Raw genomic sequence first — 72089 nt, forward strand, 5'->3', positions numbered from 1 at the left:
TGCAATGATAGCAATGAAGTGGTCTCCTGCCAGCTCCTTTAGGGATATTGGATGTCTCTATTGGGATGTACCGGCTCGACCTGTTTCAGGTCGGATGGGTAAATGATCCCGATTATCCAATTGGTACTGCAAAATTCGAATTTGATTGCTAAAAGGGTTGATATTGGAAATACTTTTGCTGATTTTGTACCATTCCTTGAGCATTGGTTCCGTATTCTTGATTGTATACCAAATTTTGAAATTTGGAAAAATTTCTATTTGGCTTATTGGAACGATTTCCTTTCCAGCCAAACCTATTTCTTGTATGAATTCGGTTAATATCCCACGAAGTCGGTTGGATCATTATCTGGTTACTGAGTTATTGTTGTTTCTGTAAATTCCAATAATTGGTGGTAATATGCTTGCCCCCGCAAAAGGTACATTATACAGTCATTTGAGGTGGTGAAGGACATTCTGTTACTAAATGACCTTGTCCTTTATAATTGCTGCACCAGACATTGGGACGCATATTGGTTGGTTTATGCCTTTTTTCTTTATCCTTGGCCAAATTCACAGCCAATTCATCCATTTTTTTCGTCAATGTTAATAGCAATGACTCATTGGAATTCCTTGATACCAATGCATTTGGCAATTCCTTCGTAGGTATTAGTTTTTGATATGTGGAATAAGGCGCATACAAGTGTGATGATAATTGTGGTACAGCTTGCAATGGGACGGCATCCACTATTCCCTGTGGAATTGTACCATAATCATTCCTTCTCAAATAACTTTCCGATGCATCATTCCAATTTGTCATTTGATAACCTCCTTGAGATGGAATCATCTTGGCTCCAATTGTTAAGTTCTGGTCATAGTGACATTCCTCCCATACTTTTGCTCGCTCAAGAGATGATGCAATGGTGGCTAATTGGGCCTCCTTTACAAACATCTTCAATTCTGGTAGATGTAGTCCATTAACTAATATGGACAACACAAACGATTTCAGCATTTGGTTATTTGGCCATTTTCGAAGTATATCTGCTACACTACCATAATATGACTATATCGCTTCCCTTGGTACCATTCTGCTGTTCATTAATTTTTCTCTAAGACGTTTTTCAAAACCAATTGGTCAAAAATGGGCTAAAAATGTATTTTTCAATGCCTCCCAATTGATAAATTGTCCCATAGGTTGGCGGTTATACCACTCAAACGCTGTGTCTTTAAATGTCGTTGGTAGCCATCTCAGTCAAATGTCTTATGTTCTTCTATTATTGGCTACAAATGTCGTCAAGAATTGAAACATATATTGATTTGAATCTACACTTGGTAAACTCCAAAAAGTAGGTAATGGCGTGACGCTAGTTGTTCAATCGCCCACTGCACCCATTTGAATTGCAATCGAAACGACTGGTCCTCCTGATACCATTGAATTTTTTATTTCGCTAAATTTCATTTTAAAACAATCACTGCTTCTCCTTATTCTAATTTTCAGGCTCTCAATGCTCCTTGATTTACTGTTATTTTTTGTAAATAGTTTTATAGGTTGAATTGCAGGTAAAAACATCGAATTTTGAAATACAATATATTTATGTTTATTGGCGACTAATTTGTGCCAATCTAAAGAGCCACTATTGCTTGTTTCGGTGGTACCTACTATTGGAAAAATATCCAATGGAGTACCCAATTCTTCTATGCTTCCACTTTCAGTTAATGGCCTCAAGATTCTCGCTAGAATATTAACAAAATTTCCCGCGAGTGTTGTTGGTAATTTTTCTAATGGTACATACAACTGTAGAATTAACAGTCTGTTCGGTTCTTGATATGTTTGGATACGGCGACAAGCTTGCAACCACAGTTTAATCCAACACTATCGATGCTTTTTTTTAAGATTATGTTCTTGCTTCTTTCTAAGCAAGTTCCTTCCTTGCGCTCTTTTCTGTCTTTCTCTCAACTGATTTATTTTCCTCGATGCAATATTTTTATTCTTATTAACCATAATCTTTCTTTATATACTTTTGAATTTGCTTCATATTTCCCATCTATTCATCTGGCAGTTAATTCCTAACACTCAACGATATTGTCAATCCCCGATAGCGGTGCCAAAATGTGATTGTCATTTTACTTATTCTAGAAGAAAACTCCCAAAATAAACCTATATAGGGAAATTCGAACACATGAAAAGACCATGTATATGAGCTCTAATTGTTAGGGTCACACAATTAACCGCTACTGCTGAATGCTTACAATTCCAAAGAACACTTAACTTTTCCTCCTACTGTCCACTCTCTCATATCAATACGATAACAAACACGACATCAATTTCAGTACCCTGTGTAATTCATGAACACATAAGCATAATCCAAACCCTGGAACGAACAACTTCCAATCCACAGAATCTGATTGAGACAATTCCTTCAATTACAATTCCTCTCCACTGAACTCACAACCTTGCGATAAACAATGACTGAAAACTTCCATACATCATCAATCTTTCACAACAATTGATAAATAGTGATCCATAAATAACTTTGTATATCAAACATTGATTCATTAAATCGATTCTTTTTACTAGAATCAACACTAATATAAAAGAAACAAGAAAATTAAGAAGAAGAGATAGTACCAAGCTTATCCCGGCTCAGTACTATCGCAGTCTGGCATTTCGGCTCATAACTATCACAGTCTGGCATTTTCTTCTTTTCTCCCATCCTCCTTATACTACCGTGAGATACCAACTCCTATACTATGGATGATAACTACTTTTCCTGGCTATTCATCCATTCTACCTGTTGAACCACCTTTTCAGCAGTTATCTATCTTTGTTTACACTATACACTAGATATCTATATTTTGAAAATAACTACTTATTCTATTGCCACTTATTCTTTTCATATATCTATCTTGATATAATATTGATTTCAAATCCATGATTAATTAAGGCCAAAATTGGATCTTTAGAATGTTTTGATCTTACATATATTTCTATAGTAGTTCTTGTCTAGTAAAAAATTGAATGGCTATTATTTCCTATTCCATCATTATTATATTTAGAGCAAGTGTTTATACATGCTTCTTGTGTAATCTTCAAAGCTTCTAAAATTTATATACAAATTGTAGCTCAAATCCTAAATCTTATTGAAGAAAGAGAAATTAGAGCCATAACACTTAGCATCAGTAAGGTTGCATACAAAGAAAAGTATGGAATAAGATGTTTCTCTCTTTCAACACCCATTACTTAAAGAAGGTGGCTATTGCCCTTATAAACAACTTCCATCTTTTGATGAATACATCCATCCAATATTCTACGGAGGATATCTATTACTATCCTATATACCATAGTAACATCTTTTAATCTCTTGTTATCTTTTAACTATTAGCAACTTATTATGATTTAACTTTATGTGGTGGCAAGTATGTAAGATCTTGTTGATCTTCAATACTCCCACTTTGTTAATTATCAAAATATTTTCAATCCTAATGCCTCTATCACCATATCCATTGCATCTCTTTTAGTTCTAAATACCCACTTACAACCAACATTAAATCGATTTGCTAGAAGATATGCCAATTTCCATATACCATTGTTTATAAGAGATTTTTATTCTTCTTCTACACCCTTCTTCCACTTCTTTGCATCTTAAAACTTTATAACATCAAATGAAGACAATAAATCAACAAAGAGAGCAACATTTGCATGTTCTTCACTTACTTGAGAAAAGATGTGGTTCTTCCATCATTTGCCATAAGGTCTTCTATAAACTCAACATCATGACTTTTGATGATCTTTTTGGTATCCAAACACATTAGCCTATATGCCTTAGTACCTTCACAATATTCTAAGAAAATACACTTTGTATCTTTTGCATCAAGTTTGGACCTCATACAATCTCGTGTCTTTACATATACAATCATTTCAAAGGTCTTTATATGTGAAATGTAAGGTCGTCTCCTACTCCAAGCTTCTTGTGGTATCATTGATGCAAGAGGACTTGTTGAACACCTATTCTTTGCATATACTACATTCACCACAACTTCCGTTGAAAACTCATAGCTAAGATTTTGAGCATGAAGCATGTTTCTTGCCATCTCTACAATGGTTTGATTTGTTCTTTCAGCAATACTATTTTCTTGTGGAATATATGGAGTTGTTATTTGTCTAACAATTCCTTCATTCTTCAAATAAACATCAAATTACTTAGACATATACTTACATCCATTGTCTATATATAGCACCTTAATTTTGTACTCACTTTGTTTCTCAAAAAATGCTTTAAATTCGTTAAATTTCTAAAAATACTCATTTTTTGCTTTAAGATTATAAATCAAATTTTTTTAAAAAAATCATCAATGAAAATGAGAAAATACCTTGTTCTTCTAATATTTTTGTTCTTCATAGGTCTACATACATCTGAATGGATAATCTCCAACAACTTCATAGCACGTTGTCATACTGTAAATGCTTACAATATGTAAAAATTAGCTAAAACATATTATATGTTGATAAATCTAGATGTGTGTTAGAGTGGCTAGTAGATTAAATTAAAAGGAGTTGGTATAAGAAACTTTACTTTGTTTCTTTACTTCTTTTGATTTTGACATTAAAATATATATATATATATATATATATATATGACCTAAATATTTTGTATGAAGCCTTCGGAGAAGGTGGAAACCTAAGGATGAAAATCTAAACTAGTAGGAGGCTAATTGAAAGAGATGAAAGCAAGGCATGGTCGGATGAAGACAAGGAATGGGAAACTTCATCCCTATTGGTCGAATACCATGCCCAATGGGCTTCAAGGAGGCTGCCCGAGGCCTTATTAGGGATTAGGGTTCCTCTTTCGAGGACATTCACAGATTACAAGCTAGATTTGTAAATTTTAGGATTTGGGGTACAATTTGTGTATAAAAATTAGAGGCTTTGGAGCTAGGGTGAAAAGTTATAGCCATTTGAAATTAAGGTGTTTATTTAAGACATACTGTTACTCTTTTGAGAGTACGAGGAGTTTTACAGCAGCTTTTGAAGATCGAAAGGTGCGACTAGAACGGCGATTTCAAGGTCTACATCTTTCACAAAAGAATTATTGCTTTTGGAGTTCATATGAAGGAGTTGTAAGGAGTTGAAAGCAGCGCTTCTAAATCAAAGGCAGTAAGTAAGCGGTTTTGTTTGTAGTAATGGTTGGAGCCATAATTTGAGTATTCGGATGAATTTTTGACTCAAAATTTTTGGAGAATGTAAATTTTTGTGTTAAAAAGCTATACATACAAATTTCGTGGAATTTAAGCTTATATTTTGTGAGATATGAAGAAAATTTCACGCGGTTGTATAAAGACAAGGGTTTGAAGCGGCTGTTAGAATTTTCAAGATATCTCAAGATCTGCAACGAATTTGTGGTTGAAATTTGTTGTAGAAGTTAATAAGAATACATTAGTATCTCATGTAAAATTTGAGTTTTTTTGGACGGTCGGATTAGGAGATATGAGGTGCTGAAGTTCGGGAAAATCTCCACATTAGAATAAACAAGGTTTTAGAAGATTTTATCATATTTTGGAAGTTGTGGGTTACTTGAGGATTGTGTATTTGGTTTAATTACTCAAAAGGGAAAAAATTATATATAAACTTAGTGCTTCTCTTATTTTCAAGCTTGATTGAATAATTAGTGACAACGAGAAGCCCAGCATTTTCTTGAGGCAAATTCTCTCTACTCCAACAATGTGTTGCTACACCACTTGGAAATATTTCTTTTTGTTGTTTGCCTTGTATGCATCCTTCACATGCAAATTATATTGCATTTTGGTTTGTTTTATCAAGATCTAAGTCCCTTATCATGGACTTAAACTTTGCCATGTTCTTCACATTTCAATGGCCAAGGCGACAATGCCATACATTCAACTTAACTTGATTTGATATAAACTCAAAAAATATAGCTACTTCTACTCTATTGACCTTCTTACACTTGAAGTAGTATAAATTTCCCTTTCTAGAATCTTTGGAAATCATGTTTCTATACAATGTTTTTACAAAACATCCATTCTTGTTGAATTGAACTATAAAACCTTCTATTACAAGTTTACTCATTGAAAGTAGATTTTGCTTCATCTTAGGTACATAGATGATATTTTTGAATTTGATCTTATTGGTTTTTCCATTCACAACAACCTCTACCATAATAAAACCAATTCCAATGGCTTCACAGGTGCCACTATCTCCCAAAATCACATTTGATACTGAAATAGCATCATAAGTACCAAATGAATACTTACAAGGTGTCATATGCTTGGAACAACCTGAATCTATAATCTATCTTGACATGGCAGCTATAGAGATCTTATTTGTTGCTAAAAATATATAATCTTATCCTCTAAATTTATCTTGTATACTATTTGCATTCTTCATTTCTATCCTTTTGTCTTTATAGAAATTTTGAGCAAAATGTCCTACTTTGCCACAAATTAAGCAAGTTTTGATATTATCTCATTGATTTGAATAATTGCCCTTGTCTTGTCATAAGTAGAGTGTTGAATTTTAATTTAGAGAGTCTTTTTCTTTCTTCTTGGTTACGTTATGGCTAAGTCTTATTATCGCATAGTCCATTATGAGTTCTTTCATCTTGATGGATTTCAAAGCCACAATGAGATAGTTATAAGATTCCAAAAAGCTCATGAGTAGAGTCATGACAACATCTACTTTCTCTAAGGACTTGTCAACAACTATAAGCTGATTTACAAGTGCCTTCACCTTGTTGATATGTACCATGAGGTCTTCACCTTCTTCCATCTTACATGTGAAGAACTTCTTTCTTGTGTAGATGATGTTAGATAAGTTCTTGCTCTCAAAGATGTTGCAAAGAGTCTTCCATGTTTCCACTGATTCTTTGTATGAAATAATGTGGGAGAAGTTGGCTTCATCCGCATTGCATGCAATTAATCCAAAGGCCTTCTTTTCAGGACATTTGTAGTTTTATTTATTTTTTTATTTTTTTATTTTTTTTGTATCAGCAAGCATGCTTGGAGGCTATTTACTTTCATCTACAATATCTTAAAGGTCCAAAAAAGCCAAAAAAAAGCTCTATTTTGACCTTCCAATGATAGAAATTTTCACCTCTAAACTTTTCAATTGCTCTCAAGCCTTCACCTTCACTTGAAGCTATCTTTAAAGAAGAGAAGTATCAAAAAAAAATCAAGAAAAATAGTCCTCAATCTCTCAAAATCAGCAAGAAGGAGTTGCTACCTTAAAATCTTAGAATGCCTTTTTTGTAAATAAATTAGTATTTTCACTCTCAAAACACTTTCAACTTTACTTCTAAGTCCTCTCATAAGTTCAATGATCAATGTAAACATCTCAAATCAGATTTTTCACTCTTCTATCACTTTTATATTCACAAATCATGTCTAGACATTATAAAAGGTCTTTTAAGCACTTTAAGCTCTTTGAACATATGAAACCACAAAGTTAGTCTACAAAAGAGCTTAATCAATCAGCAAATACAATACTAGTATTCTATACCATCACCATAAGGTGCAAATCAAACCTTGAATCCAAGATGCACTTAATAATAAATAAGAGCAATCAAAGATCTAAATCTAGATCTCAATCTAAAAATTAAGAATATCAAAATCCTAAAAATAATATGATCTACTCCATACAACAACAAAAACTTCATAAAACTTCAATGAAACTCATAAAGAAATGTAAGTGGATCCATAACCTATTAAAGAGAGAGAAGTTAGAAGCGACAATACTTAACATCAGCAAGGTTGCACACAAAGTGAAGTATGGAATAAGATGTTTTTCTCTTCTAACACCCATTACTTAAAAGAAGTGGCTGTTGCCTTTATGAACAACTTCCATCTTTGAATGAATACATCCATCTAACATTCTACCGGAGCTATCCATTGGTATTTTATTTATTATAGTAACATCTTTTAATCTTTTGTTATCTTTTGACTATTAGCAACTTACTATGGTTTAACTTTATGTGGTGGCAAGTATATAAGTACTTGCTGAATTTCAACAAATCTTACAATCCTTCCATTTGATTATCAAATATCTTTTTTGAAGTTACCAAAATCCTTGTTATAGTTATAGATAGCTTGTTTAATGCCTATTGGGTATTGCATTCAATTAATAGGAATGAAGATCTTTACCTTTAGCCTTCATTTATCCATACCTTATTTTCGTCCTTCCAAATAAGTTTCTTAGAATTTTGGATCTTCATCTTTGAGCTCCAATCTTTTTTTAAAATTTTATACTAAATATATAAATTTTATATAATTCAATTATTAAAATCAAAATAGGTAAATTTAAAAATAAATATTTTTACATCAACTCTCTTTAAATTAATCTACTAACTATTTTAATATATATCAATACTTACAAATATATTATATATTTTAATTAATTTTTAAATATTATAAATAATTATAATACAATAATACTTTTACATAGCTTTTAGATAGATAGTATATTTAGAGGCAAGAGTGAAGCCTTCTTCACTCTTGTCATTTTATTTTTTTAGTCCAGTTTTAAGAATCTCCAATTTTCTAGTCTTTTGTAATAGCCATTCTAGTTTTTTATTAAATATTTTTATTTTCTTATTTCTAATTTATCATCTCACTTTGATTTATTTTTAATTTATTTATGTATCTTTTTTGAATTCTTTTCCTTGATAGATTGACAAGAGTCCTAACTCATTCTTCTTACTTTGTTTTTAGAATAAAGCAGATTATTCCACTTCAAACAATAGTTTAATCAATAATAGAAGTAGAATAATTTATTCCATTCTAAATCTTTAATCTTAGTTGAAATCCTAATGGACTTCAATTAAATTCTAAGCTAAATTCTAAATCCTAAATCCTAAATCCTAAAAAAATTCTGAATTCTAAATCCTGAACCAATCCTAAATCTTAAATCCTAAAAAAATCTTAAATATCAAATCCTAAGAAAATCCTAAATCTCAAATTCTAAGAAAATCCTAAATTCAATCTTAAATTCTAATCAAATCCTAAATCTTAATCAAACTTTAATCAAACCTTGAGCAGATCCTAAATCTTAAATCTTAAGCAAATACTAAATCAAATTCTAAATTCTAATTTAATCTTAAATCTTAACTAAATTTTAATCAAATCCTAAATCTTGATTCAATCCTAATCCTAAACCAATTCTTAATTAAAATCTAACCAACTCAACTTAATCCTAATACAATTTAAAATCTCAATATCTATTGATTAAACTATTCATCTTATTTAAAATTTTATATAATTTTTAAAAACTAAATTAGAAAAAAAGATATAAAATTTAAAGATAACTATACTTATCAAATCAAAAGAAAATCCTAAAATCCGCTCGGATATTACCTAGCCTCCTATTTCAATCTAAATATTGAACTTCCATTGCTAATATCTCTTTTTCAAATAGTTTAATTTTTCTCAAATTTCACATATGTATAGCAAATTAAGTCTATTACTCTTTCATACAAATTTTTTTCCAATCCAATTAGTAAATTGCTGAAGATCTTAGAAATTCTAACTGCCCCTCAAAGTTTAATTTTTGAGACCTCAATCTACTTAAAATTTAATAACTTTCAATTCAATTCTTCGATCAAGCTCAAACTTAAAGCATATACTTTACACAACTATTCAAATAAGTCCTACATATATTCATATTCTTTATTTTTCTAATCTACCTTGATTTGCCTTCTTTATGGCCTTATAAAGTAAATAGAAATCTACTTTACAAAAAAATAGTATTTACACCTTTAGTTTTACTTTCTTTTGAACTATTGTCTATTTTCTAAGATAATTTTCTATAATATTTGAAATAACATCTTCTATAATATAAAAATTTCTTCACCCTTTTCATGTGATATCATGACAACATTATTAAGAAGATTTATGTCTATATTGTGGAAAATCTAAGCATATTGCTCAATATTATCTAAAGAAATAATATAATTATAAAATAACAAGTATGGTTTTTAAAGAAGAAAATGTATCAAAAAATAAATTTTTCTAGCTACAACAAGAATCATGTGGCTAATATCATATGCAAAATCTAGTATAGGTCATATTCTCTCTTCAAATTTTTCACCTTATTTTACAATAGATGTATATTTAAGACCTAAAAATCACAAATTATTTACCTTGGTAGATTCAAAAGCCTCAACTTGTTTTGTAGATGAAGACCTTGTCAAAAAATAAGAAATACATTTAGTCAAGAAATCTAAATCCATAAATGTAAAAATCATAGATGATCATTTACTATCTTCTAGAGATACTACACATGTAACTATTTTTTTAGATGTAGTAATTAAAGATCATAATAGCATAATAATATTTAATTTGATAAAGTCTCCCTCTAATCCAATTATTTTAGAATTATCATAGTTAAAAGAATAAATTCCTAATAGATTGAATTTCTTACAATCTTATCTTTTTTTGTAATTTAATTCAAAATTTTATTAGTCAAATAGAAATACATAATTTTAATACATCCAAATTCTTATTAGTAGGTGCAAGATCCTTTATGCATATGGCAAAAAAAAGATCATCTTTTGCTATATATACCATGCTCATTTCTGTTAGTATAAGACATCAAGTTATATCCCTTATCAATATTAAGATTTTCAAGTATTAAATATATATATAAAATATTGTATATAAATATATATATAAATATTAAGATTTTTAATATATATATAAATATTTATATATTTATATATATACAATTTATTACATAATGTAGTAAGAGCCATATTATTAAATTTTAATTAGTTATAAAATATGATTAGATTATTATTTTGAAGTAATTAGTCTAAAAGGACTACTATTGAGATTGATTTTATATTAATAATAGTTTTTGTATACTTAGAGTCACCTTTATTAAACATTGGTGACTCTTAAAATCTTTTTTTATTTTTATTTGATATTTAGGCCACATACTATATAAAATTTATTAGAAAAGGATTTTTATATAAAAAGAGGTAGTTAGGCCATCCATATGGATGATAAAAATCTACATTTTCATTGGCCAAAGGTCATGCCCAATAGGCTTCAAGGATGCTATCTAAGGCTTTATTAAAAATTAGAATTATTTTTTTGAAGACATTCAAATATTAAAGATTAGAATCATCAAGTTTAGAATTTTGAATATAATTTTGGTACAAATTTTGTACAATTTGGAGTTTCTATAAAGAAGATATAGATATTCACAATCAATGCATCAATTTTATACCTATTGTCTCTCTTTGCAATATAGCACATGTTTATAAAAGACTGTTGAAGATTAAATTGTGTAGTTGGAAATTTTATTTAAAAAACCATATTTTTCATATAAAAAATAAAAGTTTTGGATTAATTTATAAAAAAAAAAAAAAAAAAAAAAAAAAAAAAAAACTACTTAAAGATAATACTTCTAAATTAAGATTTATTAATAAACCAATTTCATGAGTGGTTTGGCTCTAGCTATATCTCACACTGTCATACTTTTAATTCGACTATATGATGAAAATATAATCAAAAATAAATTTCTAATTAATATTTAATTATCTTAATTCAATAATAATTCAAGATATTTAAATATGGCTTTTATATAAGCCTCTTAGTTTATTTTCTTATCTTAATATTTAACATTAAATGTTAGCTAGTAATTTTATCTTCTAAGTTATAGAGACTCTTTTATTGCCTTAAAAAAACCATAAATTAGTAAAATCATATTGGAAGAGATAAATAATTAATATGATTGATAATAGAGTTAAGTTGAGGATAATATTAGGCTAAAAATTCCCTAAGATAGATTAAATTGATATCTGGAGATTAACCATTTATTAGACAAGGTTGAAATCAGATTTCTAGTTACTAAAATGATCGCCTAGGGCAAAATAGAGAGACATTTGAAGATCAGCAATTAGAATTGAAGAGTTAGTTTAGAGCTTGTTTCAAAGACATAAGGCTTATTTTTGTAGGATTTGAGTTTAACTTGGCAATTATTATTCAAAATCAAGGTTTGTATTGGTGACTTGGAATTTATACAATACAATTATGGCTATCATTCTTAGCTAGTTTGTAAAATTTATGTCACATCTATAATTTAAAATTTGATAGTCCTTAGTTAAGTGGATGTACTAAGTATATGTGGAATTTTGTGATAATCTAATAGTACAGCTGAAAGATATTTGGATTTTGATACAAGAAGGTATTAGAAGTTGGTAGTTTGAGGTTAGATGGGATTTCTATGATACTTGAAGATCTACTAGTTGAATCAAGGTGAAATTTGGTATGGTGTTAGAGACTTAAAGATCAAGATATACACTAATTTTGAGTTGAAGTTAGCAATTGAAGAAGGAGAAATCACTGTTGGAACATTTGCATCAACTTTCAAGTTGGCAACCAAGTAACATCAATGTGGTTTTTGGACGTTTTCTCACAATTTGTAAGTTGAATTGAAGTAAATTCTTTTAAGCATATAGAAGACTTATAATAGCATTTGTGTGCAAATTTTTTCTCTAAGCGGTGTCATGATATAATACGACTAATAGGTGAAAGAGTGTAGAAGTTATTATAATGTAGGAGATCTTAGTTCAAAGTATTTGAGCAAATTATCTTAGAAATATAGTTAATAGTCAAAAGGATGGTAAAATTAAAAGGTAGCTTCTACTTACTTTGTAGGACCATAAATAAGGCAAAACAAAGTAGATTGAAAAAATAAATGATATAGGCATGTTTAGAAGAAAGTTAAGAATAAATTCTAAAAAAATTTACTTAGAAAAACTAGATATTGATACCCAGAGAGGGCTGGTTATGAACCAAGGTCGAAATCAGACCTTGAGGCACAAAACTAAGACGCAATGATGACTCCGAGATTCTTTTACAGATCTAAGAGTAGAATTTGATAGCATACTAGATAAGGTTTTTATGAGCATTGGTTTTGGGTGATTTGGATTCATAATGACTTTATAAGAGCTATGGGATATTAAAAATTGTATATACATAGAAAAAAAGAGATATTGACTCTAGAAGACTGGCATCAAGGTTGGAGAAGGAGGTCGGCCAATACTTGAGCACATTTTTGAGGTTATTATCTATTTGGTAATTTTGATCTTTTTCAAATTTTGAGAAAAATATTTTTTAACTTGTTTTAAACTTAATTTTTAAGAAATATGAAAAATTTGAGTTAAGATCAATGGTTCATTCGTTGGTTATTGAAGTTTAAATCTGTTGTAGAAATTATTAGGATTTTGTTAGGATTTGATTTAGAGTTAGGATTTGGTTAGGATTTGATTTAGGATTAGGATTTGATTAAGATTTGGTTAGGATTTGGTTTAGGATTTAGAATTTGGTTTAGGATTTAAGATTTGATTAGGATTTGGTTTAGGATTTGAGATTTGATTTAGAATTTAGGATTTAATTTAGGGTTTAAGGTTTGATTAGGATTTGGTTTAGGATTTAGGATTTGGTTAGAATTTGGTTAGGATTTGATTTAGGGTTAGGATTTGGTTAGGATTTGATTTAGGATTAGGATTTGATTAGAGTTTGGTTTGGAATTTAGGATTTGGTTAGGATTTGATTTAAGATTAGGATTTGATTAGGATTTGGTTTAGGATTTAGGATTTGGTTAGGATTTGATTTAGGATTTAGGATTTGATTAGGATTTTATTTAGGATTTGATTAGGATTTGATTTAGGATTTAGGATTTTATTAGGATTTATTTAGGATTTAAGATTAAGTTAGTTTTTGGCCTAAAGCTTGAATGAAGTCTAATAGGATTTTAATTAAGATTAAATTAAGATTGAATTGAGATGTATTTGAGATATATTTGTGATCATTCTAATGTTTCTTTGAATTTGATTAAAGCTTACTTACCATTGATATGATCTAATTAGAGTTTAGTTAGTATTCTATTAGAGTTAGGATTTTGTTGTTGCAATTTCCATTCTATCTTCCTTGGCCAGGTCCCCGGAGCATTCTCAAGCAAGACTTCACATATTACGATAACGGTATTGGGATAGAGAGAGTTTGCCTCAAGAAAGCACTGGGCTTTTGGCTGCCACTAAATACTCAATTAAATCTAAGATATAAAAATTTCAAATTTATATATATAATATTTTTTTTTTGGAGAAATCACATCAATATATAAGCCAAGTACCAAGAAAACATCCAAATGTATGATAAAATATCTTAAAACCTGATATATCCTTATGAGAAATATTTTTTGAACTTCAAAAGCTCATATCTCACGATCAGACTATCCAAACAATCCTAAATTTAACATAAAGTATTGATATACTTTCAAAAGCTATCAAAAAAATATTCAACTACAAATTTATTACGGATGTTGAGATATCACCATAATCCTAATAGTAGCTTTAAACCTTAGCTTACATACATCTATTTATTATTTTATTTATATCTCAAAAAATAAGTACTTAAATATCATGAAACTTTGATTTATAGCTTTTTAACCTAATAATTCACACTTACAAAAATTTTGAGCCAAAAATTCGTCCAAAAACTGAAGATATGGCTCCAATCATTACTATCAACAAAATGACTCACTTACAGCCTTTGAATTACATATACTATTTTCAATGCCCTATAACTCCTTCATCTAGACTTGGAATTCATCAAAAAATATATGTAAAATATAGCCAAAAAAGTGTTCTCTCGAATTCCAATCACCAATCTTGCATTGCTCTCTATATACATGTGTTATGCTTCAAAGAGTTACAATAGGTATAAATTTGACACCTTCACTTTGAACACCTATATCTCCTTCAAAAAAACTCGAAATCACACAAACTCTTCATCCAAATTATATCCAAAATCCTGACCTTGCTGACCTTGGCCTCCAAAGCTATAATGACTTTGAAAGAGAAATTCTAATCCCTAATAAGGCCTCAAGCAACCTCCTTAAAGCCCATTGGACATGGCCTTTGACCAATAGGAATAAAGATTTCCATTCCTTGCCTTCATCCAACCATGCCTTGCTTTCATCCCTCTCAATAAGCCTCCTAATAGTTTAGACTTTTATCTTTAGACTCCAACCTTCCCTTAAGTTTCATACTAACATTTAGGTTCTATATTTTTTTTTTGAAATGCTATAATTAAAAAAGATAAAATTCAAAATAAAGTTTCTTAAATCTATTCTCTTTAAATTAATCTATTTAACCATTCTAACATACACCAAGACTTATGAACATATTATATGTTCTAACTAATTTTTATATACTATAAGTAATTACAGTATAATAGCAGTGTCGTAATACGTGAAATCTTGCTTGAGAATGCTCTAAGCACCTGACTATGGAAGGAAGAATAGAAATTGCAATAACAAAATCCTAATTCTAATGGAATACTAAAAATGCTCTAATTGGACCACAATAATGCTAAACAAGCTTAATCAAATTCAAAGAAACTTCAAAGAAATTTCAAACAAACAATAAGAATTCTTAAAGAAATATTAAAAGGATCACAAATATCACTCAAATACATCTCAATTCAATCTTAATTTAATCCTAGTTAAAATCCTATTGGACTTCATTCAAACTTTAGGCCAAAATTAATTAAATCTTAAATCCTAAAAAATCCTAATAAAATCCTAAACCAAACTCTAATCAAATCCTAAACCCAAACCCTAAATCCTAAACCAAATCCTAAATCAAATCCTAACCAAATCCTAAACTAAATCCTAAATCCTAAATTAAATCTTAAACAAATCCTAAACCAAATCCTAAATCCTAAATCAAATCCTAACTAAATCCTAACCAAATCCTAATTTAAATCCTAAATCCTAAATCAAATCCTAAATCAAATCCTAACCAAATCTTAAATAAATCCTAAATCCTAAATCCTAAATCAAATCCTAAACCCTAAACCAAACCCTATCCAAATCCTAAACCAAATCCTAATCCTAAACCAATTCCTAACCAAACCCTAGTAATTCCTACAACAGATTTAAACCTCAATAACTAATGAATAAACCATCGATCTTAACTCAAATTTTTCACACTTCTTAAAAACTTAGTTGAAAATAATCAAAAAAATTTTGAAAAGGATCGAAATTACCAAATAGGCGATAACCTCAAAAACGTGCTCGGGTATTGGTTGGCCTCCTTCTCCAACCTTGATGCCAATCTTCTAGAGCCAATATCTCTCTTTTGCATTGTTTGATTGATCTCAAAATTCTCATATACATAGAAAAATAAGTCTAATATCCTTTTGCATAAGTTTCACTTCAATCGAACTAGTAGATTGCAAGAAAACTCAAAAACCCTCACTAGACCTAAAATTCTACTTTTTAACACCTTGACCCACTTAAACCTCAATATTCCTTAATTCAACCGTTAGATCGAGCTCAAATTTACAACACATATTAAATACAACTATAACCATAAACCCACAAAATTTTACCCATAGATCTATTACAAAACTCTTGAAATCATCCAAAACGTAAACCCTATTTTATTTCATAAAACCCAAGTCATCCAAAATAAACCTTGACTTTGCAAAGTTCTTACAAAGTCATAACAACTCCAAATCACCCAAAATAAATTTACATAGAAACCTTATTCAATCTGCTATCAAACTTAATTCTCCGATCTACAAAAGAAATCTGGAGTCGTCGTCGAGACTCGGTTTTGTGCCCTAGGGTCTGATTTCGACCCTGGTTCATAACCTGCCCTCTCCGGATATCAATATCTAATTTTTCTAAGTAATTTTTTCTAGAATTTATTCTCAACTTCTTTTTAAAGATGCCTATATCATTGATTTTTCTAATCTACTTTGGTTTTCCTTACTTATGGTACTACAAAGTAAGTAGAAGTCACCTTTTTAAAAGGCAGTATTGGTACCTTTTAATTTTTCTACCCCTTTGACTATTAACTATATTTCTGAGATAATTTGTTCTAATACTTTGAACTAAGATCTCCTAAGTTATAATAATCTCCTAAATTATAATAATCTCCACACTCTTTCACCTATTAGTTGTATTGTATCATAACATCCACCCCCCAGAATCTATGCATCCTTCAGCATGCAGCAACGATTCTTCAATTTGTTGATGTAGAATGTTCTTCATCTTGGTACAATTCTTGATCTTCAATATTCTCTTCTATTCCAATCTCAATATCTTATATTGGATTTTGTTCTTCATCAAAACAAATACATTCATCTCTTTGTTTAAATAACTTGATTTATTTGCGTGCTATGAGTACCTTCAATTTTGTACCATTAAGTTCTTATAATGAATATGTTCCATTATTGTGTGTCTTTTTGAAAATATAAGGTCCAAACCATCTCTTTGTAAACTTCTTCATAGTGTTATGTTGATTGTCTAAGCTACTATCATAAACTAGTATCCAATCACCATCTTCAATAGCCTTAGGTCATAGTCGATGTTTTTTATCAAATCTTTCTTTATTCTTTTTCCTTGTTTCTTTCAATTTTTCTATTGCTATTTCAATATCATTGGGTCTTCTTTCTACTTGTCAAATCTGTAATGCTAAAAGCTCTTCTCTGTTGAGATCATTCTTTCAAGGCAATACACCCCATGTAGGTACTACATCTTCTATTGGCATTATTGGTTTTTGTCCATATATTAATTTAGAAGGCATATAACATGTTACCGAACTAGGAGTTGTACGATCTGCCCATAGTACAAATGGTAGTAGTCTAGGCCATTCATATGCTTTACCATTGCATGCCTTTACTAATGTCTTAACAATAAGTAAATGCCCATGCTCACTTTTATCATTACCTTCTGGGTTATATGTTGTTGTTAAAGAAAGTTTAATTCCTATTCTACTAAAGAATTCTCATGCTTTCTTTGCATCCAATTCATCCCTATCCGCTGTAATTTTTCCAATACAACCATAGCAACAAATAACTTCTTTTAATAGAAATCGGCATACTCCTTTAGTATCCTTTGTTCTTAATGCTCGTCTTTCAATCATATTTGATAAATCTTCTTGTACAAGTACCAAATATTTCATTTGTCCAAGTTCTATAGGCATTGTCACTAAATCTACCACCCATTTGTAATGTAAAGCCAATGGTTATGTTGGATGTAATCCATCTCGATGCTAAATATTTGAATACATTTCGCAAATCTCACAAGATTCTACAAATTTTGCTATGTCTTTGTACATTCCCTTCTACCAATATTTTTCTCTTAACTTAATGAATGTTGTCCAAATACCTTGATGTCCTACCCATAAATTTTCATGAAATTCTTTAATAATCCTTTGTTGAGCTTCTAAACTACATATCACCCTTTGTGGTACTTCTCCTCTCTTTTTTGGATGCTTCCATAAATATCCATAATGTAAAAAATATCCATAGGCTTTCTTACAGATTTTCTTGAATTCTTGATCCATCCAATCTTTTTGTCACTTTAATGTGCTCAAATACTCTCCAACATCTTTCCATTCATTTTCATATAAATCTCTTAAAAACATTTCCAATGGTATATTAAAAAATACACCCTTCTCCTTTGATAACGCATTGGTATAAAATTTTGTACCCATATCATCTTCTAAATCAATCATCTTTTCCTCATCATTATACCTTGCTCTTGATAACATATCTATAACTGAATTTTCTTTCCCTATAATATGTTTAATTTCTACATTTATAGATTTGATATATGCTATCCACCTCAACATAGCAATATCAGGAGTTGAACAACTTATAATCATGCCTAACAAAGGTAGACAATCTATTTCTATAACTACTGATGTCCTAATCAAGTACTCTTTTTTATTTTTCATAGCTATTACTACATTCCATAATTCTCTTTTGATTTGCATATATGCCTTTTGCTTGCAATTCAATACCTTTGCTCCAAATCTTACTACATATCTATTCCCTTGTTCATCATCTTATCCAACCATCCAACCTATTCCAATTGGACTTGCATCAATTGTTAATACCACTCGCCTTCCACCTTCATAATTTACTTTCTTCAAAGTTAGAGATGAAGAAAGAAGTTCTTTCAATTTTTCCATAGCATTTCGTTGTTCTTCTTTCTATTGAAATTTTTGATTCTTTCTTAACAACTCATACAATGGATCTGCTATATATGCAAAGTGAGATATCCATATATGATAGAAAATACATACTCCTAAAAATTTTCTCACTTTCGTTGTATTTGTACATTCTTTGATCTTTTTAATAATATCAATCTTTTTTATACTTGGCTTGCATCCATATGAACCACACATGTGTCCTACCACCAAAATTTCTTTTACTCCAAACATTGGTTTTTTTCCCGATAAGGTTAAATGAACTTCTTCCAATCTTTTCAAAATCTTCTCACAATCTTCAATATGATCTGCCACAAACTTCCTACATCCCTTTGAATCCAAAGTTTCATCTTTTCCTTCTTCTTCACATCCCTTAATAGGTACATTATTCAAGAAAGGCATTATTATTCTTGAAATAAAATCTCATAATACCTTATGTATTCCATTCATCATATGTGCTACAGAATTTATAGCCCCTTTTGGTAATGTGCACATTCTAACTAATCCTAATGGTGTCTTCATAGTTGTCAAATTCCTACTTTGTATTATCAATTGAAATTGATCATAACCTGAATAAAGATCACCCATTGAGTAGATAGCTCTTCCAGCAAATGCTTCTATAAATTCATCTACAATTAGACTTGAACCTATATTTCTAATAGTCACTTTATTTACGGGTTGCATATCTTGTGTAAATCTCATTGTTTCATTTTTCTTTGATAGTGTAAACTATCGATTAGAGTAAGGTGCCATAGATGGTTCCAAAATTCCTATTTTAATCTTTTCATTGAGTAAATCTACTAACTTAGATAAATGCGCTCTTGGTACTAGAATTGGTCACAAATTCCATGGTTCATAAGGAATAATAAAAATAACCATGGGTGCTACAACATTTGGATCAACACACCTAATTTCATGTGTCTCAAATGCAAAAGCCTTTCCATGACGTGAAAGCATATCCCTAAAATATTTTTCTTTACATTTTGTCAAAAATCCCTCACCTCTAACATTTAATCCATCTAATGTAACATCCGTAAATTAATGCCCTATCTTCCTTGGATCTCTTAAATTTGGTTGTGTCGATGCTCCACTTATCTTTTCTTCACAATCAAATGGAAGTGGTAAAGCCATTGGTTTGACCTTCTTTGCTATTGATTTATACTTAGTTTCAACATATACCTCTTGGCGACTTAAATTTTCTATAAATCTTTGAATTTTATCATAAAATTCTTTAGAACATACATTAATAACTCTATTTTCTACTTCTAACCCACATTGTAATAGATAATTGAATTCTCCCATAGTATCTGCAAAACCTACTTCTTCATATGCTCCTGAAATAAAATCATTTTCAATCAATTCTCCATTTTCTTTCAAAATTTGTTCAATATTTTTAATATAACATCTGTCCCTCCTTTTCATCTTATCAATAGTCTTAAAAGTTAATACAAAATCTTGTTTCATCTCAATAAGTTCGGTAGATAATGATTCTTCTTTTAAATTAAGGAGAAGCTTTTTTTTCTCTAATCCATTGCAATCCCGCCTTACAATGGTGTACGGTAAAAATCCTCAAGGTCTTCAAATTTTTCATTTCATAATGGCTTTTCTCTCAACTTATCACGATTTTTCTCATGATTAGCACAAACAGTTAAAAATTGAACTGCTTTCATTCCATCTTGGCTTCTTATTCTTCCATAGGCTGAACTATCATCCATTACTTTTGTTTCCATTCATGTAGAAATAATATATGGTTGTCCCAATATAATAAGATATGTAGACATGTCTTGCATAAAGAAATTTTGTTCATGAATAACATCTCCTATTGTCACGTTGATATTTGTACATACTCCATACAAATCTCCCTTTGAATTATTTGCAACTCTTATCATCCATCCATGTTTAGTATCAATAGGCCATTTTTCCTTGTTATACAATTCTTTTGACATCAAATTGATTTCAGAACCATGATCAATTAATGTTACAACTGGTTCTTCTAAATTTTCCAATTTTATTACAATCTCCATTGTAGCCCTTGTCTAATGACTTCTAGAATAATGGCTAGAAGCTTGAATGACATCTTCTTTTTCTACAAATCTTACTCACAAGACATCCTCAAAATTTTATATTTCATCTTTTTCATCTTCATTTCTTTTCATTGCTCTTATTCTTTGTGTATTTGATGTCATAGAGTCTCCTATCGATTGTCATTTTTTCTTTATTGTATTAATAATAACTTCATGAAACTTACGCTTTGTAATTTCTAGAATTTCACTAATTGTGAATTCAACCTTTCCACTTAAAATCCGTTCCTCCATTACCTTCTTCAAATCTGTAACAACTTCAATATCTAATTGTAATTTATAAGCAAGAGCCTTTACTTTTTCTTTTATAATTTCCCTTCGTTTTGTAGAAATGTTCTCTATAGTCTCTTCATGAATAGAATTCTTTTGTTGTCGTGCTTTTTCTCTCCTTGTAGTTCTTTTTGAGGGCCCTTCATTATTTTCATCTCTCCTTCATTTTTCTTCTATTAATGCTTCATGTTGACTCCTTGCAATATGAGCATGTACTGATAATCTATCTACTAGATCATCTCATCCAATAATTTATCGAATGTTATTACCAACACGTTTTAAATCATCTCTAATAAAATTTCCTCTTTCAGCATAACTCATTACACTTGTCTACAAAGAACTAGATTCTCCTGGAAACTCAAGTTTTATACTTGAACATCTACTAGGATCTGTTTCCACCCAATATGTTGATGCTTCATTGCTTGAGATTGTATGCTCTTTAAAAGTATCTCCAACAAATAACTTCATTCCTCCTTTATCAAAATTTGTTTTCAATTTTCCTCCACTTTCTTTTGAGTGTATCATACCATCTTTAAAAAAAACAACTCTTTTACGTAATGCCTCTATAAAATCTTCACATTCCCTCCTTGAGTGATCTATGCTATCACACCACATGCACCTATGTACTACACCTTCCATTGGCCCTAATCTTTATTTTGTTGATATTCTTGATGATTGATCCTTTTCTTCAAGTTTTGTAAATTTTATTTACAAATCTCTCATCGTACATATGATTTCATCAATTTCTATTTCTTCTTTCTTTGATGTAGCCATTGAAGGTTGAATCAAAGATGTTGGATGGGTACTAGATATCTTTACCTTAGATACTTGTAATGGTCTTTGGTCACCTCTCATATCTTTTCTCCTTTCTTTTTTTGTCAACAACTCTACAGCATCCTCTACCCTTTTCTAATTTTTTGTCAATCCTTCATCTTCTTCTTTATCTTCAAGCATGATTTCCAAGTTCTCTTGCAACTTTCCATCAGCTGCTTGAAGAAAGAGCTCCACCTTACTTGGATCCAATAATTATCTTTCTTTCTTTGATAAAGAAGAATATTGCTTTTCAAACTCCCTTAATAATTTTGTTGCTAGAAGGTCCTTCTTTGGCCTTTCAATTCATTCAAAAAAAAGACCTTATTGTAACCCTATCACTATCTTTCAGGAAAAATTCATTCTTCAATGCTTGAGAAAATTTCTCCCATGAACCTCCAAAATATTGTATAAGAGACTTTACTTGATTTTTTATCTCTTATGCAGAGGCTAATTCAAATAATTGAACCATCTCTTTATTTAGAATACGGTTCAATTCCATTTCCTTTACATAACATCTTAAATATTTTGTGATATCTTTTCCTTCAAATTGATTAATTTTATCCACAACTGCTTGTAATGCTTTGTTAGCCATACTCTCTTTGTGATCTTTAACCTGTTGCTATTGTTGTTGCATGAATAAGGCCAAAGCTTCAAACACGCCTACAAAGTTAGAATCAAAATGCATACCTTGTCCTCCAATCGAAGCTCCTCTTCCAACTCCACTTGAAGCACCATCAAAAATTCGTCCTTCTATTCCCCTTAAAATCCTTCTTCAAAATTCAAATAATCCAAAAAATAAACCAAATTCCTTCTACTTCAAGCAATTCACGTCGGGTTCACCAAATATGTTGTAATACATGAAGTCTTGCTTGAAAATACTCCAAGCACCTGGCTATGGAAGGAAGAATATAAATTACAATAATAAAACCCTAATTCTAATAAAATACTAATAATGCTCTAATTGGACCACAATAATGTTAAACAAGCTTAATCAAATTCAAAGAAACTTCAAAGAAATTTTGAACAAATAATAGGAATTCTTAAAGAAATATTAGAAGGATCACAAATATCACTCAAATACATCTCAATTCAATCTTAATTTAATCCTAGTTAAAATCCTATTGGACTTCATTCAAACTTTAGGCCAAAATTAATTAAATCTTAAACTCTAAAAAATCCTAATAAAATCCTAAACCAAATCCTAATCAAATCCTAAATCCAAACCCTAAATTCTAAACTAAATCCTAAATCAAATCCTAACCAAATCCTAAACTAAATCCTAAACCCTAAATTAAATCTTAAACAAATTCTAAACGAAATCCTAAATCCTAAATCAAATCCTAACTAAATCCTAATCAAATCCTAATTTAAATCCTAAATCCTAAACCAAATCCTAAATCAAATCCTAAATCCTAAACCAAACCCTATCCAAATCCTAAACCAAATCCTAATCCTAAACCAATTCCTAACCAAACCCTAGTAATTCCTACAACAGATTTAAACCTCAATAACTAATGAATAAACCATCGATCTTAACTCAAATTTTTCACACTTCTTAAAAAATTAGTTGAAAATAATCACAAAATTTTTGAAAAGGATCGAAATTACCAAATATGCGATAACCTCAAAAACGTGCTCGGGTATTGGTTGGCCTCCTTCTCCAACCTTAATGCCAATCTTCTAGAGCCAATATCTCTCTTTTGCATTGTTTGATTGATCTCAAAATTCTCATATACATAGAAAAATAAGTTTAATATCCTCTTGCATAAGTTTCACTTCAATCAAACTAGTAGATTGCAAGAAAACTCAAAAACCCTCACTAGACCTAAAATTCTACTTTTTGACACCTTGACCCACTTAAACCTCAATATTCCTTAATTCAACCGTTAGATCGAGCTCAAATTTACAACACATATTAAATACAACTATAACCATAAATCTACAAAATTTCACCCATAGATCTATTACAAAACTTTTGAAATCACCCAAAACATAAACCCTATTTTATTTCATAAAACCCAAGTCATCCAAAATAAACCTTGACTTTGTAAAGTTCTTACAAAGTCATAACAACTCCAAATCACCCAAAATAAATTTACATAGAAACCTTATTCAATCTGCTATCAAACCTCACTCTCTGATCTACAAAAGAAATCTGGAGTCGTTGTCGAGACTCCAAATCACCCAAAATAAATTTATATAGAAACCTTATTCAATCTGCTATCAAACCTCACTCTCTGATCTACAAAAGAAATCTGGAGTCATCGTCGAGACTCGGTTTTGTACCCTAGGGTTTGATTTCGATCCTAGTTCATAACCGGCCCTCTTCAGATATCAATATCTAGTTTTTCTAAGTAATTTTTTCTAGAATTTATTCTCAACTTCTTTTTAAAGATGCCTATATCGTTGATTTTTCTAATCTACTTTGATTTGGGTTACTTATGGTACTACAAAGTAAGTAAGAGTCACCTTTTTAAAAGGTAGCATTGGTACCTTTTAATTTTTCTACCCCTTTGACTATTAACTATATTTCTAAGATAATTTATTTTAATACTTTGAACTAAGATCTCCTGAGTTATAATAATCTCCTAAATTATAATAATCTCCACACTCTTTCACCTATTAGTCGTGTTACATCACGATAGCGGGCAGTTTGATTAACAGCTACAACTCACTAAAGCATATTGATTAGAATTAAGGCTTATATAGAAAAATAAAAATTACCTAATTATGGAGTAACAAGGAAATTGGAGTTTATTTATGATTGAAATTATTAAAAAGAGTGTTTTTAAGTACTTTTTATTGGATTTAAGTACTTTTGAATTAAAATTCAAATAACATTCTTCTTATAAGAATGAATCATGTTAAGATTCTTGCATACTTGTAAAACACAACCTCACCTTTCACAACCAAATATTTGGTGCATTCTCAAATAGGACAACATGTAATCTAATAACACATTTAGATAAAAATTTAGCTAATTTTTTTTACAAATGTGTATAACTATGTCAAAAAGTTATATACCAAATTTTGTTGTATTTGAATTTTGGATTTTTGAAATACAAAGAAAATAGTACTCAAGTGCTTGTAAATTGGGATTTAGAGTACCCATTGTCATGTTGTGATTTAGCTACCATGTGAAAATAATGTGATTATGTATTTAATGTATAATTTACTTAACAATATGGTAAGAGTCATGTTATTGGATTTTAGTTGGTTGTAGAGTGTGGTTAAATTACTACTTTAAGAGGAGGTTGTTTAAAAAGATTACTATTAGAATTTTATAACTTTGTTTTCTTTTGATAGTGGCTTTTGAGATTGATATTGTTGGTAATAACTTTAAATATTTAGAGTCATCTTTATTAGACATTGATAATCCTTGAAGTCTTATTTTGTTTCTTTTTTTTAATATTTAGGACATATATTATATAAATCTTATAAGAGAAAGGATTAGAAAAGAGTCTTGATAGCAAAAAAGAGAAGTTAGGGCATCTATATGGATGAATGGAGATAGATGATGAAAATCTCCATTCCTATTGGTCAAAAATCGTGATCAATAGACTTCAAGGAGGTTGCCCGAGGGCATATTAGAAATTAGGGTTATTTTTTTGGAGTCATTCAAATTTCGAAGACTAAATTTAGATAACTCAAGTTTTTGGCTATGATTTTGGTACAAATCTTGTATGATTTGGAATTTATATGAAAGAGATATAGGTGCTCAAAGTTAAGGTATTGATTTGGGAGCTACTGTCACTCTTTTTGACATAACGCATGCGTACGGAGGGCAATTGAAGATCGGCAATTATAACTGAAGAAAATACTTTTGCGGCTATAATTTTTGTATAATACTTGCTAGATTCCAAATTGGAATGAAGGAGATATTGGATTTTGAAGTCAGTGCATGCAATCTAAAGGTAGTAAGTAACCCAATTTACTAGTGGTTGTGTCTTGAGCTATATCTTAAGGAATTTGACAAGATTTTGGCTCAAAATTTCAGAAAATTTGTATATTCATATTAATAAACTTTATACATAAGTTTAATGGCATTTAAGTATTGATTTATGAGATATTAAGAAAATAGTGCTCACGTGCTTGTAAATTAGGGTTTACAATATCTACTAGGATTTCTTAGATGTCAAAAGATTAGAAGTGAATTTGTTGTTGGTTTCTTTTGTTATAAAACTTAAGGGTGAATCCTACTTATCCTATAAATTTGAGACAAATTAAATAGTTAGACCAAGAGTTATGAATTTTTAAAGTTTGAAAAGAAAAAATCCTTTGCAGAAAAAATGTGTTTTGAAGGAATTTTGCTATATTTTGAATTTTATGCAAAATAAAGGAGTTTTGGAAGTTAAGTCAAGATACATATAAAAGTATAAGCTAAAATTTCTACAACTAGATACTTCATGTATTCCCAGATAGCAAATCATGTAATACAACACTACTAGTATTTTCAAGATATTAGAGGATTGGAAGTAGATCTATAGTTGGTTGTTTTTAGTAGTAAATCTTGAAGATATAAGCTATATTTTTAATAAATTTGAAGAAATTTGAATGGTTCAATCAAGAGATATTAGATTCTAAAGTTTAGAAAAAAAATTAACTTTTGTAGATAAAAAAAATATAGGAGGTTTTTGGCCACAAGTTTGGATCTTTTATATAAACCAAAGTATTTTTGGAAGCCAAGATTTTATTTATATGTTGAAGATAGATATATAGAGCTATGATAAAATTTTGATATAAAGATAAATTTTTGAAAGGAGATTAGATTTTTTTTAAAATTATTGAAATCCTAACTTATCAACAAATGGCTAGTTATGATTTGGTAAAATAAAAGATGTTAGAGAATTTTCATATGCTCTAAAAAGCCTTATGTACAAACCTTCTAGAATATTAAAGGATTTTATTAGTAGAATATTTTTTCTTATTATTTTTTTTTTTATTATTTTATTAAGAAAAATTTACTTATTGGAGCTTAGCCAATAATTTAAAGCTAAAAATTCTAAAATTATATACCTACTGTATTCTTAGATCATAAATTATATCATACAACAATGGATGTACATAGACTATTGAAGACTTAATAAAATAACCATTAAGAATAAGTATTCTTTATCTTTGATTTAATAACTTAAAAAATTTAATTAAATAAAGATTTTTATAAAAATAGATCTATAAGAAGCATACAATCTTGTCTGCATTAAAAGAGGATATGAATAAAAGATTACTTTTTGAATTAGATATAGACATTTTAAATATAATGTCATGATTTTTGGACTTGCAAATGTATCAATCACTTTTTAACATCTTATCAATGATGTTTTTTTGTAAATTCCTTGATGATTTTGTAATCTCCTATTTAGACAATATTTTAATTTACTCTAAGAATAAAAAAAAGATGAATTTTATATTTTTTGTGTGTTATTTAAAAATATGAGATTATATATTAAGATGAAAAAGTGTGTATTCTATACTATTCAAGTTGACTTCCTAATGTACATCATTTCCAACAAAGACCTTATGATGGATCTCAAGAAGGTCCAAACTATAATAGATTAGAAGATCCTCAAAATAATAAAAGATATATAATATTTTTTAGACTTTGTCAATTACTATCAGATCTTCATCAAGAATTTTTTTCAAGTTACAATTCTATTTAAATATTTAACTTGTAAAGAAAAATTTTATTAGAATAAAGAAGCCAAAGCATTGTTTGATGTTTTGAAGAAAGAATTTATTTTTGCACCAATACTATATCATATCAACTTTTTCAAGGCATTTTTTATGGAAATAAATGCATCAAAATTTGTTTTGAGTGTGGTATTATAACAATTAGGAATAGATGATAAATTCTATTTAATCGCTTTCTATTCTAAAAAAAATTAATATTAAAAATCAACTATAAAATCTATAATAAAAAACTTCTTTTAATTGTAGATTCTTTTAAAAAATAGAGTCATTATTTAAATGACACTTCTAGTCTAATCACCATATATATAGATTGCAAAAACCTTAAGTGCTTCATGTCAACATGCATGTTGAATTGTTACTAGACTTGTTAGAGAATGTTATTATCAAGATCACATATCAACTTAAAAAACAATAAGGTTTGTCAAATATACTTTCTAGGCATTCTTATCTTATATCAAAAGAAAGAGATACAGATTTTAATCAACAAAGAATAGTCATCTTAAGGCCTAAGCAATTTCATCTTCAAGCAATAAAAATAATATTGATTATTGATTCAATATTTATCAAGCAAATTTAATCAAGTATATCCTTTGATTTTCTTATTTATGATGTCAAGTATACTTCTTTTAAGTCTCATGATACTTTTAAGTTTGAATTTAAGAACAACTTATTCTATTTTGAAGATTGCTTATATGTTCCAAAAAGATAAGTATATTTATGTATTTTTCAAGCTCATCATTACTTTCTAGCATTAGGATATTTTAAATACAATAAGATTTTGGAACTAATATTGAAAGATTTTTAGTGGCTACAAATACAAAAGGCTATGAAAAACTTTATATAGTCATGTGACATTTATTCAAGGTCAAAAACTCTTCATCATCAATCTTATAGACTTCTACAACCATTGTCTATACCAAAACAACCATAGTCTTGTATTTTTATAAATTTTATTATGAATCTTTCAAGTTCAAGTTTAAATAATTTTATATTTATAATAATAGATCATTTCAAAAAAATAATATATTTAATATCATGTACAAAATTTATTTTAGATAAAAATAAATAAAAAAAAAAAAAAAAAAAAATCTTTGATAATATCTATTGCTATCATGAATTATCAATAGATATTATATTAGATAGAAGTATACAATTTATACTAAGATTTTGGAAAATTCTTTTTAAAGTACTAAAGGTGGATATAAAATTATCTTTGGTCTTTTATCCTTAAACTAAAAAGACAAAAAAAATAGATGAATCAAATTCTAGAGCAATATTTGAGGTGTACCATCAATTATCATTAAATCAATTGAAAAATTCTTTTGCCATTGGTAGAGTCTGTATATAATAATTTAGTACATTTGTGTACTCAACAAATACCTTTCTTTATCAATTTTGATTATCATCTATAACTTGATACTTTTGACTTTTTAAAAATTGATAATCTTGTAATAAAAGATTTCGCACATTGCTTTGCAGAATTATATGTAATAATAAAGACATAGTTAAAAGAAGCTCATGAATGACAAAAGATTTATCTTAAAGATATATAAGAATTTTAAATATTTTTATCACATTTTAGATGTTTTTTGATACTTAGGACTTATGTATTGATATAATTATTCCTATAGAAAAAAAATTATATATAAACTTTATATTTTTTTAATCTTGAGACTTGATTGAGTAATTAGTGATAGTTAAAAGCTTAATAATTTCTTGAGGCAACTCTCTCTATCTCAACAATGGATGCCAATTGCAAGAAACAACCACAATTCAATATGGATGATAATGTGTGGTTACTTCATTGCAATATCAAGACTATTTGTCCTTGTGACAAATTGGATTATTGTAAGCTTAGACTCTTTCCTATTTGTGAATGAATCATTTTAGTTACTTATTAATTATATCTATTGGAATTAATGAAGATCCATTTAATGTTCCATATGTCTCTTCTTAAGCCATAGAAGACAATTGATACATGAGAAAGACAATAAGTGCTATCTTTTCTTAAAAAAATGGATAATAATGAAGAGTTTGAAGTTGAAGAAGTCTCAGACTTAAGGTAGTGTAAAAATAGGTTAAAATAACTTATTCATTGAAGTGGATATAATATTAGTGAATATACATAGGAGCCAACTAAGAATCTTATAAATGCAATGAAGAAGGTGGATATTTTTTATTAATAACATTGATCAAAATTAAGATGAAAGATATTAAATCTTTGCTATAAAAGAATTATATTTTAAAAAAGATTGCATTCAATCTTCTATCCTTGTTTATAATTTTTATATATTTTTGATACTAAAAAAATAAAGAATCAATCTCTACCAAATTTAATTTAGGAAAAATCATTTGCTGACTTATTGGATAAGACATTGCAATTATCATAGCCTTTAAGATGACATAATTGAGATAAAGAACTTTAAAAATGATATATTCTTCTTTAAATAAATAGTAAGATATAATACACTTGGTATCATGATATTAGAGAAGACTCTCAATATTTGGTGATTTTATTGGAGATAAGAATGACTCTTGATGGTATTATAATTTTTTTGTTTGAAGAAAGTTACAAAGGCTATAATAATGATCAAATAACAGAGTAGTCTTTTCACCTAGAATGGAATATTATTAGTGGCTGAGAGGACCTATCAACTATTTTTAAATGAAATAACAATCAAAGTATATAAAAAATATAATTTTCCATATTTTAGATTTTTCAATATGTAATCACTACTCTTTGTGGAACTTATCTTTAGAACGAGGATAATGTTAGGAACATATCTATAATTATCCAAATAATATGAATAGCTAAAAGTAGAAGTAAGTTAATTTGATAATATCTTAAGAAAAAGTTTCTTAAAAGCTTTATAGATGTGACTTCATCTTTATATATGTCTATATGTAATTAATAGATTAAAAACTTTGCCAACAAGTTAGCCATGTATTACATGTATTGGTAACTTGAAGTATAAGCTAACAAAGTCGTATACAAGTTTAGACATATGTCTTATAAATTGTCATTAATACCAAGAAATATTATATTAAATAAAAGATCTTGATTTGTATTAAGATTAAAGAACTTTTTTTAAGATACTAAAAATTGACATAAAACTATTTTTGACTTTTTACTTTCAAATTAATAGACAAAAAAAATAAGTAAATCAAATATTTGAGAAGTATCTAAGATACACCATCAACTACTATTAAGATGATTAGATAAATATTTTGCTATTGGAAAAGTTTTTCTATAATAATATGATATATTTTATATTTAAGAATCACAATTTTATGTTAATCATGGATATTATTTATAATTTGATACTTTTGAATTTTTAAAAGTTGATAATCTTATAAAAAAAGATGTAGAATTTTTTTATCAAAGCTATTTATAATAGTTAAGGCATAATTAAAAGAAGATTAAGAATAATTAATTAATTAATATAGATGCCTAACACAAGAAATAATTTTAATTATATATTAGCAATAAGATATGATTATATTTCATAATATCAAGACTATATGTTCTTTAATAACTTTAATTATTATATAATTAAATTATTTTTTAATAAAAAAATATTAATCTATTTATATAATAATTACACTTATCAAAGTCTATAAAGATCCATCTTACATTTCATATGTTTCTTCTTGAGCTATAAAAAAAAATGAATATAAAAATATGTATATATATATATATATATATATATATATATATATTGTTTCTTCCTATTAAAATAGACAACAATTAAGAATTTGAGGTTGAAGAGTTCTTAGATGAAGGTAGCGCCAAAATAGGTTAAAATATCTTGTACATTGAAACAAATATGATATTAATAAATGAACATATGAGACATTTAAGAATCTTACAAATACAATAGAGATGATCAATAGTTTTTATTAAAAATATCCATCAAAATCAAGATGAAGAGTAAAGAAGATCTTTGCTATAAAATAAAGTAGATTGAATGAAGATTGCATTCTATCTTCTATCCTTGTTTGTAGTTTCTTTGTATTTGTAGCATAAAAGAGATGAAGAATGAAGAACCACTAAATCAACTTAGAAAATATTATCTATTGAACTATTAGAAAAAATATTGATAATTTTACAACCTTCAAAATGATGTAATAAAAATGAAGATTCTTAAGAAAAATATATTTTTTATTGAATATATAGTAAGATACAACATGATTAATATCACAATCATAGAAGAAACTTTTAATGTTTGATAATAAAGTTATAAGTAGAAACCACTCTTTATAAAATTTAAAATATTTTATTAAAAAATATTTATGAAAGCTTCAATAATGATCAAATAGTAGGGTGGTCTTTTTGCCTTCATATAAGATATTATTGATAGTTAAGATGACCTATCAACTAGGGATCTACTTGGAAAATATCTAAATAGTAGATAAAAATAAAAATATATATTTCAAAGAAAATTTTGTGGTAGATAGAATGTTAAAGAATATTTTAGATATATCTAATCAATAAATATAATAATGAACTGATGGAAGTTGTTTTAATATCCAAGTTTTTATCTTTCTTATTATTTTATCTTATATTTTTAACTATTAATTTTTAGCTCACTTAAAGAAAAGGAGATGAGCATCAATTAGAGAGTCTAGTGAAAAAAAAAAAAAGTAAGATAAGTTAAATGTGTCATTATTTAAGACCTTATTGCTTTGATTTTTTTAATTATTCATCTATTTTTTTTTATAATAGAAATGGTGGAATTTATAAATATAAAGTTATTAATTCTTTTGTATTTATAATTTTATTTTATATTTAGTTTTTTATTTTTCTTATTAGAATTAGAACAAAACTTTAAGGCTTATGTATAACTTATAATTTATACTTTTAAAGAAATTATAAGTTGGTTGTTTAAATAGTCTATATTAAGGTGTATCAACAAGCATATAGAATTGATTGGAGCATTGTCAATCTTGCTATTATAGCTTTAGTAGATAGAAAGCCATTTTTGTAAGAAACAATAAAGAATAACATATAATACTAATAATAGTATTATATTTTTTAAATGATAATCAATGGATGAAACAAGTTATAAAATAATAGGCTATAATGAATTTAAAAAACTTGTTCTTCTTTTAAAAAAAACATTGGATGCAAAATATCAAAGATAAAATATTTGACATGTCTATTTTGAAGAATCAACAATAGATTGTTCGAAATTTTATCAACTCTAAGTAATACTTACTTTGAAGGTGATAACTTTAATACAAGCATTGTGGATTAGCAAGTTGCTAATTTCAAGAAGATTGAAATAGCAAACTTATTGAAGAATAAAGAAGTTGTATATAGATTGATGGTGATTGTAGCAAAGGCAAAGATAAGGTTGTTTTTTCTAACTCCAATAAGCCTTGGCTATGCACTCATTATTACCACTAGTAATGAGTAGACATATATTGACATAATATTAGAGTTTGAAGAAATGTGCTTAAATAGCCTCTTATTCTCATTTCTCTTCCTTGTTTTTTATCTCTTATTTCTTTTTTATAGTCTTTGTTTCTTATTTTTTTTCTTTCATTCCTTATCTCTCATTTTAAAGACTCTCTCCTTCTCTTCTCCTTCTATTCTTATGCATATCTTCTATTTCTTGATGCCTAGTATTTTTTATAAGAAATTAATATAAATTAATACATTTTATCTCTGATTCTTTTAAGTTCCATGCATTATAATGTCATGGACATACATATTTGCTCCAATAATTACCTACATAATATGAATAGATAGACTTAAATTAAAGTAAATAAATTAGATAATATCTTATAAAATAGGTTCTTAGAAGCTTTATAGCCATGTCTTTATCCATATACATGTCTATAATTGATTAATAGGTTAAACACTTGGCCAACTTATTAGCCAAATATCACACATATTGATAATTTGTGATGCAAGTTAGATATGTGGCGTACATATAAGAAGCTTATTTTATAAGTTAGATATGTGTCATGTAAGTTGGACATATATTTGAAGCCTTAAAAAGCGTTCATACATAGCTCTTAATTAAATAGTATATATAGAGGCAAGAATGAGGCCTTCCTCACTCTTATCAATTCTTTTCTTACTTCTAATTTAGTTTCAAGGATACTTAATTTTCTTGTTTTTTAGAAATAGCCATTTTAGGATTTTTTTTTAATATATATATTTTATCATATTTTTTAAAAAAAATATCTCATTTATTTATTTGCATTCATCAAGTTTTTATTTTTGAAAAATTAATAAGAGTGCACTTATAATATTAAAAAATTATCTTTTTTTAATTAAAAATAGATTATTATTTTTTTAATAAGACATAAATATATTAGAATTTTTGGATTATTTACTTCTAAATTGATATTATTCTTAGTATTTTTTTTGTTCTCAAGTCTTTTTATCTACTTGTCTTGAGGAATATTACACATCTCTTTTTTAATTATGTTATCATGATAATGCTTATTGAAATACAGTATATAATAGCACAAATACAAAAGTAATTAAAAGAATTAATACTTACAATACATCAACTTAATGTAACACCATAAGAAGCAACAAGATTGGCAGAAAGTAAAGATATTTACATGATTGGAGCTGCTTTAGTATCTAAATCAAATATATTACTTTTTTTATGATAAAAAATCTTTCAAATATTAAAGAACCAAGAATTGCCTTACCTAAGAAGTTTAATGGTAAAAAACCAAAAATTTGAGGATTCATCAATCAAATATAATTGGTGATTGAAATTCAACCTCAAAGCTATCAAACTAAAGGATCACAAGTCAAATTTATTGAAATATTACTTTCAGATTTTGCTTTATCTTAATTTTTATCTTTTTTTTTAATAATTTTATTCAATATTGAATACTTTGGAGATTTTTTTCATAAATTTTTAATTCATATATTAAAAATATGATATAATTAATATTTCAAATATTAATTATTAATAAGATTAATATTTTATGGAAAAATAATTAATTCATAATATTATATACTTCATAATTTTGAAAACTTGTAATTAATATTGAGTGAAATAATATTATATTTATTAGCCAATTTCTCTACAGATTACAATATGACATAAAGAAATTAATGCTAAACTTACTTAATTCTCAAACATTAATTCAAGCAATTGATTTTGCTATGAAGTCTCAAAATCAGCTTTTGAATTTTTATTTGAAAGTTATACAATTTAACTCTAATATTTTTATAATTTAATAGCAATATCAATGCATTTTCAACATATATATTTGAAAGTAGAAGACATGTAAATTAATAAAATACATTTCAAACCTATTATTGAGCAAGAATAGACTTATTGTCATTAAGAAGGATTATACTTATATTAGAGAGAACCTAAGCATACTACTCAATATTGTCTAAAGAAGCAATATAATCACAAAATAAAGAATATGGCTATCATTAAAGATAATATGTCAAAAAATAAGTTTTTTCAGCTATAATAGGAACCATTGTTGTAATACATGTGGCCTTGTTTGAAAATGCACTAGGCACTTGGCTATGAAAGATGAAGTTGTGTTTTATAAATATCCAAGAAATCTTAATAGGTTTTATCTATATAAGAAGAATGCATTTCGAATTTGAATTCAAAAGTACTTAAAGTCAATACAAAGTGCTCAAAAATATTCTTCTTCATAATCTCAACTATACATAAACTCCAATTGACTTATTACTTTTATAATTAGGTAATTTTGATTTTTCTTTGTAAGTCTTAAACTTAATCAATAAGCTTTGGCAAATTGTATTTCCTAATTTGATTATCTGCTTAATTTAAAATTTTGTATAAAAATGCTATTATAAACCTTCTATATGTTTAGAAAAATTTAATTCAATTAAATTTATAGATGGTAAAAAAAAATCTAATAACTCTATTAATGTTACTTGACCATCTACTTGAAAGTTGATGCAAATATTCTAGTAGTGATTTCTCCCTTTTTAATTATTAACTTTAATTCAAAATTGGTCTATAGCTTGATTTTAAAGTCTTCTTCTACTATGCTAATTTTTACCTTGATTCAACTAATAGATCTTTAAATATCATAGAAATCCTACTCAACTCTAAACTACCAACTTTTGATATGCTCTTATATCAAAACCTAGATATCTCTCAACCACACTATTAGATTAATACAAAATTTTATATAAATTTAGCACATCCAATCAACTAAGCATTGTTAAATTTTAATCTATAGATATGACACCAACTGCATGAATTAGTTGAGAGTGCTAGCCCTATTTATATTATATAAATTCCAAGTCACCAATATGAGTCCTAATTTTGAACAAAAATTACAAAGTCATTTCAAATCCTATAAAAACTAACCTGATACATTTGAAATAAGCTTAAAGCTAGCTCATGAATTCCAATTTTTGATCTTTGAATTAATTCTTATTTTGCCTTAGGCAGCCGTTTTAGTGGCTGGAAGTCTGATTTTGACCTTGTCCCACAAATACTCGACCCTTGAGTACCAATTCAATTTATTCTAGGATTTTTTTTAGTCTGACCCTAATTTCAATTTAATTTTAATATCAACCATACTAATTATTTACCTCTTTTATTCTATTTTTATTAATTTATGGCCTTTTTAAGATACTAAAAAAAATTCTATAGTTTAAAAGGTAAAATTATTGATCAACCTTTAATCTAATAGCTATTAAGATAAGAAAATAAATTAAGAGGCTTTTATAAAAGCCACATTTAAATGACTTGAATTACTATTGAATCAAGATGATTAGATATTAATTAAAATTATATTTTTTATCATATAGTTGTATTACAACATGATATCATGTGGTTGAGAACTTGTACAATACCTAATGAAGGTCTTATTCTCTCCTAAGAACGTTCTTTTTATTTTATAATAGATATTAGTTTAGGACCTAAATATCACAAAGTCTATACTTAATAAATTCAAGAATCTTTTTTTATTTTATAGATGAAGAATTTGTTGAAAGTCATCATATATTTTTAATAAAAAAACTAAATCAATACATGTAGAACTCATAAATATTTGTTTGTTGTCTTTTAGAGATATTATCTATAAAATTCTTTCTATAAAAGTAATAACTAATAGTCATAATAATTTGTAATATTTAATATTATTACATCTTTATCTAATCTAATTATTTTAGGTTTATCATGGCTAAAAAAGTATAACCTTAAAATAAATTGGATTAATTGTAGTCTTGACTTTTTTGAGAGTGTAATTAAGAGTTTTTTTAACCATGTAAAAATTCATAAGTCTAATACAATCAAACTCGTATTTATAAAAATAAGAACTCTTTTATATGTTTTAAATGAAGAATCACCTTGTGTTATTTATGCCACACTTATTTTCGAATGGTAGAAAGACTTTAAATGGTATTCTAAGTCAATATTAAGATTATTAAAATATTTGTGGAAAAAAAAATGTAGATACTCTTTTAGAATATTGGCCCTCAAATTATTCAATTGACCTTTATGAAGAAGCTCTATTACTATGTAGATCAATCTATAATTTATTATAAAATGAGTTAGTTAAATTCAAGGAGTATATTAATGAGAATTTAGCTAAGTATTTTATATGCCATTCAAAAACTCTTAGAGAGGCTTTTATCTTATTTATTAAAATAAAATAAAATAAAAATAAAAATAAAATAAATAAAATAAAAAATGAATCATTGTAGATGTGTGTAGATTATCAAGGACTTAATAAGATTAAAATTAAGAATAGGTATCTTCTATCTTTGATATCCAAACTTCTTGATTAATTAAATTAAGCCAAGATCTATACTAAAATAGATTTATAAAGAACATATAATCTAATATGCATCAAAAAACAAAATCAATAGAAGATTTGTTTTTAAAATAGATACAAGCATTTTAAATATAATGTCATGCCTTTTGGATTCACAAATATATTAGATATTTTTTAACATCTAATAAATGATGTCTTTTGAAAAAAAATTGATAACTTTATTGTCTGTTATTTAGACAAAATTTTAATCTATTCTAAGGATACAAAAGAGTATAAGTTTCATATTTTTTTAATGTTATAAAAACTTAAAGATACATGATTATACACCAAGATAGAAAAGTGTATATTTTACACTATTGAAGTTGACTTCTTATGATACATCATTTCAAATGATGGCCTTATGATAGATTCTAAAAATGTCCAAACTATCATAGTTTGGAAGATTCTTAAAAAAATAAGATTTGACTAATTTTTTTTAAAATTTATCAATTAATATTGGATCTTCATCAGGAATTTTTTTCAAGTTGCAATTTTACTTACACATTTGACTTGTAAAGGTAAAATTTAGTAGAAAAAAAAATTGAAGTATCTTTTAAAGCTTTAAAGATAATTTTTATTTTTGCACTAATCTTATATTGCATCAACTTCTCCAACGCATTCTTCATAGAAAAAAATGCATCAAACTATAATTTATAAAATCTTCTACAAAAAATTCATATTAAATATAGATTTCTAAATTATATTATTGTAATTTTATATAATCTATTTAATATCTTATGAACAATATAACAAGTCTTTAACAATCAAGTCTTTATGTGATATTATAGATCTTATAATTGAACTTCATTGTGGACTTTCTTTTAAGCACAATATTGTCACAAATAGGAATAAATGACAAACTTCATTATATTGATTTTTATTTTTAAAACTTTTTAGAAATTAAAATCAATTATCAAATCTACAACAAAGCATTTTTTGTAATTATAGATTTATTTTAAGAATAGCACTATTATCTAGAAGACTTTTTAAGTCCATTGATTATTTATATAAATCATAAGAACCTTAAATATTTCATATTAGCACGTATCTTAAATTATTTTTAGGTCTATCAAAATATATTTTTCTCAAAAGTTGAATTCAAGATTACATATTGGCTAAAAAAATAATAAGATTTATTATATGTCTTTTATAGACGTTCTTATATTGTGACAAAAAAAAATGTAACTTTTAATTAACAAAGAACTATTCTCTTAAAGTCAAAATAATTTCATCTTTGAGTAATAAAAGCAATAATAATTATTAAATCAATTTTTCTAAACTAATTTAATCAAGTATGTCTTTTAATTCTCTTATTTATAATATAAAGTTTTTTTTTTTTTAAATCTCATCATACTTACAAGTTTGAAATCAATAACAATCTATTCTATTTTAAAGACACTTATATGTTTAAGAAGGTGAAGTATAACTACATGCTCTTCAAGCTTGTTACAATTTTTTAACTACATAATATTTTGGATTGTGAGTCCCACCAATGGATCTTAATTGATGGATTAGTTAAAAATATAGTATTGAGTCATTTAATGAGATAAATACTAAGATTAGAGAGTCTTTTTGACTATTTACATAGTATTAGAATTTAGAAGTATTTATAAGTATAAACGTCTTATTAGAAGAAAAGTTACAAAAATGGAGTCTTAGTAAGTCTTAGAGGTAATTATCTTAGTTGATTTAGTATTTTCACTCATTATTGAATATTAATGATTAGTAATTGAGACCAATTTCTATACTAGCCTCATATCTATATGTATTACTTACAAAAATCCTATCAATGATTAGTTAATAGTTAAAAGAAGCATGAAAAAGAACTTCATGTCTTTTAAGTTACATATGTAAAAAATAGGATTTTTAGTAGATTTAAATTTATTTTATTACTATAAAAATCAAAAAAAATAGAAAAATACAGTATTTTATGGATATTAGTATTATAAAAATATTATATAATGTTTTAGAATTTATTTAGGATTTTTTTATGAATTTTTAGAGAAAATTTTAAGATCTTGGTAAAATTGAGTTTTATCACCTTGAGAGCCACTAAGAAGAAATGAAACAAGATTTGAAGACTATACAAGGATTTTATGCTAATTAGGTATTTTTGAACATCATGGTGAAGTTAAAAATACAAAAAATTAGTTTTACTAGTAGAAAATAGGAGGACCAGCAACTAGTATAGTCCTTGTTTGAAGAGAGGTGCACAATTTCTATATGGGTTGTAGCACCTTAGGTATAGGTAGGAAGACAAGACTAAGGCCTCAAGGCCTCTTTAGAAAACCAAAATACACTACTTGTAAGCCTTAGTGAAGTTCGAACTCCTAATTTCTTAAGCAAGTTATCCTTGAGATAAAAATTATTCACTTAATTTTTCTATTATTTACATTCTATCTTTAATCTATCATAATTTACTCATAGTAACTTAAAATTACATGATTTTTATGTCATTGAAAAGATTAAAAAATTACATATCTAAAAATATAGTTTTTACTTTTTATTTTTATTTTAACTATGTAAAAACCTAGAGAACAAACTATGACTAGTTTTGTAGTGTACAATTGCTTGATTGCACTTGTTTCACTTGTTTGGTGTTGTCCTTCTTTGTTCCTTGTTTATTGCTACTTCTACTTCTCACCACCAATTACAAGCAACTCTTAATTGAGGCCATCTTGTAGTTTGAGATGAAAGAAAAATTTACCCTCACATAGATATAATAAGACCTTAGAATTGATCTGAAGAGATTTTGGGTAGTTTTAAATGTAAAAAATAATAAAAGGCTTTGTACAATCATATGATATTTATTCAAGATCAAAAACTCTTTTTTATTAATCTTACAACTTCTATAAATACTATCTATATCAAAATAACTATAAAATTTCTATTTATATGGATTTTATGACAAATCTTTCAACCTTAAGTTTATATGATTTTATATTCATGATAGTAGTTCTTTTTACTAATATATTTTGTATCATGTATAAAATCTATTACTAATAAAGAAATAACTAAGCTTTTCTTTGATAACATCTATTTCTATCATAGATTATCTAAGGATATTATATCTAATAAAAGAACTCAATTTATATCAAGTTTTTAGAAGATTCTTTTTAAAATATTAAATATAGATATAAAATTATCATTGATTTTTCATCCTCAAATGAATAAACAAATCAAATGGGTGAATCAAGTTCTGGAGCAATATTTGAAGTATACTATCAATAACAATCAAGATGATTCAACAACTTTTTTTCTATTAGTAATTTTTTTTTATAATAATATAATACATTATTCTATTTAATAAACATATTTTTATGCTAATCATGGTTATCATCCATAATTTTATATTTTTGACTTCTCAAAAATTGATAATCATACAACAATAGATTTTACAAATTTTGTATTAGAATTACATACAATAATGAAGGTACAATTAAAAGAAACTAAAGAACAATAAAAGATCAATGTAAATTCCTATTAAAAAAAAAAACTTAAATTTCATGTTGGCAACAAGTTATAGTTACTTTATTATAATATTAAGACTAGCTATTATTGTGAGAAGTTGGATTATTGTACACTTGGAACATTCTTTATATGTGAATAAATTAATCTAGTTGCATATGAATTATACCTACCAAAGTCTATGAAGATCCATTATATATTTCATGTGTCTTTTTTTGAACCATATAAGATAAAGAATTTATTTAAAAAAAAAACAAATACCATTGGCTTTTGTAGAAAAGAATAATAATTAAGAGTTCAAAGTGGAAGAGGTTTTAGATTCAAGGCAATGCCTACTGAGGTTAGAATATATTATTCATTGGTGTAGATATGATATTAACAAATGCACATAGGAGCAAACAAAAAATCTTAAAAATATAAAGAAAAAAAAATAAAAAAATAAAAAAAAATAAAAAAAAATCAAAGCTTTTTATCAATTGCATCTATCAAAAAAATGAAGAGATAAGCAATTCCTTACTATAAAAGAAAGAATGTTTAGGATTTAGGATTTAGGATTTTTGAATAGGATTACATTGTCACAGCCTTCAAGTCAATGTAATAGGGATAAAATAATATTTTTTTTTTGAATAGATGGCAAGATACAACATATTTGGTATCACAATTTCAATAGAGACTTCAAATATTTGATAATTTTATTAGAGGTAAAAATGACTCTTGATAGTATTATTCATATTTTATTTGAAAGAAGTTACAAAGGCTTCAAAAATAATCAAATAACATGGTGGTCTACCTACCTTAGAATATGACATTATTAATGGCTAAAAAAACCTATTAACTACCTTCAAAAGAAATAAAAATTAAAGTATGTGGAAAATATATTTTATTAGATTTTGAACTTCTTCAATATGTAATTAATGCTCCTTATGGAACTTGTCTTTAGAGAGGAGAGAAATATCACAGATATACATATTTATTTTAATAATTATCTAGATAATATGAATAAATAGAAGTAGATTAAAATTAATAAATTTTATAATATCTTATAGAAAATCTTTATAAAAGCTTTATAGACACAGTTGTGCATTTATACATATCTATAGGTAATTAATAACTTAAAGTTTTGGCCAAAAAGTTGACTAAGTGTTATACATGTTGATAATTTATGATACAAGTTAGACATGTAGTGTGTATATATATATATATATATATAGATGAAGTTAGACATGTATCATGCAAGTTGGATAGGTATTGAAGGATTTATAGAGCATTGCTACATAATTCCTAATTAGATAATATATATAGAGGCAAAAGTGAGGCCTTCTTCATTCTTGTCAAATTCTTTCTTGCTTCTAATTTAGTTTCAAGGATCTTTAGTTTTCTTGTCTTTTGGCAATATCTAATTTAGTTTATTTTTTTATTATAAATATTTAGTTTTTTTGTTATATTTTTTAAATAAAAGTCTTATTTTTTTATTTATATTCATCAAATTTTTATTTTTAACACATAATATGTTGATCAATTTATGAAATCTTATTGAAAATCTTTACAATCTCTTTTTAATATAACTAAAGATATGGCATATGTAATCAATACTAAGGAAGACAAAACGTTGATTCTTACATTATTAATAATAGAACATCTGATGCTTCCAACAATAGTTAAGAAAGGAATAATGTTATGTAGTAATATGGCCATTTGATTAAAATATATATATATATATATATATATATATATATATATATGTTTTTCATTATAGAATAGCCTAATTAAAAAGATATAGTAAAAAAACATAGATAAAAAATAGGCAAGTAGTAAAATCTTATAGTATTAAAATTACTTTTTATGAAAAAATATTGTACTTATTTTATATTACCATAAATAAGATAAATAAGGTAGATTAGAAAAATAAAGAATATTAACACATATAAAGAGTTAGGAGTTGATTTAAATAAAAATTACCTTGAGAAAATAATAATTAATACCCAATAAGGACCAATTGCCAACCAGAGTCAAAATTAGACCCTAAGGCACAAAATCAAGTACCTATATTATTTTTGGGATTCCTTTGTCAATCAAAGAGTGGAATTTGAGAGCAAACTTGAGAAGAGATTTTTGAAAGTTGGTTTCATATCATGTGGATTAATATAGATATTTTTAGGGATTTTCAAAGTTAGTAATATACTCAATGGATTTAGATTTTGAGAAATAAAAATATATTTACAAATTTGAAGGTTTTGTAAGTTTTATTGCATATTTATAGATGAAAATTTGGTGGTTTGTTGTGCTTTTAGTAAATGTGTGTAAGAAATTTGAAGTCAATTGAATGAATAGATTAAATAATATAAGAGTTTTATAGATTATGGTCTTAAAAATTAGAGATTAAAAGTTTGGTGAGGATTTCTAAGATATCTATCAATCTGCCAACTTGATTGAAATACAATTTTGTTCAAAGGTAGTTAGTTTGACTTCCAAAAATTTTGCCAAGTTTGGGATCAATTGAATTGTGAAATTAAGAGACCATGGTTTAGAAATGAAAACATCAAGATTAGAGAAAGATGTTGGTTAACACTTGAACAAAGTTTAGAGAGTATCATCTAATTGGTATGTGCAATCATCATCAAATTTGTTATAATTGTTGCTAACTTAGTTGTTGCAAAGTTATCAAATTTTAAATCAAAAGCAAGAATTCAAATATTAGTTTTTGAATTTTCAATCTGCTATAAGATTTGTTAAGAATTAGTTTAAGATTTAGGATTTACTTAAGAATTAATTAAAATTAATTTAGGATTTATGATTTCATTAGGATCTAATTTAGGATTAGGATTTGATTAAGATTTGATTAAGATTCGATTAAAATTTTATTAAAAATTAGAATTTCATTAGGATTTGATTTAAAATTTGATTAAGATTGATTTAGGATTTTATTAGAATTTATTGAAGCTTACATTAAAATTTGATTAGGATTAAATTAGGATTTCTATTTTTGATATTTTTATAAAAATTCTTTAAGATATTTTTATCATATATATATTTTTTAAAGATTAATTTAAGGTTTTTTTATATTTCTTTTGTAAGTGCTTGAGACTTATTTTGGATTTAATTAAATATTGATTAACATTTTATAATTTAATTGGAGTTTGTTTAAGATTCTATTAGAATTGTTAGGATCATCTTATTGCAAGTTCTATTTTTTCTTTCATAGCTAGATTTCTAGTGCATTCTCAAGGAGACTTTATGTAATACAACATTAAAATGAAAGTTTGTTAAGAGCACAAATCTAAGCAAACTTATTAAATGTACCCCCATTTAAACTTTTCTTGCGCCTTATTTAAGGACAAGAAATAAAAGATGGGAATAGAAATAAGAGAGGAGGGAACATAAGATGGAGAACAAGGAACAATAAAAGAGAATAATGACATGGAACAAGAGAGGAGAATAGGGACAAGGGATTGGAAACATGAACAAGGGATTTTTAATGAGGTATAGGAAATGGAAACATGAAACAAGAGATGAAAACAAAGATATGGGATTCAAAAAAAATAACAAAGACAAGGAATGGATAGAATCAATCGTGAAATGATAAGGAGAGGTGTGGCTTTAACAACATTGAGGTGTAGCTTTATTATATATATATATATATATATATATATATTATTTAAAATAATATTTTATAATTTTATATTTTGATATTACATATAAAATATATAGAATAATATATGTAATAATATTTTAGTAGAATTTAAATAAGTTATAATCTAATTTTACATATATGAAACCCTAGCCCCGGCAGCCGGCGGCGAAGGCTAGGATTCCCAGCGCCGGGCCAGGGCTGTGTTGCCAACGGGACCAGTTAGGTGCCGGGCAGCTTGCTGAGGCTGCCCGTCTAGGTGGCGGGCACCTGGGGAGGGCAGCCGGATGGATGCAGGGCACCCCCACTTGAGCTAGACGGATGGACACACGGGATCCGTCCGTCTGCTCACGTCTCAGTCTGGGGGTGCTTTCGAACTCTTTCGTCGCTGTCTTCAACCAACTCTTCAAATCGAAGTCTTCCCTATTAAATAGTTGGTTAAAGCCTTCCACGTTTCGAGGTCTGAACCATTTGTACCTGAACAACGCCCTAATCTTCACGTCATCGCTACCAGACACACGCCAAATCTGCATACTCTGCTTCATGAAGGCATTATTTTTCTGATGTGCTGCATGATTAGCCCGTCTTGGTTTGAAGCATCGGTCACCTGTATAAATCGGTAACGTTTCCTCGGAGCGAGCATAGGTGAATGCGTGACTGGAGAAAATCGTGGAATGACCTGAACTTGAGGCCGGGTTAGGACTGTTGCAGGCTTTATTATTTGCTCAATCGGTTGTGTGCGGTTCCGTACTCTGAATCTTGTAATCGCTGAACTGATGAGTACTGCACCAGACCACCAGTGAGCAAGGTCATAACATCTAACGCAGCGCTTACGTCAGGGAACATTGATTCATCGGTTTAGAGGTTTCGCCGGAGCCAAGAGGTTTGGCTAAGTAGGTTTCGTCATGGATTTGTGGAATTCAATTCTACTTCATTCACCGCAGCGGTATACATCTGGAGCCGTTGGGTCCAGTGCTCGTGTGCTAGATCCTGAATTTAGGAGATCATGGGCTTGGAAACAGGGCATTATCGTTGAGCCTGACCTGAGCTCCGCAAAGAGATTCAAAAGTGAAACTTCCCTCGTGAGGTATAGCCTAAAATTCAGTATTACTCCAAGGGCCTTGAATGGTCAGGCATCAGCTCCACAGAACAACGAGGAATTCATCCCAGTCCATTCTGATCCAGAAGATGCTGCGGTCCGAAGATTGCTGGCCTCGCCATGCTCAGATGTGATCCTCAAGGTGAAAAACTCAGGGTCTTTACATCGGTTATTCGAAGGAGAATTCGTGGAGAATTCTAACCGCTTATTGTACAGGCAAATGTTCGTGATTAGATCATACGAAGTTGGAGCAGATAAGACTACCGATATTACCACTATCATCAGCTTTTTTCAAGTGAGCTCTACTCTTTAGTTCTGGAAATAATGGATGATATGTGGGTGGTCATTGTAAACTAAAAAGCACAACACAAAAAGTACTTCAAAATGTATTATTCTTTCGCTACATTTTGAAACATCAGTTGCATTGTGATTTATGACATTCGTTTCAAAAGAAAGAAGCCAACTTTAGGATTTCATGAATACAAGTGACAGAATTCATGAACTGTTGAGCACAGGTCTAGAAAGAAATCAAATTATTCATCGGTAGTAGTAATAGTATACTGAGTTTTGTGCTTTTGTTTAAGCGACCCTCTAGATTTTCCAATTGGTATGTGACAGGAAGTGTCCTTGTGCCATGTGCAATTAATGGGGATTAAAGGAGATGGATTTGGGGCTACGAAGGCCATGAACTCTCAGGGGCTCATCTGGGTGGTTTCTAAAATGCACGTGGTAGTGGAGAAATTCCCCAAATGGTAAGAATTCTACTGAAAGAATCCATTAGCAAACTTTGAGGCTCTGACACCATGAATGTAAACTCAACCTTGGGCGGAAAGGATGGTATTTGGAGGTCCCACATGAGGAATACAGCAAACAAACTACGATTCAGGCCAGTAAGGAAGTGCAGTTGCATCGAAGTGGCTGAACTTTTCTTTCTTACGTTTTCTTACCTCAGATCTTGTGTGAGAATTGCGAATATTATGAGTAACACCGGTTGACTAGATATCACCCATTTCATGGAAATGAAGAATCTCACTGCCGATGATCAATGGAGATTAATCGTGATTGAGAACATTACTGTGCCATATCTGCTGCAGGTCGGACGTAATTGTGATCGACTCTTGGATTGCTCGCTCTGGTAAGAATGGAATGCGCCGGGACTGGATTGTGCGTCGTAGCGACACAAATGAAGTGCTTATCCGGGCCACGAGGTAGCTTGACAGTAAACAACTTACCAGATGCTCAGTAAATTTTAGCACCAACTACACTAGGTCATGAGTTTTTTTTTTTTTTTTTTTGTCATGGAGGTTATCATCTAATCCAGAGACTGAGTCAGTTGCAATGATGTGCAGCAATTGGTGCAATATGGACTCCAAAACGCGAAGAGTTTGTAGGATGCCGGACACAGTTCGAGCAGAGCTCGATCCTTTCTTTGAGGACGAGCAATCTGCGTTTCAACAGAAGAATATGCTTTCCACCAAAATAGTGAAGCTTGACAACCTCACGGCCAAGTACGTGAGCTCCCCGATCACGGTAACGATCAATTCCAAACAAACTTTGTGCCAACTTTCGGATCACATAAGATCATGCAAACTGGAGTCACCTGATGTAAATGTGCAGTCTTGCAGGGCAGATCTTGATGTGAACCAACACGTGAGCAACCTCAAGTACATCATCTGGGCTCTTCAGGTACCACCAAATTCGTCCTGTTTCCGTAGCGTCCAATTCAACAATATTTGTTAGGGCAGTTTTTTCACAAATGCCAAATTGGATTGCAGAGTATTCCAGACGATCACATAGAGACACACAACTTGGCAAGCATCACGCTGGAATACAGACGCGAATTAAGTAAAAGCAAAAACGTCGTCGAGTCTCTCACCAGCTCCAAAACAGCTACTGAAGAAGTGCAACCCTTTGCAGCTTCAGTGCCTTCGCAGGGCTTTTGGCTTTCCCCTAGATGCGAATATACTCATCTTCTTCGAACCCATGACTCCCAGCAGCTCGAAATTGTTCGTGCCAGAACGACATGGCGCCCAAAGTCGTGCAACACAGCACCTCTCGTCGTGGCCGGCAATTGAGCTTCAAGTAGCAAGAGCTTGACACTAATATCTAGGAACCGAACCTGAGATTTTTTATCTTAAATACTTCACTTGAGTGGATAAATATGTTTTGGGGATTAGCTTTTGATATTTGAGTTTTCCAAAAACAGTTACATGATTTGCCACATTTTCTTTTAAAAGAACAGGCGGTTTTATCAACTTTAGCAAAATATATGTCGTTGAAAGTTATACATACCATTTCATTATTTACATGTTTTATTTTTTCAATCATCGGTTATCCAAGATTTTGGTTAATCAGCTATTGTGTTACTAAGTGTTATCACACATATGTATTAATAGAAAACTACAGAATATTACAAAAACCTTTAGATACGTAAAACCAAGATAACATACGCAGAGAATCTCCTCAATCTAAAACATGTTGAACTATTTATAAGTTTTACAAATTTCAAACTATAGAATGATATAGTTTTAACAACTACAGCATAATACAGTTTTAATCAACGCATCAGATCTCACTGCGGATGAATGAAAACCCTAGATTCTACGGAAAGGTGCCATACGCAACAGAGACCTCCACGTCAACATAAGTTCTTCCAGGGGAGTCACGAATAGTAGATTAGGGAACCGAGCGAGGGAGAAATAAACCGGGAAAATATGAATTTCCCTCGCTTTTTTCAATTCCCTCCAGTTTCTCTCACCCCTCCCCCGCCCCGCCAAACCCTTTCCCAGGCCCCCGCGCAGCGCCTTCTGGTTGCAATGTTGAGATTGCGTTCACGGACCTTGCTTGCGTTGGGGAGCAACTTGGAATTCGAGCAAAGGCATGCTGCTTGTTCTTGTTTTTATCGCAAGGTATGAAAATCCGTTCTTGTTGGTTACCTAGTTTTTCCTCGATTCGTCGTTTAGTCAATTGTGACTGCGGCGCAAGAATGAGAGACCTTGCAATATCGTGTGGCTCGAAGAGATTCAGTTGAGGGAGCGAGCTTGGAGCGGTATGTAGGGGGTCGGAGTTGGCTTTTGGTGACTGTGGATGTGTCTAGGTGTTTGATTTGAAGTACTTGCAAGGGTTTTGCGTCGTGGGTGAGGCTTGGGTAGTGCTGGAGTTGGTGGCAGTTTGAAGGGAATGTTAATTATGTTCGTTGTGTTTTTCACTATATTCCGTGTCGTTTTCATTTATTTTGTTAATAAATACTTGTAGAGGAAGTTCAAGTGTAGTGGAGGATGAGTTTCTCCGGGAAGGGTAGTCGAATCTCGTTGCACTCCAAGTTTCTGCCTAATTTCTCGCGTGTGAGTTTGTGCTTTTAAGAAATATAGCGTCTTGTTGTCAGTAGGGGCTGAGATCTGTGACTACCGATAGAGCTGAGGCAAGTGGGGATTTCAGATGGCATTATGTAGTGATTTTGCTCTATTGCGCTAGTGAGGGTTTGAAAGACACCTTAGAAGTGCGGGATGTTGGTGCTGAGGTGTCCAAGATTATGGTCTGTTGCGGCAGTGTCTTAGATTCAGGGTTGACGCTTTTGTTTTTGTTACTGAATGGGGCGAGTGTCGTTACTTCCGTCAACTACATATCAGTCAGCGAATTGGATATTATGCTTGATAGTTTTAAAATACCTTACACCCTTTCTTCTCTTCACTTTCCCTTTTTTGTTTTTGTCTTGAGTACAGAGGAGCTGCGAATGAGCGCAACAATCTCTGCACGTCATTTTCGTCTTCTGAATGAAACGATATTCGTGCTACATGAAGTTCTAAATCTTCTACTGCTATTCCCGAGTAGTCACTCCGACGGATTATCTGTCTTCTTCTTGAGTGAAGGGACAACGACAAGGTGTCACAATGGCAGGCGAGGGGTTGAAAAAAGAAAAGTGCGAGTTATTTGACCTACCACCGCGTAAACGGTTTAAATTGCTAGAGGAGCAGCGTAGAGAGAAGGAAATGGAGTTGCAAACGCGCGACTCGTGTTGTAATGACATTACGAATTATCCTTCCCATGGGGTATCTCCGAAGAAACTGGCATTGCAGGAGCTCCTTATGCTGGATAAGGAGAATCACAATTATAAGCAACGGAGAGTAAAGCGGCCTTTAGTGCAAGCAATGCCGCCAGTGCCACCACGGCCTGTCGCCGTCAAAAGAAAAGATCCTCCATCATTGCTTATGCCGATTACTGCAAGGAGTGCATCGCCAATGATGAAGCTGAAGTCGCCCGCTTCCGGTGCGTTCAAGAGCTGGGGTGATCCTCCTTCAAAAGGTTCCTTTACTGAGATCAAGGGCAATTTGGAGGTTCACCAGCCAGCAAATGTATCGTCTCCAGGATCCAGTCAATTATTCAGCGAAGCATCTGAAGATTTGATTCGTAGGTCCGTATGCTATCAATCAGATGTTCCGAGAAAAGAATCTCGTGCTGCACATCTAAAGACTCCGACCACATGGGTGATGTCGAAAGGTGTGACATGCTCAATTAACAAGGCACAGGAAGATGCTGACACGATCGTGTGTGAGAGCCCTTCGCCTAGTTCCTACACATCCAGCTCAGAAGAGGATATGACAGAGAAGGTTGTGGAGTCGGTTTCCATGAACACGACATCGTTTCCTCCCATGGTGCCAGTCGGTCTCAACGTGTTGATCACACGAAGCGAAGATACTCACCAGCTCGCGACTGAGATTCAAGAGGATAGTCTCGTGGATGAGGACGTGATGGCAGCATCTCAGACTGCTTATCCTTCCACTAGTGATGATATGATGAAGGCTTCTACTTTTTCTGTTCCCATGGGCCAAGGTGTGAACAGACGTGGAATAGAATCAGAGACTGAATCTTCAACTGAAGCCGAGGTTAAGCCTGTCGACGCTGAACAATCTGTGTGTTTGGACGCCACCAATACTGCTGCTTTAAACGTCAAGACATCAATCCAATTGACAAATGGCGACATTCTGCTAGCGAAGGATGGCGACAAGAATCGTCCATCCTTGGATGCAGGAGCAACAATTGAAACTACTTTGCCAACCATGGTGAATGGGTTAACCTTGCGAATCCCTGCCGATGGCTATGAACTTAAAGTAAAGGAAACCAAGATGGAATATCCATGTAAAACATCGGAGGAGAATCTCAAAGCATCTACCACCGGTAGTATAATTAGAGAACCAGATGCTTGTTCTCTCACCGCTTCCTCTTCTATAGTAGCGAGTGTCAAAAGTGCTGGAACATCAAGCAATCCAGGATCTTCGGAGGGTGTGACTGTTACTACTAACCAAGTGAAGGACAATTTGTGTGAAAAAAGCGACAGTGATTGTCCAGCAAAACAGCAGGAAGAGCAAACTCCCCAAGTGGCGTCGGATGCTTCAGATGATTTCAATGGAATTGGGGTGCAAGAGAACCAAGAACGAAAGGTAGTAACGACCTTGGTTGACCCACTTGCAATCAATGAGGGAGATAGGATATCAGCGACTGACGCGCTACAAAATCTTATGACGGGGCAAGAAAGATTACTCGTTGATTTGGATCGGCGTATGAAACGCCTTTTTAAGCGAATGCTTGGAAGGGAGGGTTGCAAAGGGGGTGACTTAGAGCAAGGCAGGAGCAATTCTTCGTCAAATTCTTTTTTGGCTTTCAGTGAGATGGAGAGTTTTAATTCTACGGTCGAGGACGGTAGGAAACTGATAGATGTGGCTACCTCGAAATTTCAGGACCTACGGCAATTATCAATATCTTGGAATGATGAAGTTGTTGATACGAGAAGTGCAGAGGACTGTCAAGTAGAACCAAGATCCATCAACAACGGAGTGGTGCAATCCCAGAATTCTTCATTCGCCTTTACAGTGAGCTCCTGTAAAGCTTCTCAAGGTGATGAGGTTTTCCCATGTTCGGAGAGTCCAGAAAAAGACAGTCCAATTCCACCTGATTTAAAAACCTCAAGCTTCAGATTACAAGAGCAGTCCCATGAATTGGTCTGCAAATCATCAAAAGAAGACAATGGCTGGGATTGGGAGATGGATGTACCTAATTTCACTTTCGGTATGCGAAGTGGAATGACACAACGTGTGAAAGCACCTGGTCGATGGTCAGACAGATCAAAAGTCGAGGCCACCAGCGTAGATGAAGACGAAGATGATGATGGCGCTTGCGATGTATGCCGCAGCGCCGATGGCACCCCATCGGATCCCCTTGTTTATTGTGATGGATGTAATGTTGGAGTTCATGCCAACTGTTACGGCAACCCCCTGCATCATGAAGTCCCAGAAGGAGATTGGTTTTGTGTTCAATGCCAGAGCAGAAGCCCGGATTCTAGAAGCTGCTGTCTGTGCCCAAGATCTGGGGGTGCTATGAAATTGACTACCGATGGAAACTGGGCCCATTTATCATGCGCTATTTATGTACCCGAGGTATGTGCAATCTGGTGGTTTTGATGCCCTCAAGTTTTCATTGAAACTCTTGCTCCAGCAGCCTTGTGACGTGAAAAAAAGAAAAACATCCAATACATATTAATATTCTGTTGAACTCAGATTGGAACCATTTGTGGAGGCATATTTTTAGTGTATTTAGATCACAAAGTGTAGGTGCACAAATTTGCAATCACATTTGTTGTGCAGACTTAAGCAGTGTTGTTTTTAACACGGTGTATTTTTTTTTGTATAAAACTCAGGTATTTTATCGCCAACCAGATGACTTGGAGCGAATTGATACGTCGCATGTTCCCAGTAAACGGTGGCTTTCCACGTGTAGTGTGTGCAATTCAACCGGAGGTGCTTGTATCGATTGCACGGAGATTGGATGCACGTTACGTTTCCATGTTTCTTGCGCTTTGAGAAAGAACCTTGCTATGGAGTTTCGGGATGGCCGAAATGGTGCCATCGTTATCTCGTTCTGTGAGGAACATACGGCTGCTTGGGAAGAGGTACTTCCAACATCTTCCAATTACGTGTAAATAATTTGTATGTGGGTCAGCATGTTCTCAACCGAATCGTATGTGTAATTGCCCCGGCACTCAATACAGCTTCTATCATGATGATTTGTTTCAAATGCTGACTTTAATGGGGGGTTAACAGGATAGCAAAGATGTCTCCACCCATTTTTCGAGTTAAGCTGACGTCTTTCGTTGGTTGTTGGTTGCAGCAACAGGAATCTAAAAAGGGACATTCGAAGTACAAAATTGTCTCCCGTGAACCAAAGAAGATGAAAATGCCTTTGAAAATGAGGTTTTAAGCCGCGATGATGGTTGAAAAAGAGAATTCCTTGTTCGTATATGGCATTTGTTTGTTTCCAATGGTTGGGTTCCACGATGACCCTCAGCTGATTGTATCATACTCTGTGGTGCTTGGATTCCACCTTAGGTTTGAGGGGTTAGAATTCATATTTGATTTTTTAAGAGCATTGAGTCTCAATTTAATTCAGTGCGAACACAGTCTAGCTGTATTTTCGCTCAGCTGTGGCTTTGACACACGACTACTGCATCTTCATCATTATCCTGCTTGCTTCGAGTGTGCTTCTTGGAACATAAAATCAATTTGCCAGTAGTTGAAATGTACTTGAATTCATTTATTTGTTACTGACGTTCAAATTTCTACTGCCCCTTCTGGCAGAAAACCGCCCCTCTTAAAATCTTGCTTGTGGTATTGGAAGGTATATAATTTTTTGAAAATTTAGAGGAAATAGAAGCTTCGCTCACCTACATTTCCTGGTAAGGTTCTTTCTCAGTGGTTGTCATCTACGTTACATCCAGGCCCCAGTCTTTTTTCCATTTCTTTGAGGCAAACTTAAAAAAGAGGCCATCTCGTTGTTTCGAATGTTCTTCTGCGCACGTGTTCTCTTTCATGACTCAACTACCCCACTAATCACCGAAGACTAATTTTGCGTTTCAATACGGAACAACTCCTGTACCGTATAAAACAAGTTTTTGTTGGCTTCAATGGATAATTCTTCTCCACTTAAGTATGCCTCTTCAAGTTGAAGTCTGATCCTCCTAGCAACTAGCTGTGTATTTAATAACAACTATAATATCAACAATAATAAAAGGAAATCATCATTATTGACATTCCTCTTCAAACTTATCTAGTTCTAGGGGCAATTTGTCAGCAGCATGAACTGATCAGTTCATTACTTGAACTGGATTCCTGGCATGCAAGATAAAATAATATGCAATTCCAACTTCTTTCATGTCTGTATGGCACCAAATGGCTGGAGACCAGGAGAAGAGAATGAGAGTTTGTGCATCAGCAGACAGAGAAGACCCACAAAATAGAGTCAATGGTGCCAATAAGCATTCAGTCATGGGTGCCATGACTGCATGGCAATGTTCACCATTAGTGTAGGGCAAAAACCAATGCAAGATAATTACTGACTCAAAACCAAACCCAAATAGAATATGATGCATGAGATGGTGGTTTTATTGTATCATATTTTGTTCATTTCCAAATATATGTATTCATACATGCATACACACTCAAACACACATACTACCACCATAAACAACAGTTTCTACTTAAAAAAGAAGGGTGCAGATTATTATCACCATTACTGGTTTTGATTCTCCTCTAAGGCAAAAGGAAGGGTTGAGGAAGGTCAGGAGGCAGAAAAAAAGCCTGCATGGGGATATTGGAAGAAAGTGGTTAAGGCAATTGCACACCTGTGGCCATTCTGCACTCTCAAAGGCTGGAAATCAGAGGCCATGCTCCATATTTGTAAAGAGCAGACTGATACATACAGAATAACCTGAGGAGTGACTGAGTGCTTTGGGAGAGGCTGCAAACCCATGTCCATTTTTAGCTGTGCAGCAGCAGCAGCAGCAGCAGAAAAAGTAGCAGCTGAGAAGCTGAGATCCAGTACCTCCATGACCTCTCTGATGGCTGCATTGCTTGCAGGTGGAGTTTTGTAGGCTTGCAGCTGCAGATGTGAGGCCAAAGGAGACATGAAAAAAGGCAAAGGGGAAAGGGCAAAAGGGAAAACTGTAAACCATCATTTGGGGTCTTGCATTTGTTCCAAGATATATTAGTTTCATTGGATGTTGAAGCACTTTTTGTGTGTACTTCAAAATAGTTGCAATAATATAATGTACAATCCATTTTTCATTATGTTGTTTGCTGTTTTTTTAATGAGTCTTCATACTTGTCACATTTGTGTTTCTGTTTTTCTTTATCACCAATGTGTTTTGTTGACTCCTTGCAATATAAACTCAAACAACTAACTTATAGATCCATCTCTTTTTGACACACAGATTATCAAACAATATTATTGATGTGAGTTGAATAATGTTTTTTTAATTCAATTCATAATAGTTACATGAATGATTAGGTTTTTCACTATTGAAACTAGGTATAGGGGTACTACTAGTCAGTCTCATATTATTTAACTAATGAGATCAAAGTATACCTGAGCCAAAAATACAACTAAAAAACAAGTTAGATCTCAATAGCAATAATGCAATTTTTTTTTATGTTTTTACTCCACTCAACAATCTAGTTAATAAAAATTAAAAATCAAAAATCAAATCTAATAATAGAATGATCCCTAATTTCTAACATTCTCATATGTGTGTTTGAGAATATATATATATATATATATATATATATATAATATTTCTCTATACTAGTATCTTTTTAATGCACTTCACTTAGTGTTTCTATCTGCAAACAGCAGCACTTTCTCATAACACTTTGTCATAATACTCCAACTAATATCCTCTGGCATTAGTTACCAGTTTGCCACAATAAACCCCCTATTGATTTTGCTTCATTCACTTTTTCTCATTAAGACAGTGACATTAACACTGACTCAAATGCAAACTCCACAATTTAATTACTTCAACAAACGTAACAGTTAGAACAGAGTGCAATTGATTGTTAAAAATGAACCTGTTGATTTATTAGAACCAACGAAGCATTCTTTTGCAATCAAGACCATTCATTCACAGCTCAAATCCGATTGGCATAATTGCAATAAATAAATAAACAAAATTAGATTATATTAGTCTGACTCTTATATGTAAGAAATGTCTTGGCCGAAGTAATTTTTTTACTCATTGAAATGCTGTGATATGTATGTGAATGTGTATATATTTGTATATATCTATATATAATTTACATGCTCACATATCTAGTTTTTTTCAATATAAAACATTTATCACACTGGGATAACTTTCAAAATACTGCAAACTCTATCAAACTACTTGATTATTTTATATACTATATATATATATATATATATATATATACACACACACACACACACAAACACAGTTCATATATTTTCTACTAAAATTTTAAAGTCAATGTTGATTTTTATTTGATATTGGAATTAGAATAATTAACAATTATAAAATATGTCACTTGATTACAGCATCAATTAATTTATATTCAGTAACTTCACTTTTTTTTTCTTTTTTTTCTTTTTTTTCTTTTTTTTTTCTTGAAACAAATAGAATTGATAGTAACTTCACTTTTTGAAAATTTCATAGTACTTGGCTACAATATAATTACTTAATTATTTCAATATTTACTCAAAGAAAATCACAATTAAGTTGATCTACTACAACCCTATATCTGTTTTTTTAATTTTATTTATTCCTTTTTTTAACACAAAAAGATGCTTCACTTCCATTTAAGTAATAGACCAACCTTGTTCCTTGATGGATTTCTATTTATGAAGTTGTGCACAATTAACTTAGACTTCCCTCTTCTCTATTGGACTAGACAATTGAGGTTGATTTGGAGTTCTTGTATTGACAATCAATCAACCATCCATCTCCTCAAACCATTGTTTCATTTATTTTCCTAAATCTATTCCACCACATGATAAATTTATTTTTTTACTTTTGATTTTATATATTTTTTATGACTTTTTATTGCATTGTTTCTCTAATTCAAATATCTAACAACCTACTTCCATTGAAAATATTGTAAATTTTACTTATTTAACTTATTTGTATGAAAATTCTTGAAGAGAGTGTCTAGATTTATAAAAGCAATAAAATGATATTATAAGTTTTTTTAAATAAGAATACCTTGTTGCTTCAAAAAACATAGTTGTAATCCTAATTACTTTTAGTTGATATTGAACATATTTATGGAAGACTATGCCAAATTCTACACTCCATTTTCTTAATTATATGTCTAAAATCATGAAAAATTTATTTAGGAGATATCAAAATTTTATACCCAATATGCATCACTCCCTCTATACAATGTTAATTGTTTTTCGAGCTATTTAGTATACCAAATTTTTGTTATACTTGCCATTAAGTTATAGTTTGTCTAATTATTCTTCAACAATGATCTACTATTTAAAAAAATAATAATTTATAAATTTATTATTATTATTTCAGTTATATTATAAATATTCTAAATATAAATTAAATATTGTTTTATAAATAATAGTAATATTATCAACTAATATTCTTGTTTTCCATGAAGAAGTTAATTGTTAAAACTACATCTATCACTTTTGTGTAACAAGCTAATAGAAAATTTGACTTAACTACGTATCAAATATTTTTTTTAATATTATTATATATATAAATATATACACAATAAATAAAGAATTAAGAGTTATATGATAGAATATTAGAATTTATAACTTCAAATATATAAAGAACAAAGAGTTTCAAAATTTTACATACACCAATCTTTTTTTAGCTTAAATTATGTAAGATTTTTTCACTCTATTATAATGATTCTTTGATATATATATGAAAAAACCGAAGCACCTTTTACTGTGCCAAAAAAATTAAAAGCTTGTATATATTATTTTTTTAGTTGTAGGAATTGTCTTCTTTGTAGTTGCACATATTGTGAAAAGTTTAGAAAATTATTAATGCTATATCTCCAATTGATATTATTACATCCTACCTAACCTTTAGCTAACATTTAGCTAATAATGTGCTTCTTTCTTTTGCACATTTTTTTTTCTTTGCTTTAAAAAAGAATGGTGTTTGAAAGAGAGACAATAAATATTTAATAAAAAAATAAGTCACAAATAATTTTTAAAAAAAACATAATATTTGCCTAAAAATTATTTAAATCCAAATTTGATTTTAAAAATTTAAAATATCAAATTAATTTTTTCTATTTTTTCTATTTTTATATCAATATTATAGTTAAATATTATGCTACCAAACATGCATTATGCAAAGAAACAAGCTTTATAGTCAATTTAAGTCATGTGGAGGTCAAATAAGGTGTAGTAATATGAATTGAGAATGTAGCATTAAAAAATAATAATGATAATAATAATAATAATAATAATAATAATACTTTAGTAATATATTACAATATTTTTAATTCAAGAAAGTAATAAAATATGAAGTGAGTTTGTATCCTACTGCAATAGATCAATTTTAAATATAATTTTTATTTTTTATAAATTAATATAATAAAGGTGAAAACTTTGTGTAAGATTTTGAAATTGTTTTTCTTTTCATTGGCCCTTTTTAAAGCTAAGAATGTAATACAAATATCTATGTAGGGTCCAAAACTTTATCACTATTATTATTATTATTATTATTATTATTATTTTAATTTTTATATTTATATGTATAATTATATATTATAATTTTTTTGATTCATTCATTTATATTATTTTTTTTAGTTGGATGAAAAAAATTAACAATTTATTTTAATATTAGTTTTATAAATTAAAAATTAATTCCAATAGTTTAATATATATATTTCATATATTCTATAAACTTATTAATTTAGATATATATATATATATATATATATATACATAAGCTACTCTAAAGAAAAATTTTAAATCAATATATAACCCATCATATGTAGCTCTTGAAACCAAGATAAAAGCTATATTGATAAGAGTATTACATTATTTACAACCATTGCACAATTTTTTATGATTGAATAGATTAGATACTTTTTTCTTTATTAGATAAGAATTGATTTAGACTATTTTTATCCAAAATGATTTCAGATAAAAAAAAATGAAAAATTTAATAAAAAAAATTACATGTTTATATAAATTTTTAGTCTAAATTTGATGTAGTGTCTTAGCTTGTAGGTAATTTGTTTGTTTGTTTGTTTGTTTGTTTTTTTTCCCCACTTGATGATGAAGCTTAATACAAGACTAAATTGATTAGGAATTCGAAGTAGATTCTTTGTTCATTTTTTTACTACAGGCATTAAAATTTTTACCATCTATGTAGTAGAAAATGAATTGAGGATATAAATTCTTTATAAATTTAATAATAGTAATAATAATAATAATAATAATAATAAGACTCGTGTCTTGTATAGTTTAACAGGTAGAAATATTTAAGGCCTCTATCAAAGTAAAAAAATAAAAATAAAAATAAAAAACTAGACATCTTTGTTATACTCATCTTTTAATTTAATTGTAAATGTAATTTTGATTTATTTTCATAAAAATATAATGATTTAAATTTAAGTAAAATAAACTACCATTATTATCTTTTTCCAAATTACTTTCTTCCAAGGAATCTTACATAATTAATCAACTTCTGCAAAACTATTTTTCTGTAGGGCCATGTTGATGAATATTGTTTTGTAAATTACCAACCACAAATTACGTATAGACTTAGAGATTTGCTCTATGCTTGCTACGTGCCTAGTGGAGGAGGTGTCACGATCACATCCAAATGTCGGTGGGTCGAATTAAATATTACTCGTTTATGATAGTGTTTTCTGATTCTTTACTTGAGCTACCTTAAACACCTTTGCCACCCTTGTACTACTCTCATCACCCTCAGGCTATCAAACTACACTAATGCACCAAAAGAATCGAATGAACATTTGTCACAAATATTATTCATCTTCAACTTCCAAGTTGGAATAGTTTCGTGGTGGCCAACTTAAGCATCCTCCAACCCATTGTGTCACATGGACGACCCCCACATCTGCAATCACTCACTCTGCAAAGGAGGAGAACCACATATCATTGAGGGATTGGGAGAAGCAACAATGGAGGGAGGGAGGGAGGGAGGGAAAATTAACGGAGGAGGATGAGGCGAGAGGAGACGAAAGGAGGTGGAAGACAGCGTCGTCTGCGGCGAGGTCTGCTGCGGGAGCTTGGAGGCCACGACGCGTAGAAAGGAGGCGGGAGGTGTGGCAGTCAAGAGGGGCCAAAGGCGGCGCGGTGCTGCCAGCTCCGTTACCTGCCCTGTTGCCTGGACTAGACTGGACTGGGACTCTAGCTAGGCAGCCACAACACCCTCCAGCTTAGCCAGTCCAGCCCAGTCCAGCCCCAGCCCACCCGCGTCCAACAATCACGCCGCCCGAGAAAGCTTCCAAACATACAGTCACCCCCCTTCGGTTTTCCTCTGAATCACTGATCCGCTTCTAGACCCCTTATTCTCCTCGCCCCCTCTGCACGTCTGCACACTCACAGGTCCCTACCCACTCTAGTGTTGTAGCCCATAAAGGTGCCCCTCATTACTGCAAGTACTTTTTGGCTCCAGGGATCCTCGTCTTACAGTCTGTTTCGTTGATTGTTGGGTTGCAGGGTTAGGCATTCCTTTGTCACCCTACCAATGCTACTTGGCTCCTTGGAGCTGTGGACTTGTACTCTCAATCCATCCATGTGCACAAGAACTGTAAAAGCTTTGCGTGGGTTTTCGCCCTTTTTTTCTTTCTCGCTCTCTGTGTGTGCGTCTGCTTGCTTGGAAATTGCTGCCACGGTTGCGGAGATCTCTGAGCTGTGGGTCAAAACTTCGAGCCTGCCAGCGGCTCGTCCCTCATCCCGCTTCCACTCCCGTTTATCATTCCCCATCGCCCACGTAACTCCATCCTCTTTGAATTAGTAAGTTCGTAGCCCCCAAAACCAAAGAGAGCTTTTAAAGACTGTGTGTTAGTGGCCCACACTGTTCATTAGATTCTCAAGTCAACTCTGTTGCATGCCAGATTTTAGGGTTTTCCATGCTGTAACTGTCTCTCTTGTTGCTGATGCTTCTTCAGGGAAGCAATTTTACTACGACACACACGACTTGATTACAAGGGCTGAGGTGCTGCTGAGGGGCTTGATCCAGTGTGAGATAATTATGGTGGAAACGGAAAAGCTGGAAGCTAAAAAGAAGAACGGAACAAACAGTTTCCTGTTTACTGTGGTTGACAGGGCACAGGACTGACTGGTACAATGCTAGTAAGTCAGAAATGTGGCAAAGCCTCTATCTGTTGAGATAGAGTGCACCAACTTTCAACTGCAAAAAACTCTGGATGTAATCATAATGAGCTAAGGGTTTTTGGCACTTTAGTTCTATGGCAGTTATGGCACCAATGTGACCCAGAATGAAACTTAGGTGCATTGGCCTTAGTCTTGCATCCATGTTCTCTTCACGTGTTCTAATTAGCTTTATGGGAGCAGATTCCCATAAGTACCTGCAAACCCTTGTGGGAATTTTCTAATCCTGTACCCAACTGTGTTAGGTACTCAAATGTCCTTTGGCATTGGTCACAAAGTGTAGCCTAAAAGAGCTCCACCCTCATATATATATATATGCGCGTGTGTGCATGTAAACCAGGAAATCTCTTATCAATTTCATTGTCTGGTTTCTATGATTTGGCTTCATGAAATTAATGAAACAATTTCACCCAGTTGCTGGAAAATCTTGTAACTGACGGCCAATGTTTCTGTGACTGCAATAGGCCTGGTTGATGGTTATGTGAGTGATTTTTGTCCAGCCAAAAATATCATCTGTGCTGCATACTGCCTGGCGTAAGAACCAAAGGGGCAGTACAACCAACTAACTCCATAATCCTGCTCCCTTCTCTGACAGATTTTCTTTGTTTTTTCAAAAAACAAAATCCCAACTCTCAATTGAAAGAAAACAATTGCTTTATTATCAGTATGGATCTTACAAATGGCTTTAATTGCAGGAGTTATATGCCTGAGCAATCCTGTCTTTCTTACAAAGTTTTTTTCTTGTTTATTCAATGCTTTAACTTTTAGTCCAGCTGATAAGTCATAGCTTATTTGGAGCTCCTTTTGGCAAAGGGAGGGTTGGAGCTTATGTTCCTTTTGACTGATAGGCAGTATTCTGTTTGCACTTTGAGAGACCTTTTTGAGATGGTTGACTTTACACAGTTATGAGCTTCAAAGAAGCATGATCTGCTGATAGTTTTGATTGATTTTTATTTTTTTGAAAAAAATAATGTTATTTTCCACAATGGAGAGTTGTATTGCAAGAAATTGGTACAGTTATCAGCTTTTGCATTGCTCAAAAAATGTCAGCAAGCTCTAGAATGTTCCAAGTGGCTATGGATTTAGGGTTGAAGAACTAGCAACTTTTTATCCGCTCAGCAACTTACTCTTTCTTGATACTGGAGAAAAGAAGAAGAAGAAGAAGAAGAAAGGATTCATGCTAACTTTCCATTTTATATTGAATCATGCTTGTGTTCTGAAGTTCATTGCCTTCTTCTAAACTGTAGTTTGCAATAAGTCAAATTCCACATTATGATACTAAAAATTGTAAACTCAAGCCATATCACTTGTTGTGACTTGATATCTGACCATTCTGGCTCACTGTGAACATCACTAACTGTTAAGCCTATAAAGTGGCATCTCTCATTTCAAACCCTAGGAGAGTGTATTGTGACAAGGATCAATTTTGCGTTACCAACATCACCTATTTTCACTTGTATAAATATATATATATATATATATATATATACATTTACTTTCTACAGACTCATTGTGCTTGATATGCTGATGAACATTCTCACTTGTTTCATGATACCCTTTGGATGTATGTAAGTATGTATGTGTGTGTGGAGCTTGCATAGAATGGTCTTTGTCACACTACATTTTTGTATTGGATCATAAATCAATGGTTCTATCTATTTTAGCTTTCCACTTGCTTGATGCAAAGATGTTGTGATTGATATATCCTATTGTACCAAACTTTTGGATAAATAAGCAAAAACATAATTAAAATAAAAGATAAAAACCTTAGGACAATTTGTACTCATGTCAACCTAAAAGTAGGTATCATTGATTTTTATTAGTGCATGTAAATATCTATTTTATGAAAATGCACAGTTACTTCTTTCTAAAAGTATGAACATAAAACTAAGTCAAATAATTTTATTATTTCTCAGTAATCTCCTAAAGTAACTAAAACTGGATGAGAACAGGGAAGAATGGGGATTTGTGATGCTCCAAACCCTGATTTATGTAAGTATAATGGCTTCAAGCAGTGATTGAGCTTGGCTAGAGGGATTTATGGGGCCAGGCCCAAGAAGGTAAGGTACAGGCCATTTTCTTGAAGGCTTCGCCGCCCGCCACCACCACCATCACCACCATGAAGTTGGAGCCATGCAAAGCCCAAGGAAACATGTTTGTGAAGCTGATACTGCACCCGACATGTAGGGACAAAATCAGCCACTCGAGGCCGGTGAGGTATCCAATTCTTACATGGGAAGTGAGGAAGAATGAGAAACAGACACCCAGCTGGAGTTGGTGGACAAAATGCCCCTGTGGAGTCCTTGGACAATGGGATGTTGGAACAAGAATATTAAATGAGGGGGCTCTTTTATATGTGCACTTGTGCCTGCCCTTTCTCACTCCTAAAGATACCTACAATGTGTTTTCGACTGGGATGGAAATGGGGCCCAAGGTGTTGTTAACTTTGATCCAAGTGGGTCTCAAGATTAGCTTCTATTGAGGAATGTGACAAAGTAAGAACATATCAAGGAATCATATGGTTAATGTTGTGATTACTTAACCAGGCATCCATTCGGTTTTCTTTTACAAAAGATCATTTTGCTGTAGTTATTGTTCATGTGTTTTGCACTGTATTCTACAATAATTCAAATTCTTCATATCCAAGTTGCATTCTGAGCCAACCCAAAAACATACCATTCAAAGCTTTACCATACAAAGCTTGAGATTGGATGTTAGGAGACTAAAATTGTAAACCAACTTCAAGGCCTTTGTCCAGAAGCTACTTATCTTGTAGAGTGTCCCCATCAATTTGGCTGCACCGAAGTGTCAAAGTCAAATAAGAAAGAATTGAGAAGGAATAGGAAAATTCAAAAAGGTGCATCGAAGCTTGCAATGAGGGATAACAGTAATAATAATTGAAGGTGGATTACGCGGATGAACGAGCCAGGCAAAAAATCTCGCAATCAGCACCTGAGGGAGATGAAGTCCCCGAGTATTGGCGGCTGAGCGGTGATGAAGCCCCTTGGAGGAGGTTCGGATGAACCCAGCCGTCCACTACAAGACATATTGGGGAGGCAGGGCAGAGAATGGACAGAAGAGCGAAAGCCGAATCGTCGACGATCGCGGACGCGGACACAAGACTGTGAGCAGCTTGAGCAGAAGAGGAGAGCCCGCACACCTACGGCGCGCGAGTCAGATTTGTCGAGATCGGATTTTCCTGGCAAGTGCTTCCAGCAACTTCGCAAGGATCGCTCATGTAGTGCCAGACGCAGCGATCGCCCGTCGTCCATGAGAATTTGCCTTCTAGTTAATCATTCATAACTGGGTAGACTGCTAGTACTGTCCCGCCCGCCCAAAACTGGACATCGATCAGACACACAATCTAGTGTTGTAAGGGTTCGAAGTTTTAACGGTGCGGGTTCTATAGCAGAGGATCCCCGCTGCAGGCTACGGATCCGTAGTGCGCACAGAGCGTTGCAGGCGAGGAATGAGTGCATCAGTCGATTGATAGTTAGGGGGTATTGTACTGATGGGTGGGCGAGTGTCGGCGAACGGTATGTACCGTGGTTGTGAGGCTATATAAAGCGAGAGCTAGTGGATCTGTGGGTGTGTGCAGAGGTTCCGGGCGCTCATCCATGTTTGGGTGGTTGTGGACGAGAGTGTAGGAGCAAAAGGGAGTGGAGTTGTGCATAGCTCAGTTTAGCATCGAGGTTGAAATATCACGTGCTGAAAGGGCTACTGGTTGTGTGGGTTGTTTGAAGGATGTCTAGATTGAGGGTTGTGTGAGTAGGAGAGAGCTGGTGTGTGACGAGGTCTGGGGTAGGTTCTGGAGGGGTTCGGCGAGCTTGATTACTAAATTGCTTGAATGGTTGATTGTCTGTTGGAGAGACATCTGCGGTTCAAAGTTGAGGTGGCGTCTGGTCTTTGGGCAGTTGAGAGGTAGTGGAACTAGTGTCATCCGTTCAGTTGTGTGCTGCCGCTGCACCATAGCCTGTCGAGGAGTTTAATTTTGTCTGTTTGTAAGAACTTATATTGATCACAACTCGAACAGCCTTTAGACGTACTGGGGTTGTTCAGATTATTTTTCGAAGGATAAAGAGAAATATCACTACACCAACAGAAGATGGGCGCCCGGGAGGAGCAGGCAAGTGCAGTAGAGAAGGCGACAGTACAAGAGCTGAAGAAGAATAATTCCATGCCGTCGGAGAAAGAGGTGACCTTGAAGGACCTTGCCCGCATCATGGCTGGCTTTGCCGCTGATCGTGAATGGGACTCGTTTCACAGCCCTCGTAATCTTCTTCTGGCTCTCGTAAGCACCTCGCCGCTCATTCAATTTCTTTTTCTTTTTCTTTTAACTGAACTTACTGCTGAGCTGCTTCAGATCGCTATCAGTATCTTGCTCCTTGTTGCTAAGACACAAGACCAAATTCTATGTTGATGTGTCATGTGAAGAATTGCACTGCTCTTGAAAGGCCTTGGCAATCTTGGCGCCCGCTAACAACACTTGTGCAAAACTTCTATCATAAAAGTCTTCCGGGAAAGACACTGACGTTTTTGTGTGATTATGAAATGTAGGTGGGCGAGGTGGGAGAGCTTTCTGAAATCTTCCAGTGGAAAGGAGAGGTACCCCGGGGTCTGTCGGACTGGGACGACGATTCCAAGGAGCATTTGGGCGAAGAACTCTCTGACGTGTTACTCTACCTCGTTCGTCTAGCAGATGTGTGCAATGTAGACCTCGGTGAGTCGGCTCTCCGGAAGCTCGAGAAGAATGCACAGAAGTATCCAGTGGACCTCTGCAAAGGGAACGATAAGAAGTACCGCGAGCTTGCCAAGAAAGGTCGTGAAAATGGCGTCCGCCGCAACATGAACAACACCGAAAATCTGGTCTATGCTGACAGGCGTTAACAATTTTCCCCCTCTTCTTTTTTGCTTCAAACAATCTCGGCTCCTCTCACATTGATCACATTTTGTACCCTTATTGAAGAATCCGCTAACATTAGTAGAGTTCAGTGAAGGAAGTGCACTGCCCACAGCCAACGGAGATGCTCGTGAAATTTCTGCAATTTGCTTCTTAGCCAAATGAATTCTCACTGTCGAAATCTTCACCTCGGCAGTATCATTCAAGTCACAGAAGCAGCATCACCCCCTCGTACTGCAGGAGCTGGTCTGAAGAATGTGTGGTAGACTCGGTAAATCCGCAATCACCATTCATCAACCAACCTAAGTATTAGGAGACGACCAAACAATTTTTGTTTTTGTACTTGAGCTCCGGCATCCAATTAATCTTTCCATCACCTTCGCCACCAGGGCGATAGACTAGTAAACAAATAAAAAATTTTGCTGTTCAGCACGGCCTTGTATTCGAGTTGCAGGAAACGGTTTAGTTTCAACATCCTGGTGTCGTGATTATTTAGAGTGCGGGTCGTTCGGACTTGATGGCAGTTACAGCGTGCTAGCATCGTACAGTAGACCAGGTAGAGTATAAAACTATGTGGAACTTACAGATAATAATTTGTCTTCTTTTGTAAATCACAGAACCCAAACTGCTGTGTCCCAAACCATGCCTTGTTCATGAGACCTTATGCTTGCAAATTACAAACTGTGATTTAACTTTTGCTTAGTGAGCATCAATTAAAGTGTGCACACTGGTCACAAGTTCCCGACTGAACAATTTTCTTAACTGCTGCTGCTCGGTATACACACACCCTCTTTCTCTATTTCTTCTTGTAAGCTTCCAGATCAGTTTACAGGCTCTTGGGGTTGAGCAAATACATCCCGAGCCGGGGATCTCCTCTACGTCATTACACATTGTAGGGAATGAACATCCACACGGAAATTATCCAAATCTAAAGAAAAATTGGAAGTCATGAGGTGGACATGGAAGTCGAGCAGCAAGTGACAAAATGTCCATCAAAAAGCACAGGGGAATATCACAACACAGAGTAGTACTTTACCGCACAAAAGATCAAGAAGGATGTCCTTTACTTTCTTTTGGAGTAAGACACTTTAAGTACTTCACGTGTAGAGTTTAAGACAACTGACTTTAACATGAACCCCTCCATTGAAGCAATCATTGTCCAAAATCTATCATACTTTATGCAATCACAAGCAATAGAAAACCCATTCCTCTCTGAATAAAGTCTGGGTCCTCTCTTCATTTTTGAGTTTTGAGGTTGATAATGATGCTTGAATGATTCAGGTGGAAACATATCTTGAGTATGTGGAGAAGTCTTCAGTGTACTTGGTTCAGTCTTTAAACCAGTTAGCAATTCCACAGCTGCAAAAATTGTGCATGAAAAAGAAAGAACCAAAAACACTGTGTCTGGATGTTCATGTAACAAAAAAGAACCAAAAAACACTGTATCTGAATGGTCACTTAATAAAATTTATCTTTCTTGTGAGCATGGAGGCTACTGAATAAGACTGGCAACTTACCTGGGCTTACATGTCAAGGGAGCACTGTCCCAGACTGTGAGAATAACTGCACATGGTACCATATATTTATATATATATATATATATGTATATATATATATTGTTTCCTCCAAATGGGAATCAATAACTGGAAAACCAAGAACTATGTGGGGAACCAATCCAGACTCCACATCATGGGCAGCAGGAACACACAAGAACATGATTTTTACTGTTCTGGTTTGACCATTCTTGAAGTGAGTTATATATACATTTTTAAAACAAGGCAGGGAAGAGAAAGAGTCCATAACTTGAGGGGCTGCCACAGATTTACATTGCAAATTAGAGTTATTAATTGTATTTATTATGCACTTTTGATTGAAGTACATATAAATTTCAACACTGTCTTTAAGAAATGTGGGGGGTAGTCAAAGAGACCATAGCTATCAAGCCACTTGGTCCTCCTCATTTTTTTTTATTTTTTTATTTTTATTTTTTATTTCCTTTTGGAGAACTAGCAGTAAATTTTAGTACTTACCAAGGGCAAGACATCTCACCAGCAGTTTTATCTTGTGTACTAACTCATATCCTCACTCAAGTCCAAAAAGCCTTGTGTGTGCTTTTGTATAGTAACCTCTCACCTAAGCTCTCTCATCAAGCTTTGTCAGAACTTGTCCCATCACTGCCTTCTTTGTTGTCCAACAGCAACCAAAGCCCTCTCTCTTTCAAATCCTAGGGACAAAATCTCCACCATTGACAACACCACGCCAACACTAAAGTTCAATTAACAGTCTCCAACCCTCTCTCTCACTCACTCCCCCCCATAAACCCATAAACCCATAAACCCTTCCTTACCTGAAACTCTAATAACAACCCAAAAACATTGCTGTGTTGAGGGGCAACAGGAGCTGTGCACACAAGGGGCAGGAGGGGGGGGGGTCCTAAATAAAGTGGGGCCTCTGACATAAAGCAGCGGAAGTTTTTTCATGCTATTTAATTTTTTACATTGATTTATTTAAGCTTGAGCTAGTGGATGAGGTTGATGTTTTGGATTGGTGGCTCAGAGCTCTATGAAAAACAGACGTTGCAGATTAGAGTCACCCTGCAGAATCCCACCAAACATATGGATGGATGGATGAGGGGATAGGGAACGTCAAAGATCGTTTCCATGGGTGCCTCCCCAAAAATGCACTAGGAAACATACAAATCTAAGATATTTTTAACATTTAATTGAATGAAAAATACTTAAATACAAATATATAAATAAATTATTTTTATCAATGGAAAATCCAGAAATAGTATTTAATAAAAAATCATCTGAAACCTTACTGCAAATTTTCTAAAAACTATACATATTTATAGGCAAACTTCAAGGTACAAATTTACAAAAAGATATTGACCTTGAAGTCTCTTGCTTTACCAGATGAGTGATTGTTAAAAGCAACTTTGATATATATTGTAGGATTGCCTGTATTTATCTTTATCGAACATTTAAAAAATAACAAAATTTGTATTAAAAAAAATCTATAATCATAGAATAGATTATAATCCACCTCAGAGTATGAAAATTGTAAATCTTCTAAAAAAGTCTAAGAAAAAAGAAAAAAGGAAAAAATATATTTTAAATTGACCTTTAGTCTAGTCCTTTCTATCTATTTAGAAAAGGCTTGGACTACAAGCATACCCCAAGTTGCTATACACACATCCATTGCATCTATTCACACATCTAAGGTTTTTGGTTGGCTCATCCAAATCCATTAATCCTTATCCTAATGTGAGTCCCATTGCTTCTCTTCATTGTCCCGGTGCAAGTCCCACTCCTTCACAAATCTAGCTATAAGTACTCCTAGAAAGTTTGTCTTCTATTGCCTCATATGAGGTCTTCTTGAAGTTGATATAAGTAATGAGAATGTTGCATTCTTCTCAAGTTAATTGCACCTGCTTCTTATACAAAAAGGTCCTTCAAAAAGTAACCAAATTCCTCAAAAAAACCTGCTCAACTTCATCAAGAGTACAAATCTAGACTAATCTCAACAAATTCATTTCTACTTCCTCCAAACATTGACAATATATTGAAGAAGACCTAAATCAATGTTGGACACAATTTGAAATAAGATCTATATTAGCCATGAAATCTCTTAAAGAATTTTTGTTGATTAACAACATAACCAAATAACTTCAAGATGCTCTTTATTTGATTATTTTTTGAGAGCATCTTTTATGAGTGTGTCTTAAGATCTCACTGCCAAGAAAGATAACAAGAATAGTTGGTTGAAGAGGGATGAAATAAATTTTAGGAAATAAAGAAGGAGAGTTAGAAAAGGGTGATACCATATTAATGCATGATATTGCAAAGTATTGGCTCTAAGCAAAGATGGTATAATGTTTGGCTCTTGGCAAATTTTTGCTACTTTTCTTTATGGTGTTTGTGTTTATTAAGGAAGGCCTTCAGTTCCTAAGCCTTAATTGTCTCTTTTTCATTCTCAAACTTCAGCTTAACTATTGTTTCTTCCAACTATGATATCTCATTTTCCATCTTCCATTTTTCTTCTTCTTTCATAATCTTCATACAAAGCTCTTGCACATCAATAAAAAAAAATGTCAAGGAGGACCAAGACCTACATCAAGATAAGAAAAAAGGGATTTGGATGAGCCAAGTAGAAGCCTAAGATGCATGTATAGACATAATGGACATGCGTATAGCAACTTAGGGTGTGTTTGTAGCCTTAGCCTTTAGAAAATCCTACTAGCATTCAAGGTTATTACTAATAACCTCCCAAATTTTGTTTCATTTTAAATTCCTTAATGATATGAAAAAAATAATCAAGAATACTATGCAGGCAATCAAATGTCAAGACATCAAAAGTTGTGGTTTCAAATTGTGTAACCAACAAAATTTCTCTCTTTGAATATTGATGTGCAATGTAAGCTTGGAACATGAGAAGTGAGATTATGAAAAGTATCTTTGCTGAATAAATGATAAAATGTATATAAATATAAATATATATATATATATATATATATATATATATTTTAAAATAATTTTATGAAAGAAGACTTTTCAGCAGACAATGATCTAAAAAGTTTCCACAGTTTGTTGAAAAGTAAAGACTAAGAGCCATTAGGGTGGTGTAGCAAAAAAGAGGTGTAGATTGGAGATTGCTAACAAAAGAATAAGGACATCACACAAGACTTGAGGAATTTGGCTTGTTTTTATATACTTGCTTGCCATGGGAGCAGTGAACATAGCATGTCTTTGGTCCAAAACTCAAGGTCCTTAAAACCTTTAGAAGAGTGCAACTGTAGGTAACAGAAGGCAAAGATCTTCATCAACAAAAGTTCACATAAATCATATACATATTAAGCAAGGACATCCTTTTCAAACAGTGCTTCCTTGACTTTTGACTCTGTCTCTATATTGAATCTTGTTTGATTGCTAACTCAATTTTGTACCCAATTTTGATTTTTCTAAGAAAATACAGTCTACCGCAATGGGAGTGGTTGTCTTATAACTGTAATTGTCCAAAACTGATGATTTTTAAATTTTTTTTTTTTTATGATGAGTGTTAGAATGTAGAAGTCCTCGTAACAACATCAAATTGATTAGATTTTATACATTAAGAATTGCGTTGAAGCTTGTATTTTGATAGAGGTTGTTTTCTTCAATATCAAGTAATGTATAATTTGCTTGCAAAGCTACATCTTCAAAATGTTTTAGGGTATGATTTGGACTTGGAGGATAAAAAAACAGATTAAAAGACAAAAATAAGTGGAAACAAATAAATTAGGAAAATTACCACCAAAATTCATTAGATAAATCTTTATAAGTTTTAATACATATAACCAAATGTTTCTTTAAACAAATTCCAAAGAGATATTTAATGAATCAAATAAATTATTGATTGAGAAATAGTTGCATATTTGTATATAGATGAATTTGACATAATGTTTTATAGATTTTAATGAAAAAATAAAATTATATAAAATCAGATAATATATATATATATATATATATATATATATATATATTTGAAAAGGCTAAAAACTTGTACACACTTGTAAAACTATGTTATTTCTATTTTACAATTATTTATTCTAAAAATAATTATTTCAAAGACCTAGTCTTTATATTGATTATATATATATATATATATATATATATATATGTAATTTCAAATACAAGTATATAGAATATATAAATATTATCAAAAAATAATTGACTTACTTCTTTGCATGTATTAAATTTTATATAAGAAATATTACAATTGCAAAAATTAAGTTAGAAGAAGTTGATATATTTATAATAAAACTCATTGAAATAGCTTAATATGGCTTTTAAGTTAGGAAATAATCAAGAAATATTCATTTGTATTGAGTCTTTGTTTAAAAACATATTTTATAAAATATTAAACTTTTAATATATTCAATATTTAAAATTTGAAGAAAAAGCTTAAATAGGTTTAATTTTTTTTTGAGTCATAGTGTCTTCTTGGTAAAATATTATGTTGTACTTAAAAAGTCATATATTTGTGCTTGATCTTTTGAAACATATAAAGATCCTTTATTTTTTATTTTTTGACTCAAGTTTATTTAAACCATTATAAAGCTAATTTTTAACTTCATAAACAAGAAGGGTTTTTTAATATAAAATTTTAAGAAACT

The 72089-nt window shown here is 31.1% G+C and overlaps 4 protein-coding genes across 7 annotated transcripts; all 4 read left to right on the top strand.

The window, feature by feature from the left end:
• Nucleotides 1-45210: 45210 nt before the first annotated feature.
• Nucleotides 45211-47015, top strand: LOC112292328 (oleoyl-acyl carrier protein thioesterase 2, chloroplastic). 2 transcript variants are annotated; one of them, XR_016506735.1, is made up of 3 exons: nt 45211-46141; nt 46505-46598; nt 46941-47015. XR_016506735.1 is itself a non-coding variant. In XM_090256468.1 (2 exons), the coding sequence occupies exons 1-2, from the start codon at nt 45653-45655 to the stop codon at nt 46600-46602; spliced, it is 627 nt and encodes a 208-aa protein (XP_090112594.1). In that variant the 5' UTR covers nt 45211-45652; the 3' UTR covers nt 46603-46997. The 2 variants fall into 2 exon arrangements, 1 of the variants encoding a protein (XP_090112594.1); XM_090256468.1 differs by having other exon boundaries at nt 46465-46997.
• On the top strand, nt 46650-47921 carry LOC149987750 (palmitoyl-acyl carrier protein thioesterase, chloroplastic-like). The gene is made up of 5 exons (XM_090256112.1): nt 46650-46744; nt 46941-47054; nt 47196-47376; nt 47464-47532; nt 47622-47921. The coding sequence occupies exons 1-5, from the start codon at nt 46650-46652 to the stop codon at nt 47919-47921; spliced, it is 759 nt and encodes a 252-aa protein (XP_090112238.1).
• Nucleotides 47922-48583: 662 nt separating this feature from the next.
• On the top strand, nt 48584-53337 carry LOC112292159 (uncharacterized). 3 transcript variants are annotated; one of them, XM_024540355.3, is made up of 5 exons: nt 48584-48755; nt 49569-51284; nt 51582-52277; nt 52538-52789; nt 53008-53337. In XM_024540355.3, the coding sequence occupies exons 2-5, from the start codon at nt 49737-49739 to the stop codon at nt 53095-53097; spliced, it is 2586 nt and encodes an 861-aa protein (XP_024396123.1). In that variant the 5' UTR covers nt 48584-48755; nt 49569-49736; the 3' UTR covers nt 53098-53337. The 3 variants fall into 3 exon arrangements, with proteins under 3 accessions (XP_024396123.1, XP_024396122.1, XP_073395157.1); XM_024540354.3 differs by having other exon boundaries at nt 49569-52277; XM_073539056.2 differs by lacking the exon at nt 48584-48755 and having other exon boundaries at nt 48801-52277.
• An 11153-nt stretch (nt 53338-64490) lies between these two features.
• On the top strand, nt 64491-66546 carry LOC112292825 (uncharacterized). Its single transcript, XM_073539389.2, has 2 exons — nt 64491-65326; nt 65593-66546. Exons 1-2 carry the CDS (start codon nt 65141-65143, stop codon nt 65920-65922), a joined length of 516 nt encoding a protein of 171 aa, XP_073395490.1. The 5' UTR covers nt 64491-65140; the 3' UTR covers nt 65923-66546.
• Nucleotides 66547-72089: the final 5543 nt, after the last annotated feature.

The sequence above is a fragment of the Physcomitrium patens genome, chromosome 15 (assembly GCF_059467195.1).
Source record: "Physcomitrium patens ecotype Gransden chromosome 15, ASM5946719v1, whole genome shotgun sequence".
Taxonomy (NCBI): domain Eukaryota; kingdom Viridiplantae; phylum Streptophyta; class Bryopsida; order Funariales; family Funariaceae; genus Physcomitrium; species Physcomitrium patens.

What these genes read in the sequence shown, in the direction of transcription:
- LOC112292328 (XM_090256468.1), top strand. Translation starts at nt 45,653, where the DNA reads ATGGATTTGTGGAATTCAATTCTACTTCATTCACCGCAGCGGTATACA. An exon ending in CTATCATCAGCTTTTTTCAA is followed by an intron (nt 46,142 to 46,464) that starts GTGAGCTCTACT and finishes GGTATGTGACAG; the next exon opens with GAAGTGTCCTTGTGCCATGT.
- LOC149987750 (XM_090256112.1), top strand. Translation starts at nt 46,650, where the DNA reads ATGAATGTAAACTCAACCTTGGGCGGAAAGGATGGTATTTGGAGGTCC. An exon ending in GTGCTTATCCGGGCCACGAG is followed by an intron (nt 47,055 to 47,195) that starts GTAGCTTGACAG and finishes AATGATGTGCAG; the next exon opens with CAATTGGTGCAATATGGACT. An exon ending in ACGTGAGCTCCCCGATCACG is followed by an intron (nt 47,377 to 47,463) that starts GTAACGATCAAT and finishes GTAAATGTGCAG; the next exon opens with TCTTGCAGGGCAGATCTTGA.
- LOC112292159 (XM_024540354.3), top strand. Translation starts at nt 49,737, where the DNA reads ATGGCAGGCGAGGGGTTGAAAAAAGAAAAGTGCGAGTTATTTGACCTA. An exon ending in GCGCTATTTATGTACCCGAG is followed by an intron (nt 52,278 to 52,537) that starts GTATGTGCAATC and finishes TATAAAACTCAG; the next exon opens with GTATTTTATCGCCAACCAGA. An exon ending in ATACGGCTGCTTGGGAAGAG is followed by an intron (nt 52,790 to 53,007) that starts GTACTTCCAACA and finishes TGTTGGTTGCAG; the next exon opens with CAACAGGAATCTAAAAAGGG.
- LOC112292825 (XM_073539389.2), top strand. Translation starts at nt 65,141, where the DNA reads ATGGGCGCCCGGGAGGAGCAGGCAAGTGCAGTAGAGAAGGCGACAGTA. An exon ending in GTAATCTTCTTCTGGCTCTC is followed by an intron (nt 65,327 to 65,592) that starts GTAAGCACCTCG and finishes TATGAAATGTAG; the next exon opens with GTGGGCGAGGTGGGAGAGCT.